Here is a 69,380-nt window from a genome sequence, read left to right on the forward strand (position 1 = left end):
TGGCTGCTATCAAAAAGAAAAAATGTGCTTTCCGCTTTTTTTTATCTCAGCTGTGCGAGCGACCCAGTGATGATGTCACTGCGTTGTAACGTGAGCGGAAGACGGAAGCCGCTGAAACGCCGGATCACAGAAAGGCAATTCCAGACGAGGAGCGAGGCGGTAATGACGGCCAATAATCCGAGGCGGCTCCCGCGGGGCCCTGAGCTGACTGAAAGTGTCATTGAATTACTGGATTGTCATGCCTGGAACCCGCTGGAGAGCCAAAACGTGGAGTGGATGTTGATCACAGGACAATTGAAAAGGGGCTTGGGAGCTGTTGCTCATTATAAAAACCATTTGTATGAAATGATCATCCTTCCATCTTCTTGTAGACGAGACGACCTCGATTTGTCTCCCCTGCAAACGCTTATCCAGCTTTCGGATCCCAGCTGACTGCAGGCGGCGGGCGGGCTGCGCCCCGGATGTTGCTATTATGTTGTTGTTGCTATTATTAGTACTGATTGATTGATTGATTGATTGATTGTCATTGACCAAAAGGGCTCAGCTTCATCTACGTATCAAGCTTCATCATCATCATCATGCACAGCCAATCAGAGGTAGAGCAGGCCAGGAGTTGAGCCCAAAGGAGGGTGGATCCTTGGGCCCTGCCTGGCTGACATTGGGGGGGGGTCAGAGGGGGGAGTCTGGGGGGGACTGGAGTCCCGATTCCTTGAAGTGTTTGAAGGGAGCTTGGAGCAGAGTCCTTGTTAGGCAGGATGCCTCCGGGCACTTCTCTTTGGAGGGTTACCGGACCAGAGGGAGGGGGACCCCCCGACAGACCCAGGGCTCACTGGGGGGGGATTACATTACGTGACCTGTGAACGCCTCCAGGAGGAAAGTGTTACTCGGGGAAAGGGATGCGTGGAACACCTGATTAGTCTCCCGTCATCACGACCCCGCCCGGATCAGAGGAATGGGATGGAAATAGCAGCTCAGGTTTGCAGCACTGAAATCCGTTCCAGCAGCAACATCAGAGCAGCAGGAGCGGCGGCGGCTCATTATTGCCCCCCCCCCCAACTCGGCGAGGTACCGGAATAACACTGCGCTCCTCTTAATTGGTTTCTGTATCGCCAATCAAACGGAGTTTGTTTCGGCATTTCTTTTTTGATGATTTTTTTTAACTGTGTAATAAATTATTTGATGCATAAAAAAACGCCTCATCATGAGCCTGAAATCCAACACCGCCGCCCATTGGTGACATTTTGACACCATCTCAACCAGGATGTGCTGTCAGTTGCTGCAGCTCTCAGATTTACAATCAATTATTCATGTTCACTGAGGCAGACGAAGAAGTGTGTTCTTCACATTATCTCCCTGACATCATACAAACACACACACACACACACACAGGAACTTCAGCCGCAGGCTTGTTAGACAGCACCGATGATTGCAGCATCCGAGTCAGGACCTGTCAGGGAAAGCTGTTGTCATGGAGACTGAGTACATTAACAGTAATTGCAGGTGGGTCTCCTCATCGCTGAGAACGGTGTGTGAGAGAGTGTGTGAGATAAAGTGGGATCTTTTTTCCCTTTTTCTTTTCCTAATCTGCACGACTTTCCTAACCCCTCAGGAGGAATGTGGAGCAGATTGAGTTCAAGGTGGAGGCGCAAACTTTCAGAGACGTTGAGGCGAGTCATGGGGAGCAGAGAAAGAAACAATTCCTCCATATCCGGGGGGGGGGGGGGGGCTGATCTGCCAAGTCAAACCGAATAAAACTGAGGGCTCACCATGATGCCGTCAAACTCTGCTTCTATCAGAGTGAGTGAGTGTGTGTGTGTGTGTGTGTGTGTGTGTGCTTTCCCAGTCGACAGGGTGAATAATGCTGGAGGGTCATCGTACAGTCCGTAAAATCTAGGCAAACCATCCACACAGACCCTCGTCTTCCTCACCCCCCCAGTAGGTCTATATTAAACTGGTAAGGAAACTGGCAGCTCTCGGCCTATCGCGTTTTCATGCAAGCCCACGGTCGAACAAATCGCACTTGTTTTTATTTGTGCTGTCAAAACAGTGATTTAATTGGGGGGGGGGGGGGGGGTTGGAGATCTCGCCAAACAGCCGGGACGTCAACTTCCATGTCTGCAGATGTCCCGGTTTGCCGGTAACCTGCCGGTTCGAGAGGGTTCTGCTGCCACGCTGATTATTTCTGTCTGACAGGAAACTGCCGCTGCCTGCAGGAGACGGAACGAGTGAAGGCCTCGGAGGGAAAGATCCGCGGCACCGGAGAAAGAATTGAAATCATTTCAGCCCCCCCCTCCCAAAAAAAAGAACCAATATCACAAAAGAAATACTGCTGCAGGAAAAGCAGCAGTATATTCAGAATAGCCTAGGCTGTAATTTATGATGTTTAACAGACATTTCGTGTATTTGTTACTGCGGTGAAATAATTAAACTCGTCCGATAAATCCAGGGAAGCAATTGTCGAATGTTTCCCTCCGGACAGACAATATTGAGTACACGAAGTACCACAAATACCGCTTAGAAAAAACAAAAAACGTTTTAACCATTATGAACTTTGTCATAAAAACTCTTCTCTGATTGGCTCAGATTGACAGGCTCAGTTGGCACATGTTTAATTTACTCAGTGACATCATTAGCCTGCCTGTGATGATGTCATAGACCAGGTTCCATCAGCATCATCCTCCCTCTGGATGAATTGACATCTCACATCTCTTCTTCTACTGTCCTTTACGCTTTGGAGAAGAAAAATATATATATTCACTACACTGTGGAAGTCGTTCCTGTTGGATCCAGCCAGAATATTTAAAAAAAATTCCCCTCATTTGGGCACAAAAAGAATACTGCCAGCTCAGTGGATGAGTAAAAACTGAACTCAACAGCTTGTCATTTAATGACGGCAGCTTTATTATCCGGCAAGCCTTTTCTACGGACGTGCTGTCGTATATCGGAACGTCAGCAGTTTGACTGCCAGAAAAGACTTTCCTGTGTGGGGGAAGCGTCAAGCAGCAGACCGGGGTTATTGTGTCCACCCCTGCAGCCATCGTCAGTCCCCTTCCTCTCATGTCCGTCTGTCACCTCTCCTGCACAGCCGAAGGTGATTTGCATGTAAATGGAAGGGAACGTCCTCCTTCCTGTCACGGACACGCCCTGTCCTCAGCAGGAGGAGGAAGTTCAGTCAGCGTGCACTCAGCCTTCAGGAGAACGTTATTAGTGTCCGTTTGGAATGCAGGCACAAATTGCTGCTTATTTAAATGTCTGAGACGGTTGCTGTGGTTTCTGCTCAATACCCCCCCCCTAATTAACCAAAATGATAATTTTCTGATTGATCTGCAGACCGCGATGCATCACTAGACCCATTACAAGCACAGGGATGTGCAGCAGAACCACGTGAACCAAGAGAACCTATGATGTGTGAAGTTATGAATGGCCTGTAATGCAGGTGAACAGAAGCCCCTCTGCATTTCAACAGCTGGTCCACCTGCCTTTTTACATCTATTCCAGGTTCTTTGTGTTCATTTGTGTTTCCTCTCCCTCATTAGCGACTCCCTGCCGCCTGCACTCATCGCCGCTCCCCACGGTCTCACCTGCTGCTTGCTATTCTACGCAGGCGGTGAAACCGATTGCATTTCACTTTTGATTAAACTTCCTGAGTCGTGTGTCAGAAATTAAACTTTCAAGCATGACCGTGGAGGCAGCAGCGCCACGGTGACATTTAGAGCGCTGCAGCTCCAGTCAACAGGGGTCGTCAGTGGACATGGAACCCGATTAGTCGCATCTGTTCAACGTGATCTTTCTCCTGAGGGTGTCTGATTGGTTAGAGCTCTGAAGTCGTGCTGCACGTGACCCAATGAAATGCAGGCGAGTACTTGTTTACGCCGTCTACTCAAAGATGGATTCCATCCAGGATCGGGAAACCAAAGAAGCAAAAACATCTCAACATCTGTGTGGCTTTTCCATGTTGGTCCAGTATTTTCTCTGTGACCCGTTTCAGAGACGCAGCAGAGATTCAAGGACAAATTGATCTCTGTGGCGACGGAAAGAAGGGAGGAACCATCCCAGAATCTGAATCTAGCCTTCCTGCTTGCACTTTTCAAATGTGGTGACAGAAACATTGTAAAATAAAAAAAATGCTTCAGGAGGACATTGGAAAAGGTCAAAACTTCACCTTTTGCCAACAGGATTAAAAGAGCAGAGGTCTCTTCCGTTCCTCGCCATTGTGCACGAACACCGTGTCCATCATCATCAGCTGTCCTGGTCCCACGTCCTCGACCACGCCGGGCTGTCGGAGGCGAGAATGTATGGAAGCTCTTTCCTGCCCACGAGTTGAATTAATTACATCAAAAAACTGGAAACTTTCCTACTGCAATTATTATGTTTTTCCCTTTGAAAACACGTTTTTTTTAATTGCTAATTATTTGGAAAAAACCAATTACTCTGAGTCATGAGTTTTCCATTAATGTGATTGTCATTTATGAAGCAACTTATTATTTTGAGGATTGTGTTTTAAAGCGAGGATTTTAAACCTTGGGAGAAACTCATCACTTCCTTTCTCTAATCCCGTCTGAATGACAACAGAAACAGGACTGGGGGCTCTCGTCCTCTATCGTGTCCCGGAGGTCACGTCTCTTAATCAAAAAGGACTTGTAAAATATTCACATGGACCCCGAGTGCTGCCTTAAGGCAGAGAACTCCTCTCTCTTGTCTGATGGCCTGGCTGGTGAAACGGATTTCAACTTCTCCCAGCTCTTCTTCATGGAATGATTTCTGCCATCAGCAAGTTATCTCCAAAGCGAAGTAATAATTGCATCTTTTCACTTTATGATGGCGGGTTGAAGCCAATTACACCTTGTCAGGAGCCATCAGTTGGATTCCAGGGACCAGACAAGGTGTAATTAGTCCGATTACAACGACAATAAGAGCCTCAGTGTCTGCTGAAGAATTCAATAGAAGACGAGAAGACAGCAGAAATATCTGTAAATGCCAAAGACATCTTTTAACATGATAATTTTCTACTTATCGTAACGCTGAGGAGGAACAAGACACAGAACAATAGCTCAAATGGACTATCTACCGAGAATCTACGAAAGCTGCCAAACAGCATGTTTGAAGTGAAGAAGGCAGAATTATTCATGACCTCAACTGTTGCAGAAGGAACCTTTACCTCCAGGAAGACTTTAAAGGCTACTGATGATGAACAGAACGTTTACACTTTAACAGTGAGATGTGTAACAGGCGCGTCTCGCCTCCGCAGCTGTGCAGGGGCAGAAATCAAGCTGCAGCAAACGTCTCCATAGCAACCCTCACAAATCTAATATTTTTTTCCTGACCTCATTATGGACCTGATCCAGAAGACATTTTGCATGGAAGTTCATATCGGTAAATATGAGCTTGCAGCCCGTTCACTACTACATGCAGGACTTATGATGTGGTGTATTTTATGACCGGCTGGACTTGACTGAATGAAGGGTTCTAAAAATAATTTCCACAAATATGAGACAAAAAAAGGGCTTGATTTCCTCAAAAGGCTAAACTACATTTATCTGATTGCCATCTGGTTTTAGGAACCTTTTTAAAGCAGGATTTGTACGTGAACAAGAATGTTTCTCCAGACGTGGAATATTCGTGACTAGCGCCCTCTGGAGGAAGAGACACTTCCTTCTCTTAATTTAACCCCCAGATGAAACGGACTGGAGTTCATTAAAATTAGATTACTGATGAACCGATCAAGAAAAAACACAAACTTGAACAAATCACTTTTGCCATTTGTGATTTACCTGAACCTGGATGACAGGAGCAACACAGACGAGCCCCGTGTTTTGGTAACTAGCAGCAACTTAACACGGCCCTCTCGTGTTAGCAGTAAAGCGACAATAATCTAACTTTTCACAAGATAGTAAGACACATCAGATGAATCGGAAGTCAGACTCTTTATTGGTTCAGCAAAAGGATTCAGAACATCATCATACATTACGTGTGTGACTGTAAACTGAATGTTGAAGCAGTTGTGTCCCAAAACACAGGTGATCCCTCCGTGACAAGAAAACACTGAAAGTCTGACATAACCCAAGTTACAGGGACATTTTGAGAAGCTAACGTCGATAATGACAGAGGTATTGGGGGGGGGGGGGGTTAGTGGGGGATCTCATGGTGCACCAGTTTGAAGTGGGAACCACAGGACGGGCAGCGATGGGCCTCGCCTTCGTGGATCCAGAACCAAACCACGGCCGTGTTGTCTTCTTCACCTGTGGAGACGGACAAGCTAGATGGAGTTTAAATTCTCCACGAATCAGCACACACGCTAACGTTAGCTGCAGGTGCTACTAAGACGAGCGCTCCGATCGGCCAGGGAACTTACAGACACATCCCACAATCCTCCTGTTTGTGATGGAGGGGACGAGGTGGGGGTCAGCCTTGGTGCCAGCGTACGCCTTCGGCTTCATTACATTGTAGGGGTCCTGGAGGAGAGGGAAGCGTTACCGACACGCTGTGGAGCCCAACAACATCTCATTTATTTTGTTCCTCTCTTTTTAATACTAGTCGTTTAAATTCAGTTGCTCCCATCTGAAATGCGTTTGCGTGAACGAACGCTCTCACCAATCCCTCTTTCATGCCGGTCATGATGAGCTTCTCCAGGCCTGTGGCTTGTTCCTCATCGGTAGGAATCCCTGTTGAGGACCAAAAAAGATGCAGACAAACCATCACATCATTGCAGAAAAAAATATAATAAATACAAAACGAGGCACGGCAGTGTAATTCACCTATTCAGAAACTTATTGGAATTTATTAAAAACCAATAAACATTATAAACGTATACCGTAATGTTTTCAACCCTGTTTGTGAGATTCCCTGGATTATGGAATATAATCCCATTCCCAGCAGCGTCCCGTGCGTTAGCAGCGCTGCTGGCGGTCGTTGCTAGCCCGGGCCTCGACCGACCCGGTATCGGTTCCTTATTTTCGCTGATTTGCAGAATTTCTTGTGACACATTTTTAAGCCGGATGCAGTTACAGACGCGACTCTCTGCGTTTATCCGGGCTTGAGACCGCCGCAGGGGAGAAGCGAAGCGATGTTAGCTCCACTACGTTAGCTCCAGCTAAACTCTGACGACTGACGTAAACCCTGACCTTCCTGTCACCGAGACTTTAATCAGTTCCCCGGTACCGTCAGGATTTATGTGTCGGTGCTGGCTCCATTCTCACCTCCAGCCGCCATTCCACGGCTTAGAACCGGAACCCGAGCTGCCCGGTAGGCGGCCGGGGCTCGAAGCGCAGAACGAAGCAGTAACCTTGCAGCCATTTTCCCGTCTTTACTGTTTATGCGGAAGTCGCTGTTATATGACGTCACGGGGAAAAATTGTCGCATCGTGTCAGCATTTTTTTTATTATTATTACTTTATTAGTGTCAGCTGCTGCTGCTTCTTCTTTAAAAAAAACACTTCAAGAGCTCAATATAATTAATTTTCTAAAGCTGTGTTTTCATGAAGCCCCCCCCCCCCCCCCCCCCCCCGTGTATATTGGTAATCTCAAGATCAGCACATTGTCTTGACAGAATAAGATTTCTGATCACTGGTGGATCCAATAATGTGTGATATGAAGACAAGTAGTGTTCAGAGAAGACAGTTTTTATTGGCATTTTTACACTTTTCATCGTCTAAATTATTAGTACGACAGAAGAAACATCAATTTAAAAAAAATCTGGCTAATTGTCAAACGTTCCCTGTTGTCATTGTCTGGAAAATGACGGAAAAGGGGAAGCTAGATGAGCTCAACGAAGTTGGCGGGAAACATCCCGTTGCGTCCGTCAGGACCGTAACCTCTCCACCAGCCCTCATCCAGCATCTCCACGCCTGTTATGATGTCATCGGGGTCAAAGGTGATCTCAGTGTCATCGGCTGTGGAGGAGAGCTGACGGTGAGGAAGGCAGCGTGTGCTCTGTGTGTGTGTGTGTGTGTGTGTGAATACATACCAGCCTGGTAGTCGTACAGAGCTCTGACGCAGATGTTGGTCTCTGTGTTGTCTTCAGCCTAAAGTAAATGCAAAAAAAAAACTTCTGATATGAACCCGTTTTGTTCTCCACTGGAGTAACCCTCTTGTAGGCTGAGAGACAGAAAAGGACATGCTTTCTGGACTCACTGAGGAGGCGTGGACGCTTTCGTAGATGTCCTCCTGCTTCGTCCCAGCTGGTTGGACGTCCTCGTAGATGTCCTCCCGAGCTGGGATTTCTGCTGCGGCTTGATAGGCCAGAATCAAAGTGTTATTCTGACCCTCCCGTGCACCGTTTGAATCTTATATTTAGGGATTAAGAGGAGGGATCAAAACCTGGATTGTCTTCGTTCGAGTAATCTTCAAACTCGTCCGACCATTCCTCCCCCTCGCTGTAAATGGCATCTGTGGGTCAAAACCGGAGACATGCACCGCTCGCACTATTAGACAATTCAATACCTGAGTGACTCGGGCGCCTGACACTATCCATCATTAATGAGGAGAATATTGATGACATCACCTGCATCAATCTCCCACGACATAATTATGATGAAAACACATTTGTTACTGTCGCGGCGGAGCGAGACTCGGACGTGTCTGACCTGCAGCTGGAACAGGCGAGTACGACAGCACGGGGGCGGCGGGGGAGGCCGGAGACAGGGGGGTCATGGAGAAACCTGGGGGGTACAGAGGCCCCTCCCTCCCAGAAGGCGTCTGAGACACAAATGGACTCTGCAGCCTCCCTAAGGGTGAGAAGAGGAACAGCACGGGAGACTAACTTGACTTCCCATCGTTTTTTGTCGCGTTCGAGTTGTTTACCAGGTTGAGACGCAGAAGGGGACGAGGCGCCGCCGCCGCCGCCGTTGGCCTCAGTGCGCCGCTCCCAGTTCTGGAATAAATCTCTGGGATTAGAGGATCTCTGAGCGATCAGCGATTTGGCCTCCTGTCAGGGAGTTCAGACAGTTACTGTTTTATCTCCACGAAACTGGAGAGTGTGAAAGAAATAGATTTAAAGAAAAGGAAAGACGCGACATATTTGGATTATAAACACAAAATACTGCACGCACACACACACACACACTCAAAGTCCGTCAAACTCACATTAGCCTTTTTCACCGATGCTACAACATTGATTCCCGTCCACATGTTTGTGTTTTCTTGCAGGTTCTAAAACATAAAAGATGATGTTAATGATTTGATTTCCACCATTGCATTTCGTAATTAGACCTCGGGCCTTAATCTGCGATGGATTAAATCAGATAGTGTTTCAATCTGTGACATTTACAGGGCGTCATCAAGAGGGAGTCGCTCATGGACAACTTCTAGAAATAAGGATATGAGCTTCACACGTCTACAGAACAAAATATGTCAGCTTTCCAAAACCTCCTCAGAACAACGACCCGTCTGATTGTCCGGGAGACTAATGTCGATGGAAACAACAGATAAATAAGATCTGAGTTACGAACCTTCGAGATGAACATCCACACTCACCTGTTGCTGCTGCTGCTGCCTCTGTCTCTCCTCTTCTTCTCTCTGACTCTCAGAAATCCTTTCCACAAACACACAAAAGCAGCGATGAGCGTCGATTCCTCGACGGCGTGCGCCGTCAGAAGTTTGTCTTACCGCTCCCGTTCAATCTGCTGAGCTCTCTCCTTCGCCCTCCTCTCCCTCTCGCTCGTCTGCTTCTCCTCCATGTCCCTCCTCTCCCTCTCCATCCTCTCTTTCTCCTGCTGCACTCGTCTGGCCTCCTCTTGCCGTCGAGCCTTTTCATCCCTCTGGAGAAAACCAGAGTCGTTGGTGGTTTTTGAATAGCAAGTAAAACTGCAAAATGTTCAGATACCATAAAATATGAGATGAAAACCTCAGCTTGGTTCCAGAAGCTTTCCTTGTCGGTCTGTTGGATTTCCGCCACGGCGTTGACTTTCTGATACACAGAACCCTGTGTGATGGAAATGTGAATCAAATACCGATATTTTAGGGGGGTTTTAGCTTCTGGTGTGACTTTGTGTCAGATAGAATGAATGTTTCGGGATGATTACACTAAAAGATGCTGTTTAAGTTCAATTGTAAATGTTCTGTCCTAAATCTTAACGCATTATTACATTATTTTATGGTTTAAATGTGATCGTTTTCAGTATTACAAGAAATTGGACTTGAAAATCACATTAAGAGAAGCCCCAAACTTCAATTTAGACTCCGTCATGTCTCCCTCTTGTTTTTGTAGGACAAATTATGTCCGTTTCGCACAAATAAATGAACTTCAAACTACTTGTTTTTCTTTTAAAAGGGGCTCCAAGACCTTTGCGTTTGAAAATGCATAAAATCGCACACATTTCGAGGAGAATATTTAAAAAAGTGGAAATATCCTGAATCGTTTCAGTAAAAAGTCTATTTTTCTAGGCTTCTTCGATTGACTTGTTTACTCTTCGGTGCAATTTCTGTCATTTCCTTTCAGAATTGCAACAATTTTGATCAGCAGATTGATCTTGATTGAAAACAGTGATTAGTCCTCGTCCTCTACGAAACACTTCACAACAATATAATGTACATAAAACTACAGTATTACTGTCATTACGACCATTTATACATGGTTGCGTGTTGCATCTCCTCACCACAGATCCCAAGGGCATGTCTCCGTGCTCCGTCCGAGCGTTTACGGTCACATGGGCGCCCTGTTCACACACACACACACACACACACACACAATCGTCAGACCAACAACCCGTCTGAGTTACGAACCTTCGATACGAACATCCACACTCACCTGTCGCTGCTGCTGCTGCCTCTCCTCTTCTTCTCTCCGACTCTCAGAAATCCTTTCCACAAACACACCAAAGCAGCGATCAGAATCGATTCCTCGACGGCGTGCGCCGTCAGAAGTTTGTCTTACCGCTCCCGTTCAATCTGCTGAGCTCTCTCCTTCGCCCTCCTCTCCCTCTCGCCCGTCTGCTTCTCCTCCATGTCCTTCCTCTCCCTCTCCATCCTCTCTTTCTCCTGCTGCACTCGCCTGGCCTCATCTTGCCGTCGAGCCTTTTCATCCCTCTGGAGAAAACCAGAGTCGTTGGTGGTTTTTGAATATCAAGTAAAACTGCAAAATGTTCAGATACTAGAAATAGGAGATCAAAAAGAAAACCTCAGCTTGGTTCCAGAAGTTTTCCTTGTCTATCTGTTTGATTTCTGCCACGGCGTTGACTTTCTGATAAACAGAACCCTGTGTGATGGGAATGTGAATCAAATACCGATATTTTAGTTTCTGCCGTGCGACATGTGACTTTGTGTCACGTTTATACACGGTTGCGTTTTGCGTCTCCTCACCACGGATCCCAAGGGCATGTCTCCGCGCTCCGTCCGAGCGTCTACGGTCACAAGAGCTCCCTGTTCACACACAATCAGAGCACAAAAAGTGACATCAGACCGTGACGTCATCATCAGGGCGACACTTTAATGGCCGTCACACTCACCTGCCGCTGCTGCTGCCTCTGTCTATCCTCCTCTTCTCTCTGATTCCGATCAATCCTGGGACAAATACGCAAAACACTGATCGGCGTCGATCCTTCGACGGCGTGCATCGTCATCGTATTCATACGTTTGGCTTACCGCTCCCGTTCAATCTGCTGAGATCTCTCCTTCTCCCTCCTCTCCCTCTCCCTCCTGTCGTCCAGCTCCCTCCTCTCCCTCTCCAGCATCCCTTTCTCCCGCTGCACTCGACTGGTCTCCTCTTGCCGTCTGACTTTTTCGTCCCTCTGGGAAGAAGCAGAGTTGTGATGTTTTTTTAAAGATGAAACAAAACTGTAGACACCAGCTCAGATGCTAGAAAATGTGAAAAAGAAAAAACCTCAGCTTGGTTCCAGAAGTTTTCCTTGTTGGTCTGCTGGATTTCTGCCACGGCGTTGACTTTCTGATACACAGAACCCTGTGTGATGGAAATGTGAATCGTCTACAGATGTTTGGGTTCCTGCCGTGTTACATGTGACTCTGTGTCTCCTAGAAGGACGCTAAAACATCTCATGTTTGTTGCTCCTGCCTATATTGTGCATTATCTGTCATGGCTGCCTGATTGCGTCTTCTCACCACCGTTCCTGCGGGCACGTCTCTGTAATGCTGTGGCTGCTTGTGAAAATTAAAGTTGGCCCCAGACGCTTTGGCCACTTTTCTCAAGATGGCTTCTGGTTCCACGTCGTCCTCCGTCCGACCGTTCACGGTCACGTGAGCTCCCTGGGAATACACATCAATCAATTACTTACGATAATCTGCTTCACTCATCAGTCACAACCAGTGTGATTTCAATGATAGCTGATGATGTCATCACTTTGCCACAAAGAGGAAGTTCAGCATTTTGCTCGCACTCACCCTCAGGAAGGTCGCCATAGAGGTCACATGGTTCGCACAGATGCCTTTCCGAATGTCCTTCACACCTTCACCTGTCTGTGACACACGGGCGTGTGAAACACGGCAAACATTCTCTGTTTGTTTGTGTATGTGTTGTTGTTTGTGAGTGTTTTGCCTCACCCAGTTGATCAGGACATATTTGGGCAGACCTGAGTTGGGGTCCTGGACACGACAGAACGCGTACATCACCTTCCCGCTGCTGAGCTCTTCCACCATCTCCTCCAGCCCCCCATCTACACAAGCAAAGTCCACTTGTCTATATGAAGGATAATCAGGTACTTTTACATTTGCTGCCACCCAGACATCTTCTTTGGGGATGTCCTGCTGACTCCAGACATTTCGCCGCTGTATGGCAGCCTTAGCGTCAAAGAGGCATGCAGGAAGTTTGTTTGAAGTGGACTTGATTTTGAAAGGACTTTTAAATCACGCCACTCTGTTTATTAATTTTACATACTTTCTCTGTTTTTTGTTTTTGTTTTTGGGAAATGGGGTTGTAAAAATGTAAAAAACAAAACAAAGGGAATTATAAAAAATTAAAAAAAGGCATGAAAGATTATATCTTACCTCCCTTCTCTGCCAGACGAATGTCATTACTGTTCCCTTCGTACGTAAACAGCGCCCTGAAAAGGTGTAGAAAAGCTGTTGGAGAGTGCCATGAAGTCGTGGCTCGTTTCTGTCCAATCAGTAAGAGACAGCTCACCAGTTCGTCTCCGACTTTCCGTCCACCACTTCTTTGTAAGCAGCCATGAGCGCCGCACCATTTTTACTCAAATTCACAGCCATGTTCTTCTGGGTGTCGTCACCCAAAGGGCCCCCCCACCACACTGAGCTGAAGCGGCTCTCAAATGGCACAAAGCTGGTCTTGTGTTCCCTGTCTCTGCAGACAAATGTGTCAGCGTGACAAGCAGAATGATTCTGGTTTACTGGGTTTCCAGAGATGAGTCAAACCAGTCAGGGAAGGAAGATGAAAACCTGACGAGCCACATTCTTCCCTTCGTTTCGTTACCTCTCGCTTACAACCCATTCATCCATTGATAAGGCATTAATGTGGATGAATGGGGGGAAATACACAACTATTGACATTAGTCCTGGGTGTGTTCTTATTTAATGGACCCTGTGAGGGTCCAGGATATCCTTTAATTCATTGTGCATGTGTGTGCATGCATGTAGGTGTATGTAACCTGAATGACAAAAAAACAGGGTGTGATTTATTATTGTGCAGATGGATGATGTCAGGCAGCAACAACGTCATACGTGTGTGTATTCATGCTAAGCTACGGATTGATTTGTTAAAATTCAGAAAATAATGACAAATGCTATCACAATAACAACGTTTGCTTCATCCAGGCCTCGTCGTTATTACAAATAATACATGATAGATTTTGAAATCATTTGAAATTGGAAAATTCCACGCACCTTGTTAATTTTTTTATTGCTTCCTGTGTTGAGGCAAGTGCTGCCGCATTTTACATCACTAGGGGGCATTTCAACACAGACAGTCAGTCGGGGACTGTTTTCAGCTACGGATAACTCAGAAGAAGAAATTTGACAAGAAATGACTTTGTATTTGGTAAAGAGCTCATTAAATCTCGTCTCACACTCGAAACGTAAAGTTTTAAGACTCAGAAAGCTTTAGAACTGGAGACGACAATCTTGGGGTTGCTGTCAAGAGACTCTCTATATGCTGTCGGAGGTCGACGAAGGTCAAAGTGATCCAATATAAAACAGAGAGACCAACAAATACATTAAAGCTAAAAATAAAAAAAGACTGAACTATTTTCTGACAGGACGAGAAGCTGCACTTGAGACAAGTAGGTGATGAATGAGGTTTCGGTTTGGATCAATAAATCAAGCCCTAAAATGTGAAACTGTTATTTTGGTCCAATGAACCCTGCAACGCCTCGGCGTTTACCTGACTGCGCGATGGAGGAGCTGATAACAGCAGGGACAGGGATCACCAGTGATTGCATGCCAACGTGCTCTCTGATAAAAGGGTCTATCTTTTGACTCAAAGAGGTCCCCACCCAGCCTGGTGCCACACCCTGCAGATATTTGACTGATTTAGCTGTAAAGTAATCAATAATGGCGCCTGATAATCACTGGCATATGAAGGCCACGTGTTTGGACTGCAATACATCAGCACGTCAGTATTTCCCTTTACTGGTCCGACCTGCTGTGCACCTCAGTACATCACTGGACTAACTCGTTTCAACAAGACAGCTGTTGCCGAGAAACATGAGGTGCTTTTAGACCAGAGGAAACTTTTCAATGGTTTAAATCCAAGTCAAATTCCTTTTTTCTTTTTTTTTTATGCTAGTGCCAAAATATAAGAGGTTTTATGTAGTCAGTATTCAAGCCTGGGTCTAGCGATCCATGTCGATCACAAGTAACAGCGGACAACCTTTGGAGTGTAAATAAACTAAATATATATCTAAGCCTGTATTAGAAGCATATAAATACATACTGATGTGTGTTTTTACAGGAAATTAAGTCAATTTGCCACAAATCTTGAAATGACAAAAAAAATTAATCAAAAGCAGCAGAAAATATGAATACGTATTATGAAATATCATATAAGAATACTTGATGTAAATAATATAACACCCCTCATTCCACACAACATTCAACTGAAGGAACAACAGGAGTACTTTATGTACAGTATTTTAGTAAATGTACCAAGTTTAAGACCACAAGTTACCAAAGTGTTTTGGTGGTGACATTAATTAAATCACACGGTGTTTTCCCTCTCTCTCGCACACACACTCCCCTCAGTGTGTGAGGCCTAGCAAGATGATCCTGTTAGTAAATGAATGGGTGATTGATGGACTGAAGCTCAAGAGCAAATTACCCCCTGAGGCGAAATCCCCCCCTCTGTCCATATTCCCTTAAACAACCCCCCCATCCTCTCCTCTCCCTCTCCTGCGTCTCCTGGCTTATCTGCTCTGGCTGTCACAGCAACCATTAACAATCTCCTTCTCACCTCTGCTCCTCTTCAGCTGCAGGAGGAGCTGATAGCAGAGCATCTGCACAAACACTTCTCGCCGTTCAAAGTCATGCTCGGACGGCGACGTACTATTCAAACACGGTTTTCAGTTGTGATTGGTCAGGAGTCCACTTCAGCCATCATTCACTTTTATTTACCGTCTATCGCCTAAAATCACAGGTCAAAACTTGCCAAAAAGCCTTTGTCCCTCTTAAAGGAACAGTTCACCCTTTTCACGGCCTGTTAAAAAGGAATGGTTACATCTTATTCTACACTAAGAACAGAAAACACAAGCTAAAACTAAAACCTAACCTTTCCTTGATACAAAATCTGTTCCCCTATTGAGTGATTTATACTGATGACCGCACTGATGACCCAGTGAGTCGTTCCTGAGGCATGATTGGCTCATTCAGCTGATCCAATACAGCTGCTGAGGATCAAACAACAAACCTCAAATGATTGTAAAAAATCTGTATGCTGCACACTTGACTCCCAGCCAGAACCCAGGACCTTCTGGGTGGGGCCTAGGGCCTTACCTGGGCGGAGTGAACTGGACCACTGGTCCACTCCACTCCGCCCAGGTGTGCCCTGGGTCTACCCTGCTACCCCCGCTCCATCCCATTCCCGTAGTGGGATTTGAAACCAGGGCCTGTTTTGGACAATTATACAATGCTCCCGAACTATGCCACTGTGTTGGCATAGATGTCGAGAGCACACCATTTCTAGAAACATCTGGCCTGGCCCGTTGGATGCGCCGATCTCCATTACTTTCTCCTCCTGTCTGGTTGATTGAGCGAGTCACATGTTCATCCTTCCGCTTGCATCGTCTCTTGAGTTTCCTCCGTTGAACGCACAAAGCGCACACACCAGTGGGCTTCCTTGGAAACAAAAGAGGGATTTCCTCCCCACAGACGGGACCTCAAACCTCACACACACCCATGCAAACAGTGTGGTGGAGGGTCAGCTACACGTCCTGCAGCAGATTTGGAGGTTACGTCTGAACAGAGGTATGCAGTGACACCCCTCTCCCCCTCCCCAGCTCCTGCATAGCTTTGGGGGAAAGGGATCTTCAAGCTGGCCGTGAGCCAAACACTGAACCCTCTCCATAATCCCCTCCTGCTGATATACACAGCTGCTGGTGTGTGTGGTGCAAGTTTACAATGGCTGTCTCCATGTCTCATCATTCCCCCACCAGCAGACCGGTCGTATCTCTGTCTGGAAGGGTTGAAGAGGCATGTCTGCAACATATGGATTGTGAGGTTCCATCACAAACTGGGGAACGATACAGAAGTCAACACTTCCCTGTTTTAGTCTGCTTGTCTTGGTGGAAATGAAACTGGAGATTTGGGCGTCTTCTTGACTCCAGATGGAGTGCATTTCTGTCTCACTCTGTTTTTTTTTTTTTTGGAGAATGAAATCTGAAATGGCCAAATATTTATTGTTGAAAAAAAAAACAAGATCAGCCATCAGAAATATTCAGAATATTCGATCAATATTAGTCACTGCAGGGCAACAAAAACCCTCTTTCAGTTCCGAATAATCAGAAGAATTTAAATGACCCCAAAATGCAACCTCCACTGACTACAAACAGGCACCACATTAGTTTATTATTGTCTTTTATTTGTGAGTTTCCAGTAATGTTTTTTTTTTTTAACAGCCTTGCGGGCTCTTAAACTGTCTTTATAACATTTTGAATGCAACTTATGGCTCTTGTAAAGCACTTTGAATTACCTCTGCGTCTAAGTGGTGCTATACATAAATCAACACACACAATTGTGACACAGAACAGCTACACTTTAAATCTCAGCTACCAGGACGTAACTGCTGGATTTATGACATCACAGCCAGTTTGGAGCCGATCAGGTTCCAGTATGAAACTTGATGCCTCTGGGTCACAGACACTGACTCCGCCAGCGTACACAACATATAAAGTCGTCTTTGTCTGCGCGGTTTAGAACCACATTTTCCTTTCTCGGGTCAAGAGGTCATAAAAGTGTGGAACTGCTCCTTTAAGGTCTAAAAGCGACCTTTTTGTCCACTTAAACTCCTCCCCCCTCCTTCTTCTGCAAACAAACGGGATCAACCTGTTGGGTCCGATCTGGGATCGGCTCAGCTCGCTGCTGTTGTGCGGTAAATGGAGAAGCACGCGCCTCCTAAGCTGATCCGAGGTCTGTGGGATCGCCAATCCTCCCGCGGACAGCCTTTTCCTTCCAGAATCGCCAACTCGTCCGACTGTTTGCCACCGCAAAACGCTTGGAATCAGCTGGAAAAGGATTTATACGTAGTATTGGGATTTATTTACCATCCAAATCCGATGATTCAGAAATTAAATTAAAAAGGACATTTACTTTTTTTTTTTTTTTTTTTTTAAGTAACATCACAGAAGGGGACGTAAACTTTTCAGTTGCTTATGTTTTCACAGTTGCAGTTCGTACAGACTCGGTTTTAACGGCTTTTCCTAAACGGATTTTCTGTCAATATTTTATCTTTTAGTTGTCGTTGGAGTTTATTTCTTGATGGAAATAAACCAAAAGAAGATTAGTTTCAGGAGTTTCGAAACTGACTCGTCCGTGAACGCTACAGCCAAGCTAGCTAGTTTTAAGCTAGTTTTTAGCAGACGAAAACAGTCAGTAAACACAACGCTAACGGTGCTTCGTGACGTCATTTAGCAGCCAGCTAACGTTTGCCTGATACGTTCTTTTTTTTAATGTTTTTCCAGTCTTCTAGTCTGTTTTTACAAACCGTAAGTTCCGTCGGTTAACGAATGCTAGCTTGTTGGAGGCTAACGTCCGAACATGCCGCAGCTAAACGGGGGAGACGACTTGGGAGCGAACGACGAACTGATCGCGTTTAAAGACGAGGGCGAACATGAGGAGAAGAGGAACGTGTCCTCCGATCGGGACCTGGACGACGTCAAGTCGTCTCTGGTCAACGAGTCCGAGGCGAACAGCAGCTCGGACTCGGAGGCGAGTGTTTTCCCGGGACCAGTTATCGTTCTGGATGCTTTTATTTACGCGTGATTGTGGTTTCTACTGCAGGCGGACAGACGCCCGAAGCCCGATCCAGACCTGGAAGGCAGGACCAGATACTGCAGGCTGGTTGAGGAAGGTATGAACACGTTTGGAAAGTAAGGAAAGTTCTTACCCCCCCCTCCCCTTCATATATCGGGGTTATTGGCCATTGATAAACCAATGCCTGTGCACTGAAACAAATATAACCCATACGTGTCCTTTAGCTGCTATGATGCTGCAAACAGGAATATCCAGACTCGTTCTCAGCGTTCCTGAGGAATCTTAGCCCATTCCTCCTTTAGAAAGGCTTTCCCGTGTACCTTCTGCAATTGTTTTCTTCAAATCCCAAAGAGTATTTTTTTTTTTTTTTCAATCATCAGTCACTCCGGTGACTGATGATCATTTCTGGAAACGATGCAGGAATTTGAGCTTCATTTTCCTCGCAGATGGGTCGATTTATTCTTCTTCTAGGATTCCCTGATGCTTGATGGAATCCATCGCATCCTCTGCAGGGTTCCAGTGGAAGCAGCCCCAGAGTGTATCGTCTGTTATTCAGGAGGTTGAATCATTTAGAGACTGCAGTTGTCGGTAAAATGATACTGTGGAACAATATAAGCTGTTCTGGGTTTTATTCCATATATATCTTAGATAATTCCCCAATAATAATTTACAGAGAGGTGGTTGAATCATTTTTACCCTGTAATTTATTATGAGTCTAGAATGTTTGTCTCAAAGGTTTACAGACTTCCCACTGCAGACATTTTATTTTTAATGAAACATATTTCATGCCACATCCTTTTGTTTCTTCATTTATTTTTGAGCTACAGGAATATTACAGAATAATATTCATCCTCAAGAGCACTGGAGCAACATCCAGGTACAAAGATCTCGCAGTAGCTGCACAACATAGACCAGGGGTTGGCAAGCCTTTTGACTCCCGGCCCACAATGGGTTCTAAAATTTGACAGCGCCGCAGTACAGTGTGGGGTGCCGAGCGTGACTTTCTAAACATGTGATGCCGGTCTTTTAATTTCTTTCACAGCCCTGAGGAGGCGACAGGAAGGAGGTCTCTACCAGCCCTCTCCGTACGTTGGGTATCCCTTCTTCATGATCCCTGACCTTGGGAACCTCTGCAGTCCATACCTCCCAAATGGAGCTCTGGGAACAAGTGGTGGGGCGGTAAGACACACACACACACGCACACACACACACACACACACACACACACACACACGGTGCCCGGGGGGGGGAATCATGCGGTCTGGATTCTCCCAGGTGGGTGGTTCCTGAGGTTTCACCTGTCAGGTTATTTATCGCTCTGAAATTAGCGTGAAGTGTTATTTAAAAAATAGCATAAACACAGATAGTTACAGAAGTTTATAAGGGAGTAAAAGTATTTCTACTGTTTTAATATTTCATTCTTTCAAGTTTCCTGGTTGTAAATGAGGGATTTGTGTTTTTCGGCTGTAGGAGACGCTGTAATTACACAGATTTATGCTCTACCAAACTGTCGGCAGATTGTGAACTCCTCGGACACAATTAATAAATGTGGAAATAATAACGCGCTGATCCAAAATGAAAAGAGCCCTTAATTGAAGACGCGATAATAAATCCGCTGTTGGCGTCGTTTCCTGTCACCCAAACCATGTGGAGAGCCGTAACTAAGGAGACGACCCCGTCACAGCCATCAGCTGCAATCCCAAGACCAGCGATGCTTGTTTTCTTTTCCACAAGATCATAACTTTGCAGACACACACATGCACAGTCTAATGTGGAGATCTGTCTCGGTGCTGATGGCATTCCCCTTTATTTTCTAATCCGCTAATCAGCTCCCGAAACCACGAGCAACGCCTCACATTCCGACCGTCTTGGATTGCCTTTGTGGAGTTTGGCTGTTAGTCGTGTGAAGTTGCGCTGCTTGCATCTGGAGCTGAGGTTTATTGCACCCCGACGTCGTGCAGATTAACTCGCTCACAGGCGTAACTTAAACCTGACTCGCCCGCTGCACATTATGGGGATATTGTTCGTGCAAATTGAGAACTGGATACCTTTGACCCATCATTGTTCTGAAAGCTTCTTTTGTGTGTTCTGTGTGTGTGTGTGTGTGTGTGTGTGTGAGAGAGAGAGAGCTGTTAAGACGTGTAGCTTTGAGGTGGTGCAGGGTTGAACAGGTTTGGACACAATCTGCCTGCAGCAGGAATGAGCTGCCGCTTTAGCTGGCACTGCTCAGCGGGATCAGCGGAGCGCTGCCCAAGTTGCCGGTCCCTAAAGTTTAATGGTGGTTCGGGTGGGATTATGGGAATGCTGGGTTTAGTAGAGCCGAGGGATTCTACGCAAAAACGTGTTGCAGAAGAGGAGGTGTGGGAAGCGCTGCCAACGGGATGATGTGTATATATAAAAAATAGATCACCTGGATTTTATGTAGAAGTTCTCTAAATGACAAAAAATATCAAAAAGTGATGAGAAACTTTCTTTTAGAGCCGGATGTGGCTTTTCTACTGACTGATTCCAAAAAGGTCGTTTCAAACATTCAGTTGTAATTCGTGATTTTTAAACTTCACCAAAAATTGTGGTGGCGAAGTTGGTGCTAACTAAATATCTGTTTTCCTATCGATTCAGTTGAACCTGTTCTCTAATTTTCTACATTATTAATAATCCTTTGTTATATTCTTCCTGTAATTTGGGGTAATCTCTGACCAGGAATGAGTTTGTTGGAATCTCATCGCTTATCAGAAGCGTGCCAGCCTCCCCATGAGTTGAACGGCTTATTTTTTATTAATATTTTGAAAGACCTATCCAAACCTTTTTCATCCATCCGTGAAGGTCACTTGTGCTCCGTCCGGTTGATGCGATATCCTTTTCATTTATCGTTGTTATTATTACAATAAAAGAAAAAAAGATTTTCCCGCTTGTGGCCACCCTGACATTAGAGAATAGAAGTTGCTGGACAAAGATTAATTCTTTAAATCATAACAGCATGACATGTTGTTTTATTCTTCATTCATTCAGTGCCAGTCAACACTGAACCGACCAAATGAGAGAGTAACCCCCCCCATGCGCATGCATCTTGTTTTTGAGCTTCCTGTCTTTCTGACTGCCTGAGGACACACGCTGGGGATGTCTTTCCTTGCTGGTTTGCTTGGGAGAGTTCTTTCTGTGTGGATTTAGTGCAGACTCTTGTGCAGGCTCAGCACACAGCCCAAAAGCCACCAACACAAATGCCTGCACTCTTCTGCTTTGTAACCCCCCCCCTCTGTTAGTGGGTCTTTTTTGTAATTAAGAGTTATTGAGTTTGTCACAACACCAGGTGTGAACTGTCGGACTCAGAGACCGGCTGTCTGATCAGAACCGCCTGGAAGGATGATGTCACCAGGTGGAAGTCAGACCGTGTGACTTGGGTTGTGTAGTCGGTAGACCGACTGCAGGTTTCACATTATTTGTGTGCGTGTGTACACGCATGTGTGTATCAATCCTTGAAAAATTTGAACGTAAGTTTTCCACACACAGTTTCACACCTGAGCTGCACTGAAGGGTGCCTGGAATGAGGACGGATAAGTGACTTTCTGTTAATAATGCTTATGTTGACAGGGTGTGTGTGTGTGTGTGTGTGTGTGTGAGCGAGAGAGAGAGAGAGAGAGAGAGAGAGAGAATGTGGTTTGTTTAGTCAAAGCTGGCCTCCCTTCAGCAAACTGAACAATCCCAGAATACCTCTGTTTACTCGACATTGTCTCCTGAGTCTTAAAATACCAAGAGGATGACCTGTCCACACACACACACACACACACACACACACGCACACACACACGAGGCTATTCTCACCTGTGTTCCTCTGTTAGCACGATATTGTTCCCCAGAGCAGCAGATGAATGTATTTTCTTGGCCCCCAGACAGACATTATGGAGAATCATGAGCGATGAGCGCGCCAACAAACGGGTCACCCCCCGGAATGTGGGAAGAGTTTTACTCCGACATTAATTTCTGGACCATCTTCTTCCTCATCTGGAGAAGACAGACAGGAAAACAGAAAATGAGTCCACGCAGCTCATGTAGAGTAACGAAAGTCTCCCAGATCCATGTTTTATTTTTTACGGCTTTATTAACGTACTTTTTAGCTGAAACCATGACTGACTAACTCTGAGTTAAAGAAGTTAGCCCTGGATCTGCTGGAGGTTGAGTCCTCCAGGTAGGTGTGAGGTGTGAGAAGAGCTGATCCCCAGGTCATGACTTGAGGTTGACGGTCACATTTTCTCCTTCTGCATTGGTTAAAGCAAATTAGTGCCCCATTTTCAGAAAGCCTGACTTTAATTTGTACAGTGTGATGTAAAACACTTGGATATTATGATGAAAATCCATGTTAAAAAGGTGAGTCTTAGAAGGAAGCATCCTCGGACTACAGAGAATTTATATTTCTATTTTCAGGATTGGGGGGTTTCATCTGTGGTGAACATTTTAGTGTGCTCCTCGGTTCTTTGTCTTGAACATGGGCTCTGTGAGTTTGGTGAACGGCAGTTAGCTTTAAAACGGCCCCTCTGGGCTCCCTGATTTTATGCTTCCTTCACTAATAGACTGACGGTGCAGAGGGGCGTGCTTGTGTGTGACTGCCTTCATTCATTCTCTTGGTATTTCCAACAGCTGGATTCAGTTAGCACTCTCAGCCAGAGCTTCCTCTGGCCTCTGAATGGGGGACAGGATGAGTCATGGGGTTTTACACAGCAGCACGAGGACGAGGTCGTCTCAAAGCAAATAAGAAAGTCTGCTGAGTAATTATGGAGGACAACACAGTACGGTACAGTCAGTGGACGGGCTGCTAGCTCCCGCGTTCGTCTCCTTCGCGTACCAGTTTGAGTAAAGCCAGAATCCTACATCCATCCTACTGGGTTAGCCAGAATCCCACATTCATCCTACTGGGTTAGCTAGAGTCCCACATCCATCCTACTGGGTTAGCTAGAGTCCCACATCCATCCTACTGGGTTAGCTAGAGTCCTACATCCATCCTACTGGGTTAGCTAGAGTCCTACATCCATCCTACTGGGTTAACTAGAGTCCTACATCCATCCTACTGGGTTAACAGTATTTAGCCTCCATGCTGGCTCTCGCAGGTTTGTCGAACTACAACATCTGTTTTAGTGAAAATAATTCTCAAACTATGAATCTGATCTAAATCTGTCTTCTGGGATTATCACACCTGTACTCAAAGGTGACTCTTGTCTGTCTGCAGTACCTGCCCTTTCAGTGGCCTCTGCTCGACGTCCCAGGAAGAGCTGCTGTCAGAGACCCTGTAACCCCGACTCACCTGGTCAGGACACACACACACACACACACACACACACACACACACACACACACACACACACACACCAAATCATGTTAACACAACAGGCGGAGTGGAAGATGTGTGCTTCATGTTTCTTTTTAATGAAAGCGTGTCCGTTCTTTTTGGACCGATGGATGTCAGTTATACTTTGTCAGCCTGTGTGTGATGCTGACCCCTGGTGGACGGATGACATCGTTGCACCTTATGTACCATTGTTGTGTGTTTTGTGCAGTCCAACAACGTGCAGGTGGTGCAGCATCCTCACATGAGCCACCTCCACCCGCTGCTGTCCTACAGCCCAGAGGCCTTCTCCCCTCAGAGGGCGTCTCCTGGGTTCTCTCCTGATGCAGGTAATCCTGACACGAAACCTCCGGCACTGCTTTAGTTTTCTGTTGGGAGGTTCACTCACTTCTGTTCTGTCCTCGGGTGCAGGTATGTCGAGGAGCCCTCACGCCCCCTGCTACCCCGCCTCTCCTGGAGGCGTGGCTCAGATCACACACCCCCTTGGATGGCTGTGAGTAAAACACAAAAAACCAGAGTCCAACCCTCTGAGGGCATTTCTCCTTCATGTTGTGTCCTGACCTTTGGGGGCTCTCGGAGGCCAATGAGCTCCAAGCTGTCAGTCATGTGACCACAGGCCGTCTTGACTGTTTGTCTCTGTGTGTAGGCAGGGACAGCCGATGTATCCCATCGCTGGAGGGTTCTCCCCGGCCGCCCTCGCCATGAACGCCTCCATGTCGAGGTGAGTGTCGTATTTCAAAGGCAGGTCAGGACTGATGATCTTAAGATATATTTGTTTTATTTTAATCTCACAAATTTCTAATCTCAGAATATTCTGGATATTGTTGTTGGTCATTTTTGCATTTATGAAAATTGATCATCGCGATATTTCCCCTCTTCGGTCCCACTGGCGAGCGGCGCGGCCACCGGTGCCTGATTTCTGTGTTTGCTTTTCAGCCTCATGTCGGGAAGCTTCTCTCCACGTTTGGTGCAGACGTCCCAGTCGTCCGTCTCTCAGCCGGCCGTCCCGCCTGCGACTGTGAAGCAGGAGCCCGGAACAAGCGGCAGCAGTCAGCCGGGGTAGCGAGAGCTGCTGCGGGATCATCCTGAAGCGTCCGACCCTTTTGAGACTAAAGCAGCGCCTTCCTTTGCTCTGCAGGAACTCGGCTCACGTCCAGCTGGAGAGAGCGGACGAGAGGAAGCCGCATATCAAGAAGCCGTTGAACGCGTTCATGTTGTACATGAGGGAGGAGAGGCCCAAAGTGGTGGCTCAGTGTAAAGTCAAAGAGAGCGCCACCATCAACCAAATACTGGGACAGAGGGTGAGTCCTCGATTAAAAAATAAAATATTATCTGATTACATCAAGAATTGTGAAGGATTTACAATTAAATACCATGTAGGTAAAAAGTTTAATCAATCAGACAAATGTCAAAATATTTATGTTTGAGGACAGGAGGCGGAGCTAGAAGTGGCGGCGATGAAGATGCTGAGGTTCTCCTTGGGAGAGACCAGGTTGGACAGGATTAGAAATGAGACAATAAGAGGGACAGTGAAGGTTGGACATTTTGGAGACAAGGTCAGACTCTGATGGTTTGGACATGTCCAGAGGAGAGACGGGGACTATATCGGTAGAAGGATGCTGAGGACGGAACTACCAGGGAACAGGGCTAGAGGACGACCCAGGAGAAGATGCATGGACGTAGTGAGGGAGGACGTGATGGTTGGTGCTGGGGAGGACGATGCAAAGGACAGGGTGAACTGATCGCCATGGTTACCATCCACAGTGGCATTCTCTGACCAAGGACGAACAAGCCAAGTACTACGAACTGGCTCGTAAGGAGAGACTCGTCCACTCCAAACTCTACCCCGGCTGGTCTGCCAGAGACAACTACGTGAGTTCAGCCGCTCGCAAACGACCACGAAGCCGTCGCCGCGGCAACCGCTGAAGAGGTTAAAGCCGTTTGCTTGTTTTCCAGGGGAAGAAGAAGAAGAGAAAGAGGATGAAGAGTGACACTCAGATTGAAGGTAAGAAGAATCCAGAGCCTTAACGTCCATCCTGAGGGATTCACTTCTCATCAATAGGCATGAAAATCTGATCTCAGACCACCAGGAGTTCTTGTAAATTCAGCACTATATGTACCCCCCCCCCGTATACGTGTGTTTGCTTCCAGTCCCACACGAGGGCCTCCCCCTGCAGCTGAAGAAGCCTTGCCTCCCACCGGAGGAGTCGCCCCACGCTCACTTTTCCCGTTCCTACCTGATGCAGCCGCACGCCACCTCTCACCTGACGCACACACACCTGTCCCAAGCTAGCCCGGCATCCTCGCTGGACTCCCCGGCGACGCCCACCACCGCACTGGCCTCGCCGGCCGGGCCGGCGCCGACGCACACCGAGCACACGCACTCCTCGTCGGGCGGGCACACGTCTCCCTACGGCGAGCAGCTGCAGCCGCTGTCCCTCACCACCAAACCCCACCGGACGGCCCACCCCCTGAGCCGAAGCACGCCGGGGCCCTCGACGCCGTCGTCGTCCTGCGACACTCCCATCTCTTCGCCGCTCATGGCTTCTTCCAGGTGTTCTCCTCCTCCTCGTCCTCCTCCTTTCCTGGTCCCACCTCCTGGCTCTGCTCACCAATCGGCAGTAAGCTCCCACAGTGCCTTATCGCTTGTAGTCCGCAGAACCAATCAGCTGTGAGGAAAATAAAAGTCATTGTGTTGCTTTGATGTTGTAAATAGTTGCTTTAAACTGTTTCGTTGTTGTTGTTCTCACATTTTGTATTATTAGTTTGATAAATAATTGGTCAATATTTGACCTCATTTATAACTTCAGCAATTCTCACATTTAAAAAAACAAACAAAAACTTTTGTGTTCGATCAAAGGTTTCAAAGCGTGACGTGGCACCGGGGGGCGGGGCTTGTTTGTTTTTCTCCCCTGATGAGTGTAAATCTGTTTTCTGGTTCGTCCTCCCTGTTAATAAACTGTCACTGAGTTCTGACACAAACGCTGTGCGAGTCTTTTGTCATGAAGAAGAGGCGGATCCATTCATAGATTCAGCTCGACTGCATGTCATTTGTCATCGATGAGGTTTTCTGCTTCTGTATCTGTATTAAAAGCTCCCTTTACCGGTCTCTTGGTGACTGATGGTCATTTTCAAACCTGTCGTCCGTTCAAAGTGAAATCGGCATCATTACACAGCCTCCAAAGAGGACCTTGGCGTGGATGAATATAATTTATAATTGCATGCATAATATAAATGCATGCAATTTATTTTTAAACACAAGTTATGCTGTAGTGATGAATTCATTAGAGTGAACTTTAATTCCTTTCCAAATTAATCTATATTTTACCATCCTATAAATTATTTGGGTGCAGGTTTGTTTCCAGTTTCCCTCTCACTGCAGGATCCGCTGTTCCACACTCGGCCCATTCCTTTGTGGTTCTTATCTTTTATTTGTCCTTCCGGTACAAGCCACCTTAGTGGAATTTGTTTTAGAGGTGCGTCCCGGTTGTCAAAGGATTCTCTGGGCAACAGTTTGATCACATGAGAGTTTTGAAAGTGTCACTCAGAATCTTTTGCATTGAGCAAAGTTTTCCAGTTATCTAGAATCATTTCCAGCTGGCAGTTGGAAAAGGCAGCAATCATTCGAGGTTTTGCATTTGAAATATTTTAAATAGCAGAGGTCCGGTTGGTCAGAGGAAGGTTTAGTCCAGATCAGACGTCAAAAGTCAAGACAGTCCAACACAAGATTAATAAAGCCTGTGTGAGAAAGAAACAAAAAGAACAGAGTTCTAAAACCAAAAGGCCGATTGTTCATTTGCAAGAATCTTCCTTTGAGATGTTTTTTTTCTCTCCTTTATTGAATATAATTTCTCTTAAACATTTGGTTTTCATGTTTAGCTACTTTGTCATGTATTTTCACAAGCTTTCATTTCACAAAACTCCACAGATAAATTACATGTGACGATGATGATGACGACTGCAGAGAAGACGCCGCGCGATGCAGGCGTCGCTCCGTAAAAATAGTACCCCACATTTGAATATCATTGGAAGACGAGGTCATTTTTGGTATGTTTGAAATGTGAAACGAGTGTTTGGACATTTTTACAGAAGGAAGTGTGTCAAAGGCGTTGACGATAAAGATCATTCTTTGATGTCGGTCTGCTGTGATGGATTATTTCTTCCATCAGGAAAAAGAAAAAAGCTACTCTGTCATTTACTATAGAAGTACTTGAATAAATAAATCACCATTTTATAATTTCAATAAATGCTAAACGTCCCATCAGACGCTTTCTTGATGACATCTTTGGATTACGTCAGACTGTGTGAGTTAAACATCATCCGGACTCTTAACTGATGGAGGGAGTCCGTGCTTTAATGTTGCCGCTGTGGACCATTGATGTAGCTGAGAGGCCCGCCCCCGCCCCTCTGGCTTTCCCTGCCTCGGCAAATGGGAACACTTCTCTAGTCAGTCGTGTCAGGAAGCAAGGCATCTCTTTCTTCCCGGCCAGCTCGCGACCTTTCGCCTGGAAGCTGTAGGCCACTCTGTGGGAGAGGCGGGTCATGAGACGGGTCAGCTCCAGCTTTCGATTGCCTTCCTCTTGTAGTAAAGTGCAGAAAGTCTGGAGGAAGACTGATCCAAAGGGGTTTGTGAAAGCGGCGTAACCTGGAGAGTGGATTTACATCGAAACAGAAATTGAACTCGCGGTCAGATTAGAGCATCAAACACAAACTGTGATTCGACCGTTAGTGTTGATGCTTTTAATTAATTTGATACACGGGTTAATCCAGGAAAAGGTGGAATATTTGGGATTTCTACACAAAATTCAAACACTCTGTCATATTGAGGTATCCTGAATATAGTATTACAATTGTGTAGCGCTAAACTACAGTAGCAAACATTGTGAATGCTCTTACCTGGTGCTGTGGCGTACATCACAGCAGTATCTACAGGAACAGACAGATGCACTGATGAAAAGACGCTCTCTCCTATACTATCAGAAGCTGAATCCACCTCGACACCATCATCCAGACCTTCTCCCCGACAAGCCTGCAGAGCCAATGAGAGAAAGCCATTTAGTCACATCACATGTCAGCCACGGTTGCAAGGGCTATAACGATATGATGCTTTATGAGGGCATGCATAGTGCTGTTTATTGTAAACCTACAATACAATTGAAGTGGCTTATGGATGCTAATGTCTGCATATGATACGGTCCCAGTGCTGCACGCTCTGTCATTGTCTCCCAGACGTAAAGAATGGATGATTTCAAAAGAGCAAAAAAATAAAAAAATAAATATCAAAGGTTCAGTTTGCCAGATTAAAATTAATTAGTTCAATTAATTACTAATTACTAATTAGTTCAATTAATTAGTTCAATTAGTGTCTAAAACTGGCGTTTTAGACACTAATTGAACATTTGATTTGAAACAATGTCATTAAAACATCCTTTTCAATCTTACATTTTTGTTGTTGCCAAAATCAGTTTGAATTCAAAAAGATGTTAAAATGCTAATTTGTTTTTGTTGACTTTTATTATTTTATCGAAACTGTTGTTCAAGAAAATTGTTGCTAGCGCAAATTGCTTCAGTCAGACTCTGAACTCTAGATCTGGATGTGTGCAGGACAATAAAAAAAATGTGTTCTCCACTCCTTGATATAAAATAATGAACTGAGTATGAATGGCACGTTCATTGTGTGTGTGCGTGTGTGTGTTGATAACATGGACGACTGGTCTTCACCTGCTGCTTACCTGTATGAGGAACACTTTGGCTTTTTTCTCCATGCATTCATTGTCAAAATAGGCAAAGATGCGGGATAGTAGAATGGGTTCCCCGTCGGCACCGAACACGTGGCCTTCCTCGCCGTGAGACGACAGGACAGCCAGAAAACAGTCGCTGACAGGCCGCCGGCTCTCTGCAGCACAAACACACGGTATGCACAGTTACAGGTGAGAGAACTTTCAGCACCGGTATGTGTATATTCACTCTTGAAACCTGGTGCTTTTTTTAGGGGCTCCTGCCTGTTATGAGTCACATTAACACAACACAGGTATCACGTTCAGATGGGTCGCGTGTTCTTTTCAAAGATCAGCATCACCCTTTGAACTGCTGACCCAATAACTAATCAGTGCGTGACTGTTCTACTTTAATCTGTTATAGATAGGCAGCCATAAAAATACACATGACGTCTCGGCATCATTTTCAGTTTGACGTCCGGATAATAAACACACAAGGCTGATCTCTGTCAGACAGAAAGTCAGATGTGGTCATTCATAAGTTTCTTTACCCCCCCCCCCCCCCCCCCCCCTTTCAGGGAATGTTCTGAAGGTTTCAGTGGGTTATTTAAAAGATTTTAGTGGTTGATACGATTGTGTTGTACATGAGGAATACATTTGTACCTCCACAGGAAGGCTTCAGGGTTTTTCGGTCATGGAGGATGTTCTATATTACTTTCAAAGTGTTATATTATGACCATTGATGCCGTTCAACGGGCTCTAAGGGAGGCTTAGGTTGAAATAATGATGGTTTAACGGTTCTCTAAGAGTTCTGGTAGCCACTAGGATGGACAGTAAGTAGGTTCTGTAGTTCATTTATCAGCATCAGAATTATCTTTATTATAGTCGAGTACATTGAAATTGTGTGAGGTTTTATTGACTTCTTCTGAACATTGTCATGGTAACAGAGAATGACCTGAAAGGCTCCCCACCGTCATCCTACGGCAGAGTTCAGCATCTTTGGATGCTGAAGCGGTTCTGGAGATTGATGGCAGAACTGTTCTGATTCTGTCACCTGGTTGCATCTTTGATTATTGATAGCAGAGTGTGCGGTACCTTTCTGAAACAGCGTGTAGATTTCGTTGCTGCTCAGGTTGATATGGATTTCCACCTTGAAGCCCAGTTTGCTGAGGGTGCGGTGGAGTTCCTTGGTATCCCTCTTGGCTCCAGGCCTTCCTGTCAGTCTCACGCCATGGTCAAACTGGACCACGGACACCAACACGGCCCTGTTACAGTCCTCCCCGTGATCCGTCAGTTCCTTCCGCCGTGACATTATTCCTCTGTCTTGTGTGTGAAGCTGCTGTTTGCACTATGACAGATACAGCCCAGCACGTAACATGAATGATGATGTAATAAGTTTAGTCACGCCTGTCTTATGACCATAAAAAGTCTTTCCTTTTCAGACTCTTCCAAGAAGTCAGAGGCCTATCCCTTTTATTCCATACAGTTAAGAAACTTCCTTCCTCCCTCCCTGCCAGGTGTGTGTGTGTCCCTCAGGTGTTTCCACATGAGTCAGGTCACATTGTAAAAATGAGTGTTCTAAAACAAAAAAGGACAAACACCAAATTCACAAAGTGACTGTTATGTTATGTTTTCATCAGTCTCATTAATCATATCAGCTCTTATTGATGTTTTATAACTCATAAAATGAAACAGAAACTCTGCGATGTTATATGTGATGCTTCTCTTGCTTGCAGAGCACCAGTTCAATATTTAAAGGCCAACACTTGAGCAACGCTCTCATTGTGAAATGGCAAAAGTCTCAACTAGAGTAGCAATTGGTGGTGGGGCGCCTATACCTGCACAATGATTTGTAGAAATGTATTTTTGGGAGATAATTAAGTAAAATGTCATGGAATATATCTAATATTATCATGAATAGATCAAAATACTTGACATAAATGATTCACCAAATCCTCCTTTAACTCAATGTTTAAAAAAAACATACAAATAAGATTATAATCTTTATAAATACATGAAAAAACAATCACGTGACGTCAAGAAATTCATTACAGTATATCCATGTTGTTATTGTTGTTGCGGGTAAATTGTGTATTTTGTGTTGTTTATGTTAGAACGCATAACATTTTTTACTGCACTGAATTATTGTAATTATTACATTTGTAAAATAAAAAAAAATAAGATTTTCAAGGCGGAACACCCGGAAGCACTATCGCACGACGTCATCGACATGCGCCTGCAGACTACCGGAAACGGCTGCGGGAGAGTTGGTCAGCGGTTTGTACTCTATTGTCTTAGCTAAGTTTATAGCAGTAAAAAATGAATATAGATGGTTTTTACTTCTCTTTGGGAAAGTTAAAAACTAGTAGCAGCAAGTTGTTGAGGAAGTAGGTAAACGGGTGCGTGTGGTTACACGTGTTGATGAGCACGTTTCTAAGTTTATTTTAAGAGGAAGAAGTAAAGATCGGCTCACAAAATGTCCAGATCGAGTAATAGAAACGGAATACCGGATCGGTAAGTAAAGCTAACGGACGTCTGGTTCATTAGAAATGACATTCCACGCAGGATTATTGATCGCTGAGTCAAGACTTCTGATCAAAAGCAGAGTAGTTTCTTGTAAAGACAACAAAGCCCAACGATGTTACTATAGGTAACCGTATTGGTTTCCGCGGCGACCATGTGGAATGTAGGTTCAGTATTTTACTCCCGTGGTAGTCCGGCCCTAAAGCGGTACCTTTTATGTGAATCTGAATATAAACAGTCATCCTGTAATGTGATTAAAAAAAATAAATAAATGCTAGCTCGCATTTGTTATGATAATTGATGACAGGAGTTTTTTTTTTTTTATTCCTGCTAGGTGGCTTGATTACAGAGCTGTTGGGAAGAGGCTCCGTCGGACCCGATTCATCGCCTTCAAAGTGCCTCTGAAGCAGGTTCAGTTCGGACTAACCGCCTCTGATGATCGAGAGCTGTCCCGTTTGCCATCACGTTCAGTGGGATGGAATTGTTTTTTGTCTTTCAGTCTTTGAACCGGCGGCTTGACCAGTCTGACGTCTTCGGCCCCTGGGACCTGTTGGACGTCGTAAACCAAAGAAACCAGCAGCTGGGTTTGATCGTTGACCTGACGTTTACCAGCCGCTTCTACAGTGTGAAGGTGAGCGAACGGCGTCTGCAAACGGCCAATCAGAAGGGGTCATCAGGTGACAGCTGCGTCGCTTTTGCGCAGGATGTTCCAGAGTCGTTGCTGACGGTGAAGATCTTTACCCGCGGCCATGTTGTTCCCAGCGACGACACCATCCTGAGCTTCAAACGCGCCGTGAGGAGGTTCCTACGGAACAACTCGGACAACGGTGAGAGACAGGAGCGGGTTCTGCGTTTCGCCGTGAAGTCCGGCCGTGTCGGGGCGGGACTTCCTGCTTTTCTATCGTTATGTTTAAAATTAAATAAATGCTTTTATAGCACATTAACACTCGTCTTTTGGCGAGTGAATGGAAACCCCAGCGTTCACTGTGGACACGGCGGCTCGGAGGTGGAGGCTAACTCTCCTTTCTTTTTCCCCCAGACAAGCTGGTCGGGGTCCACTGCACCCACGGCGTGAATCGGACCGGCTACCTGATCTGCAGGTATCTGATCGATGTCGATGGCATGAATCCGGCAGCAGCTATAAACCGTGAGTACGACGCGATTGACTCTCGCCGTAACGCGTCCGTCTGATTTGGGAATGAAAGTAAAAACTTTTTTTTTTTTCATTGCCAGTGTTCAACTCAAGTCGGGGCCACGCTATCGAGCGACAGAACTACCTACAAGACCTTCGCTCTGGACCGAAGAGGAGGTGATAAACGTCTGATAGAGTCTTTATGTTCATATGAAGATGTACACAATGCTTTTTTTTTTTTTAATCAAAGGAATGATTGATTGTACATAAAAAATCTGCAGATCATCAGGAGGCGGATATTCTCTTCATCATATTGGTCGCTGTTAGAATCAGGATGAGGAAGAAGAGGGTCTAAAGAAATTAATAAACTGCTTTTCTAACACATTTATTGGGGTGACGGTTCTGTGGAGACAGAATGGAGAATTTCATAAAGTATTTTATATCTATAATTTTTTTTAACTTTTCCAGCATCACGCACATTTATTGATCTGTCTGCCTGTCGTGATGTTTGTGAGACAGCAATGAGGGGATGGACGAATTTGAGCAGGAGCCAATCAGAGGCTGCGCTGTGATGCGACAGTCAGAATCTGACAGCAGGGAGGGTCAAGGATCTCACGTCTCCTCCTGGGCCCCCAGGGAGGGCGGAGGATCTCACGTCTCCACCTGGGCCCCCAGGTAAGGAGGAGCAGCGTCCCAACTGCTCGTCACTTTCACTTTGTTACCAGTCCTGATGCTAAGCTAACCCTCTTCATGAACTTTGTCTCAGATCTGCCCCTCCCAGGGGAATAAGCCACCTCCCGCGTAACGGCCTCCGTCATCGTCCGTCCGTACCAAACCCCAATGCCCAGATTCTTGCTCCACAGTGGAGGATACCGCCCCGCTCAGAGGATGTCAGGTCCAGATATCTTCCAGCAGAACCAGCGTGGAGGTCGAGATCGGGAGAGATCCCACCCTACTCGCCGCGCTGGGAGTCGTGGTCATGATGCGTCGGGAGGAGGAGTGGGAGGGTCCTGGACTGAGATGGGGAAACAGACACAGACTCCAGACTCTAGATAATCTGTATCGCTCCTTTTTTCTGGACCTATTTGACATTTACCGTCGAGTTCCGTCCCTCTGCTTTGTCGCGCTGATGGTAGATGGACAGAGGAGATGAAGTTCTGACGTCGACTCCCTCAGTTGTCACCGCTTCAAACGAGACTTCAAATCAAGTCTCGTTTGTGGATTTACACATTTACACATTGGAATTTAGCTAGTAGTTTTGAAATATAAATTGTGAATAATTTTATTAAACTAACCTCAACAATTGGATTGAAAATCATTTTTGACATGTAATAACTAGAAAAATACTCGGAGAGTGCAGACCTCCACTAGCCCCCCCCAACTGGGTCTGTTTCCTCTGGTATTAAAGATAGAACTTCACACACGGGGATTTAATGTTAAAATTGAATATATTTTTTTCTGACCTCTTTCTGAATCTGATCCAGAAGATATTTAACATGATCGTGCATATCGGACCCCAAAAAGTAATAAACAGTCACTGAAGTGGCTTCACTTTAGTTAATTGGTGTCTTAACTTCTTTCACTTCAAATCTGTTCAGTGATCAGTTCAGTTCTTAACAGCTGATCAATCGGTAATTTCTCTAAACATTTTACTACAATGACTCACAAAATGAGACACGAGTCACCCTGTACTCTGATTCAGACATGGTTTAAAATATTTGAAGTCGTTTATCCGCATCATATGTGTAGTTCTTCACATGGCCACCAGGAGTTGCTGTTGCTCCGTGTGAGTCTTATGGTCACTTTTATAAATCTCAGATATATTCCATCCTAAACTATTGCGTACTCACAATCTCACAATCTTCTATAATTGGTCAACGCTAAAAAAAAACAGTCATGAACGTGCTGACGCCGTGAATTCCTCTGTTGGACTAACCACGAAGAAGAGATGGAGCCGATGTCTGCAGAGTGTGCAGTACAATAAACTATATATATATATAATATAATTCATGCAAAACGAATAAATGAATAAAGGTTAATAGAGTGAAAACAAGCACCCTGTTGCTTTCAGGAGCATCCAGTGTGTGTGTGTGTTCCTGTCGATAAAGGTTTCTCGCCGTGGTTCAGGAACACACTCCTTTATTATGAATTCCTATTTGTGTCTGTGTGTGTTCGTGTCTGTGTGTACAAACAGATGGCACACAGGAATGTGTGCGAGGACTCGCGTCCATTTATCTCTAAAGAATGTGAAGAAACCTTTAAATTGGATGCAAACCAGGATGATATCACAATTTCTGTAGTTCAGTATCGCTCCTAATTATCATTCCAATAGTTGTGTGTGCGTCTGTGAGTGTGTGTGTGTGTGTGTGGAGTCTAAAGGGTAGATCAACACACGCTTCCTGAGCAAAACTGGAATTATTCATGAGCTGTCACAATGTATTTCTGGACACACACACACACACGTAATTGAATTAATGATGTTACAATATGCACACACACACACACATACACACAAGTAACTTTATAACTATTAACCATAAATGGTGATAACACCAACTAACAAGAAAATGATTGATAATGAACTTGTGGTCAGAATTTTTGTAATTAAATGTTGAAAGGAAAAACATGAGCGAGAGAGAGAGAGAGATAGCACTAATGTCGACATCCTTTATGGCTGGATATAGTCCATCCATCCGTCCATCCATTCATATGGCTCCGTTACTATGCCCAGTGAATTCACCGTGTCCTCTCAGAGGTCACATGACTCAGGTCAGCTATTGATCGGCGACGGCCGGATTCAGCAGATACGAGCTCCAGGGTTTAGAGTAAATACGTAAAGTATGTGCGTTAAGAGAGTGGAGAGGTTGCAGGAAGTCACATCGCCATCCTCCCTCCCTCCATCCATCTCAATCCCCTCCGGCTGTCTCTCTCTCTCTCTCTCCCTCTCTTTGAACCTTAAGCAGAAAATCATTGTTTGTTTTGACAGGCCGCTGAAATCCATTTCCTGGATCTGTCACATGCTGCCGAATCCGTCTGAACTCCATCCGCTCGGCTTCTGCCTCGTGGATTCGCTGGAGGATCTGGATGCGACGTGTTCGGGCTATCTGAACGGCGTCCGGAGTCAGAGCGCCATCACAAAAGCGCTTCATCGTCCGTCGTTAACCAAACACCGGTGAGAGACAGGAATGGACAGACTGGGGTCCAGTGGAGAGAAACAAAAGTATAGATCGATACTTCTCCTCCTTCCTCACCTCGTCTCTTCATCCTGTTTTCCCTCCTCCTTCCATCTCCCATCCTTTGCTGCTGTCCCTGCCCCCTTTCCTTTTCTCTTGCTTGTTCTCCTTCTTTCCCTCCCTTGTGTCCTCACTCTATGCCCATTCCTGCCGTCTCCTTCTAATCCTGTTTTTGTGTTTTCTCTTGTCTATCCTCATTGTTCCAGTTTCATCACCTTACCTTATTCCTTCTCCCCGTCTCCTCTCGTTTCGACTTGTTCCACGCACCTCTTTTCTCTCTCCTCGATCTTTACTTTTCTCCACATTCATATCCTCTCTTTTTTCTTCTCCTTTTTTTAAATTGTTTCCTCGCCCTCACACCACTCAGCTTGTGTCAAGATGTCTTATACCGTGATGTTGCCTTTATTCCCACCTCCCACATCAACCCACGATCTGGGATGAACACTTCTGTTTTCCTTCCCTCTATTTCGGTTCCGTTTTGGATCTCCCAGGGGCTTTAACAAAGGCCCGGTTGGGTTATGTGTTCTGTTTGCTTCTTCTCCTTCACCGGTTGAGGGTATGTTTAGGGCCCGATGTCGTTGGGTCCTGATGACTCTACACCTGAAGAAGCATCTCGGAATGAAAGGCGGACCATCTTCAAACTGTCCAGGCCTCATTCTAGTGTTCTCATGTAATCTGATCTGCTGTAATCCCACATCCAGTGAAATCTGATGTAATTAAAACAGCTACCTCTGCCCTTTTAGACATGGAAGCATATGTTTATCTTCATCATTCATCAGCAGAGAGGCAGCGGTGAGATTTACAAAAGGTCAGGAGGACGGCGCTGCGACGGATCATTTCTGGAGACGAGGTCTCAACATTACTGCACAGAAAACCTTTATTCGATGAAACGATCATCATCATCATCATCATCATTTTATGGAGATGTTAGCACATCTATTAGCCACCTCACAGACTATTTTAAAGTAAGAGCTTTTTTTCTGCATCTGTGACATCAATGGTTTAAAAAATACATTTGGATTTGAGACAATGTTATGATATGAGAAGTTTTTTTTTTTTTACATTGAAAGCATTGTAAGTACTTTTACTTCAGTACTGGAACTGAATACTACACATGCCGCAGCACGTAGCTGAATAAGGAAAGCAATGATTGTGTGTATTCTCTCTTCTCCCATGTAATATGACAGGTGTGATTTTTATCTTGTCAACTTGGCAATTTTACAACTATTATAGTCGTCTTGTTCAAAAAGCTACTGAAGGGTGTCGATCTTTACTCGTAAACTGATGATGATTGCTGTGCCCTTCGTCCACCAACTCCTGCATCATCCTCGTTCCTTTCTGCCACTTGTGCAACAATCAGAAGAGTTTCTCTTACATGTGCTTTGGAAATCAATAACCATCGATCTCTCGCCGGCTCACCAGTTGGTTGTTATTGCACATGAGTACAGAATTGTTGTTGTTGTTGTTGTTGAATAGCTCCTTTTTACAAACTTGGTGTATTCCAGTCAGAGTCATGTCAAACCAAGAAAAATAGTGTTTGTGTTTTTCTTTCTTTGACTGTTTGACAAAAAAAAACAAAAAAAAACACACATCCGGAAACTGATCGCGGCCCGGTGGTGCAGTGGTAAGCACTGTTGCCTCACAGCAAGGAGGTTGCAGGTTCGAATCCAAGTTTCTAATTGCATGGGAATGCATTTTTTTTAGCAGCTGCATTGAAGATTTCAGCTTTAAAAGTGTAGGTAATGTGTTTTCTGATGACTGACGTATCTTATAGAGACCGAGAATGAGATCGGTCTCATGTTCCTTAGGTGTTTAGAGGAAGAGGCAATTTTAAAAACCTTTCCGTTGGTATTTCGAAGACTCTACATTTAATATAAGCACCCAGAAAAATAATAATATATCCAAGTAGGGCAGCAAATGTTGGAGTTTGCCTCTTCCAGCTTTATACATTTAGAGGATGCAGTTCCTCTTTGTGAAGTCAGATCGCATGGGAACAGTCTGTGAACAAATATATCCAAAGTCGCCACACATTTTCAATAGAACTTGCAATAAAACGTTATTTAATTAATAAATGTATTATTCTATCATATTATATAAGACTAATTACTATTTTTGTTGTTATTGTTATTATCACCTCTACCTTTCCATTCTGGCCGGCGCTCCCTGCTCACAGTCCAATCTCTCAGCTCCTTCTGTGGTTTCTGAAAACCGTTCCCGTTTCCCCCCGTTCCGGACCTCCTGAAGTGTCTGTCTGTCTCCTTCAAAGTGAACACTCTGAATAAAACATAAATGGAGAAGGCCTGCCAACGGGCGGCCTCTCGGAGCGTTACAAAGCATGCTATTTATGAGTGCCAGTGTCTTAGTGTGTGTGTGTGTGTGTGGCGTAAAGAAATAAATGAATATAAGTTGGACGAGTTTCCATTGAGCGACAAACATCGATGTAATTCACACAGGTGTGTCAGATGCTGTTTGTGTGCGTCCGCTGGTCGGAGTCGTGTGATGGATGCTGGCAGGTGTTGTTGCCTTCACACACACACACACACACCCCCCCCCACACACACACACACGCTGACATCTCATTCCATCATTCCCATCTGAGTCATTCGAAGCCGGGCTCAGCGGGCTTCGGGCACCCGGGGATCGCAGGCTGAATGCTAACGCCGTTCCCGCCCCGCGCCGAGATAAGATCACAAGGCTGATGTGACAGCGAGGGATCAGAGCCGACACCTCGGCTGGTCTCCGATCTGTCGCCGTGGCCCCGGCCGAGAGCAGAGATAAAGAAAACGGAGAGGAGGGGGGGGGACGACACATGATGAAGTCAGCTGGCAAATAAGATTAAAGTAGAAATGTAGAAAAGAAGCAGAAGAGTCCCGACCCAGGAGAAGCCAATCGGTCGCCGCGCGAGTCTGGTTTCAGGAAATGCTTCTCTCTTTATTTATTTTTTTGCATTCTTAGCATTCCTTCCTCCTCTGCACATATTTACACTTGGATAATCGGTTTGATGGATGCGGCTGATGCTCCAGCTAAAGGAGCACTAAGGAGGCCGAACGCCACATAAACGCATTCCAATTAAGAGCGACACAATGATTCATGCCAGCCCCCTCCCAGTTCCTCCCGCCTCGCCGCCTCCTCCTCATCCTCCTCCTCCTCCTCTCACCCTTCCGTGCACCTTCCAAATGCTTCTCAGCGAACCCGGGGCCACTTTTCACGAACACCTCGTGACCTCATGCTCTCCCACTTCTCTCTGATGAGAGGGCAAAGCTTCTCGCCGATGTAACTGTCAGTGATGATGAAGAGGACGATTGAACATATGCCTGCGTTTACGTCTTCGTGTCAGAAGCACACGGGTCTCATTTTACAGGGCATCAACGAAGAGACGATGGACGGACCCAACAAACAGATTTGTACCTTTCAGGCCAGTTTCATCCTATTTGAGACACGTGGGTGTTTTTTTTGTGTCTCTTGTTTGAAACTGCCCCACAGTACAATGAGATGAGATGAAAGCTGCGTTTGAGGGGGGTGTAACACCTCACCTGATGTGGCTGCATATGCACTGACATCTAGTTTATCTATGCGGGTTGTGCTGTTTCAGCCTGCAGGGAACATCAGGGGTTGAAGTACAGGGGATGGATTCTGAATACTGATGCACTATAAATGCACAAATCTCTGGCAAAACTGCGCATGTGAAGTTTGAATGGAACTGCGATCGGAAGCGTAGGTGTGTGAACACTGCCTCTGCGTTTAAAGTGCACGAGCGATCGGAAAAGCATTGAATTTATAAGACATCAGATCTTTTTATCAGCCGATGAGTCGGACCTCCTTGTTTGACTTTTCAGTGCCGTTTAATTAAAGTGAACCGCAAGTAATTTTAAAGCAAAAAATGAAGATGACCTTAAAAGATGTGATAAATGACAGGTATCGGTTAAAAATGAAAATGAATCAAGCAGTTCCCTTTTTGGAACGCAATTATTTGATCATTTCAGTTCATTTGAAATTAATCATTTGAGTTATTAAAAAGATATTTGTCTTGATTCAAGATTATGTTTTTATGATTTGGTTTAATTAGATGTGTTTTATTGTCTTCACTGTAAGAAAATGGATTAATTAAACCAAAAGCGCCCACTCCTCATATGAAGACGCTTTAAAAGAGAACAAGAAAAGCTTTGTTACCAAGACTGTGACTCGTTATTCAGCTTTGGACTAAATAAATACAGAATGAACGGTCAGAAGCTATTGTGTGTGTGTGAGTGTGTGTGTGTGTGTGTGTGTGTGTCAGCAGTAATAGAAGGTGCTGTGTTTTCCCGTTCTGGATCAGAGCCCGGTCGGAGATGTAAACCGCCACGGCAGCCAAACACACAACGCCACACCAGATCACCGCAGCATCACGACTGCAGCGCCGGCGCCATCCACACCGATAAAACACTGAATAGCTGCACGTGGACTTGACTTCCACAACAACAACAACAACAACAACAAAGGATAAGTCAGCTCCAGTTTAGTATGGTATTTATTCTCTTAATTATGCACTGCTTAATTTCCGCAGAGTGTCTGACTCTGTGGACTCGCTGACTCCCGGCCCTCTGACTCATCAATAACACAATACATCTACTCATATGGAGGCAAATGATTACAATCTCACATTGGTTCTACTTTACCACATAACACTGCCAGGATCCTAGTGTTTTTTTGTTTTTGTTGGTCTGGAGGTGGGCGAAGCCAGAGTCACGGCACACCGGCACACCTGCCAGCCATCAGCAATCAAACCACCTTCACTCCACTCGGACTATAAAACCGGCCCAGTTCACAGCTCGTCGCCAGATTGTCAGTTTACCCACGTGTTCCGTGACTCCTCCTCCTTTTTATTATACTTTTATTCTTCAAATCAATCAATAAGGATGAACACAAGCCTGTGTTTCTTCCCTAATCTTCTCCTCTTGGCTGATTGTCCTCGCTGCTTTGTCTTTTGTCTGTTTTGGTTTGTCTGTCTTCCAGCAGGATCGCTTAAAAGGTTTTGATTAGAGTTTGATGGAAATGTTTTGTAGCAGTAAGGCAAAAATCTGACGTACGGCCCATCAGATTTCGTGAGTGATATAAAAAAATATTAAGTTTTAACATCGAAAACCCCATTTACGGATTCAGAGATCAGATAAAAATGCAACAACAATCAACTCTAGTTATTCCATGTGATGTGCTGACTTGGTTACAGTCACTGAACCTGGGAGTTCCACTTTTCTCGGCACGTCTGTATGTGAAGCCGCATCCAAACATAAGAACACACACACACCTCCAAAGAAATGGTGGAGAACCTGTGAACCGCAGTCCAGGTGGAGGATGGCTCCACACGTGCACATATTGCTAATGCAATTCTGGTTTTGTGTGACTTTTATAAGTGCAATTTTCAGTTACAATATTAATTTGAAATAAAAAGGAGGAACTTTATTTTCAAAAGTTGTGGCGTACACATTCTCCTTAACCCCCCTGGAGACCATGCCAGACGTAGGACTTGTTTATAATGAAGTGCTCACGAAGTCCTGAATATTTATTATCTGTTGCATTAAATGTCACCGTCTCCAGATAGACGTGGCCTCAGCTGAGGCCTCTCAGTCTGAGGAACGGCAGAGCGATTATGTGCTCAGTGAGAGTTTACGCCCCGAGCCTGCTCACCATTTACCAGCAAATGAATTTGTCAAGACTGACTCGTTTTATTGATTGTAGCGCTGATGAAGAGTAGGATCATTGAATGTGAATGCAACTCGGGGACAAAGAGGGAATGAGAAGAGGGCCCGCCACTGTCAGAGGAGGAGGCGTTAGCGGCTCTGACAGCTCAGCGAGAGAGAGAGAGAGAGACACGAGCCAAGATGACAGCCTACAATCAGTGTCAGTGTGATGGCAGCGAGCATGCTGGGAGCCACAGCGACGTGTGGATGTCAACACAAACAAAACACAAATTTGTCTGTCAAAGCAAAGCTATTAGCTCATTACAGAGTTTGAGTCAACAGGTGCAATATTTCTGCAGCCGCATCTGTTACATTGCACCATGAAGTGTGAATTTGTATATCGCATTAAGATACAAAGATTTTTTCCAGTGTTGTTACTATACAGCTGGGAAGATGCTTCAAGGTGAAGTTGATTGACACAAAGTTAGTTGAGCTTTGATCTAATTTTCAGATACAACAGTCGGCTTCCTGCAATCGTGTAAGAATTAAATCTGCTCTGTCCCGTCTTTATGTCCAGCTGAGTTCATCTGGATGGCGGAGGAAGTTTAAATCTGGTCGACGTTCCTGTCTGGTTCCTCCAGGCAGCCTGGTGTCTGATTTAACCGGTCTATTTCTGGCTTTCAGCTTTCAAGGACATATTCTGCGTGAGGGAGGGAGGGGGGGGGGGGGGGGGGGGCAGGTAGACTAAACAGAGCGGAAAACACCAGGAAAGCTCTGGTCAGTTTCATTGTGGAGTTCTGTATGTGCCTATGTGCCTGAGCCACAGCAGTAGCGTTCAAGAGCACTAGTATTATGTCCTAATAATGCATTTTTTATATGTATTTTAATCATTAAAGTAGCAAAGGGCAATACTCATCAGTTTCTTAACTACACTGTGAATGAACACTTTTGTCTAGCGGCATATTCTTTTTCGTTTGAAATCTTACACTGCCAACTACTGGCCTGGCATGCACACAGCTGCATTTTGTGTAACTTTCAGCTCAAGAATCGTATTCACAATGTGGCTCTATGAACAATCATTCACTTCCTGTATTTTAAAAGGATTGTTCATCAAAGCAGTCGTCATGTGTTAAATGTACAGTCTGCTTCTTTTTTACACGTGCTTGATTTTAATTTCGCAAAATGAATGTTTACGGTTACAGTTCCCATGTTTTCATCTTTCCTTTGTCCACACTTGACTCCGGTTGTGAAAATTGAACGGGGTATTTCTCAACCGATGCGCTGTACGTCAGCGTTGGCAAAGGTTTCTGCAGCTGGAGATAAAGTATTTGCTATATGTTAAAGCTTAGTGATGTTTGTAGCTGGAGCCTGCAGCCTTGCTGACGTCCACACAGGAGGCCCGCAGACACAGCTGGTTAATCCGTCACCTCTGATAATACACCCTGTAGGTTGGATGTTTGGTTACACGTAGCTGTTGACATTTTCCATTTCAAACGTCGGACTCTTCCTCCCCTCCACCTTATTTACCACAAAAGGATAAGCGCCTGCATCATTAACTGGCTGTCAGATAGATGTTAATTGCTGCTGCTATGAACAAAGCTCTACAGCTAAATGATCAGGTGTGTGTTTGCAGCAGCACAACAGAGGGGATGTTTGCTCCGAAGGTGGAGGCAGCTGTCACAACACAAGAGAGCTGCTGAATTTCACACAGTTAAATGTGGAAGAGGTAAGAGCAGCGTTAAAGGTCAGCTCCGGGCTCCAGCAGACATCACATCATATCGTATCGATGCTCACTTTTATAAACTTTATGTAAGCGAACCTGATCAGCTTGGGGGTCAAACTTAAACCTGAAGTTGGAAGATTTGTGTAAGGATGAAATTTAAGCTTCATAAAAAAGGGAAACACAAATCCACCGCAAAACAGGTGGTATATCTCAACAGTTGTGTCCGCCATGCACCAAGGTCCAAAGCTGTAGCGTGTTTGTCTTTAAACCTCTTTTTCTGGAAGCCAGCCTCATTAACCGTAAATATTGTAATTGTAATGTAGAGAATCCTCAGATGTAGGCCAACTGGCCAAATCCCCAGGGTTTCAGTCAACACACACTTTTCTCCCCGATTGGAAAAATAAATTGTTTGGCTACACGAACCATAAATGATTTATCTTTCTTTAATTCATGAATTACAGAGCGTGTTGAGTTTGAAACACTTGACAAAAGTCAAGTAAACCGATTAATCCTGAGCCAAGCAACACATTTGCTGTGGCCGATTGTTATTTTTGAGAATACAGCATTTGCTAATTGTCTTTCCAAGATGACAAGGACTTAAGCGTTCCAGTGAACAGGAGAGCTTAGTTTAGATTAGATTGTTTCATCTTGTGTTTGAAAAAAAAAGCAGAAATAAATTATAAAATCACATATAATTATTATTATTTTTGATACAAGAGGAGCCTTTTCTTTACCTCTAGAAACTGCACCAGGTCGGAATGATTCAGCTCCTGGCTGAAAGAGGAACCCTCTCGTGTAAAGGTGCTGGTGACGGTCACACGCGCGCGACATTCTGTCGAGTCACGGCGTCTCGTGTTTGCCGAGCCGCTTGGATGTCTGTCTGCCTTAAATCCTTCTCCGCCATCGCTATGTGCGCCCCAGCTCATTTATTTTCTCGTGGCCTGGAGGGAGTATGAGTTTGACCTGAGCTCAACTCTTATCTCAGATTGATCAGTAAGACAATAAGCCAGCCCGGGCGGCTATTGACCATAATAACCGATTTAAACTCTTTCTTTGCCTCAACTTTTCCCTCCCTTTGTCACCCTGGCTGTTTTCTCCTCTTGTTGTGTCTCCTCCGCTCGCCTCCCCTCCTCGCTACTTATTTCTGACAGTTGGACAGGTCTGTAAGATACCAGAGCATTTCACACAATGATACCCATTTGCACCGAGGAGTGCTCATAATGACTTCAAATTGTCTATAATGGTTTATAATGGGCACTTCTATCTGTCTACTGCAGACATTTCAAATCAGCACTGTAGTTGTTGTTGTTGTTTTTTAAAACTCTGTGTGTGTGCGTGTGTGTATGTGTGTGTGTGTGTTTGTTGCTATAGGTTGTTTACACATTTGAACTCAGCAGATGCATATCCTGCATCTGAAAATGGGTGATTTACATAAAGCACGTGAGCTAAGAAAGGCAATGCCTCTGCTAATTCATTGCATTAAGAGTGTTGTCGTTGATATTATTTAGATCAATATCAAGTGTATATCTGAGAAGATAAATTATTTTTATTATAAAACAGTAACTAAGAGGCTGGAAATGTAAAAATATCATGTGAGTGCGCCATTGCATCAGAGATTCATACATGAAATGTCATTAGACAATTTTTTTGTATTCAGTCGTCTCTACTCAGATCCTTACAGAAAACTATTATTTAAACATCTCCATGTTTCATTGACGTAAAACCAAAGAACACTACTTTTAACATCGCCAGCTCAGACCTCGCAGAGTGTTTCATTATTTTGGGTCCCCGTGCAACAAAGGATTGTACTGGAATTATAAAACATAGAGTGGGACATGTTTATTTAAAATCAGATAAAAAAAAAATATTAACATTAAAATAAAATATTAATAACATAATTAACCTGGATCAACATATACTATTGTAGCTGTTGAATGCAGAACTTAAAATAGCAAAGTCCTTCTTCTGTGGTAGGTAGCTGCTCCCGGAAGGTAGCATAGGAAGTCAGCATCATGGTCAGAATCTGCTGTCCCAGTTTCTGCGTGGAGGATGGTGGTCAATGTAAAGAAATTACAGAACATAAAACACATTTAAGTAATTATGCAAAATACCAGGACACAAGGATCTAATATTGTGACTGTTCATTTGGTGCGATAGAGACAACTCTACTTCCTTTAAAGTATAAAAAGACAAAAATACGACTATAAAATTATGTTTCAGATGTTTTAAGTTGCATGATGGAGCCGTCACAGAGGCAGGAGGTAAACATTAGAGGCAGCCACTTCTAAAAGGAAGAAGCTGCTGCTGTCTTTGGGTTGTGGACTCCAACAGAGAGCGCTAATAATAACGGAACAATCGGTTCGAGGTCTCGAATGGTTTGAGAAAACAAAGGACTCGATGAGGAGAACAACAGGAGGGGCCTCACCAGAGGAAGGAAGAGGAGGTAGGACCAACGAGGTTGAAACATGCATCTGATGCTGTGTCAGATCTGACAGCAGCAGAAACCGGGAGAGAACAAGTTTGGAGGAAACCAGAGGCACGGCTAGAGGTGACATCATCATGTGAAGGCGGATGTGTCCGAACCAGAGACCATTATTGGTCCAGGTGGACGAAAATGTGATGATGTCAGAGCCGGAAGATTCCAGAACTTGAGAAAGGGTTCGATTAAAAGTAAAGTTTGATTCTAGACTGCTTATATTCAGGAACATGCTGTCGGAGATTAAATTGATTGAGAATTACAACCTTTTCACATGTAAATCAATATAAATAATGAAGCACCAGAAAGGCTGATTCCACGTTTAAATATTCTCCACTGGTCTGCAGATGCCCGGCTTGGGAGCAATGCCTCAATGTCACTATTGCTAATGAAATTTCAAATGGAATTTTTCCACCGCAGACATGGAATGCATTGAAATTCAATTCAGGCACCGGAGTTCCAGGTGGCACCAGATGGTCCTGGCTTAACACCAGACCCTGTCATCTCCTGGATCCATTACAATCATGCTAAAGGAGCATCACACCTACTAACCTTCAGCACGTTAGTGCCGGCTTTAAGCTCTTTCCCATCCATTTACTACAGGATATCGTTTTTTGCTGTGCAACTGCTGGATGTGGGAAATGTCAAGAATACATGTGGACATATGTAAATGTGTGAACATGAATTATTTGTTTTTTTTGGTTTAATCTTCATCATTTGATTTCCAGAAAATGTTTTTTGAAAATCCTATTTTTGAAGGATCTTCCTACAAACCATGTCACTAACCATGTTTTATATCTAAATCTCTAAGGGCTTCTGTTTGTCCTGGACCTGGATCCTCTGTGAAGGAACAGTTCTGGTTCTTGAAGGGTTTTAAAGTCTGAATTGTTCCAGTAGGATGAGGATGAGGATGAGGAAGAGAAGACTCTTTCAGGATCCCGCTCCTTTAAGCCACGTTTCAACAACATTTATTGTGCAAATATTCATGGAAATATTGTGGAAACGTGTCCACAGACCAGAGCGGGTCAAAGGGAAAGTCGCTGCTCATTTGTTGTTGTTTTGCAGAGTTTTTGTTCGTGTCTCTGTTTCCTAATTGGCCGAAACATGCAAACAAAACCTTAACACCCCAGACGCTGATGCAAATCAGCTGCTGTGGGTGCGACGCGTTCCTCTTGAGTGTTTAATTCAGGACATGAATTTGTTGTGCTCCGTCGACAAAGTTAGGAGCAGTTGATTTTGTCTGCACCCCCCCCCCCCCACGGCAGACGGCCCGGCCAATTGTATCACATTAAAACACCTGAACGAGCCCTGCCTCCCAAAACCCATTTAATTCAGCAGTGCTCTGAATTCCTCATCTCCAATCTGTTCTCATGTAAACTTATTCTCACAGACTCCCTCTTTATCTGCCCACCCTCCCCTCCCCTCCCCTCCCCCGCCCTCCCTCCATCCCTCCTCATCCTTCCTCTTCCTCCCACAGGTGGATAGTGTAATTGCTGTGGTTTAACCGGTTCTGTGTTTGATCTCACACTTATCCTCTGAAGCCTCGTGAAAGAGATGAAGGGAGAGACGCATCTCCCATGGAACGCCTGTTGTGTGTGTGTGTGAGAGAGAGAGAGAGAGAGAGAGAGAGAGAAAGAGAGAAAGAATTCAGTTCAGATTTTTGAACTAATTCAATTATTGCGGCTGCAGCGCTGGAACTGCAGGCTAAAACACGCAAATCACTCCAATCTAAAGCCAATTCCTTCCCATTTAACCTCGATGTATTACACAGACGCGAAGCTGTTTCCTCCGCCGCCTTTATTAGATCCTCATCTGCGGCCCTCGGCGAACTGTGCCGAGAGGATGGAGGAGCAGCTCTGCACTCGTTTCCTCTGTAACAGGGATGATGAAGATGGCTTAAAGATGTTTTCCATGCCGCCTTCCTCTTTGCACCTTTTGTGTTTCGGCGGGCGAAGGAAGATTTAAAGTTTTTCACGAGTGTAATTGGGAATCTATTGTTTTTGTTTTTTTTAAACAACTTTCATTAATAAGGCAACGGGGGGATTTGTTACTCACAACTACATCCACCAAGCTAAAATGAGATCAATATTGCAGTATTTATCTCACTGCAGTTGGGATTTCATGGGAAGAATTGGTTGTTAGAGTACAACAAAGAGGCATTTATAACATTTTACTGCATCTAATTATTCCCACGGCTGGTTGAAGCTGGGACTGCTGCACCTTCTCTGCTCCCCACCAGCCTTCATTTGCACTGCAAAGGTTAACCATCACACAGATGCAGACGATGCTGCATTAAGATGCTTATTCTGCTTGTCGGTCGGTACCAGTGGTTTCATGCTTCCATTGGTTTAGTGAAAGAAATAGAAAGAAAAAGATTTAATTTGAAAATCCTCAACAGACAGGAATGTATTTCTCAACACCATTTAAAATAAAGGGCGCTGTAGTCCAAGTGAAAGCTGTCAGGGTTTGGTTTCTGTAGTTTAATTATGATCATTTGTGCACCTTGTGCTTCCTTGGATTCATTCCGTTTTCCTCTCTCGGCAGTGGGCGGGGACTTAGTGGGCGGGGCAGACACACCTGTGGCCCCATCTTCCCGTCACCAGACTGTTTAAATTACTTCTCACCTGCTCATCAGTTGTCTTTTGTGCCTCATCAGTCCTTCGTCCTCTGTCATTATTGTGGCTGTGAATTTTTTATTTTGGTTTTTGTGTTTCCAGCCCGTCTTTCGTTGGTTTTCTTTTTGGCTGTGATTTCTTTTGTTTAGTTATTGGATGTCCAGCCCGCCCCTCACTACTTTTGCTGAGTATTTTGAGTTGTATATTATAAAAGACTTTGAACTCCACATTCTGGGGTCCTCATTCCTGCTAGTTCCAGTACGGAGCGTAACAGGAAGCGACGAGAATTATGTGAAAATAATACTTTGTATAATTAATGACTGCTGAATAAATTAACGCCCCCTGCTGGTGTGGAGCACAACACGCCAGCTCGCTGACTTCTTTTCCTGGTGCATTTAAATAAAACTTTTTTTCTCATGTAAAATGGGGCAACTCGAGTCAGTTGCTGACAGTGCTCATTCTTATGGTGGCTTGATGCATCGGGGGCTTCAACAAACTGGGCCAGAAGGTGCCGTAACATTACGCTTGTGGAACCTGGAGGAAGAAGAAAGACAATCAAAAAATCTTGGGAATACTGTTGGAATATCTGGAGTGATGCTGATGAAGATGACTTCTGCACTAATGAGTGCAGCAAAATGTGCCACTTTAACAACATGAGCGCCGGGAGTCTAAATGACATTTGCATCCGTCAGACTTGAATGATGCCGCTTGCTCTGTGCCATACAGATGATGGAGCTCGCATTGCTCTACAGCTGTGCAACCTCATTAAAAAACGTAAAAGTGTCTATGAAGCCTTTGCACTCGAGGCAGTTTGGTTGGAATGAGGCACGAGATAATCTCCGTCCTTTTGTTTCTCTCAGGATTCTAATAATTGCCTTATTTCTGCACATCAGCAGAGGGAGTTCAACTTTTGGCTAACTGCTCATTAGCATCCAATCGCTGCTCCAGTGATACAGTATACGTACCCCCCCATCCCTGCATCGCTAGCCTCTACAAGTAGCAGACAAAGCTGAGACATGATTGCATCCTCTGAGAGGAGGCGTTCTACATGAACGGCTGCAGGACGGTCCAGAATGCGTTCATGTGACATGGAGAGCATTCTCTTGTAAAAGACGGGGATAGAACCTCAGAGGTAAGTTTGACCTCAGACCCCAACACAACAGCAGAATCCTGAACTTTAGGCATCATCCTAACCTGTCATTGGAGAACTTTTAGTTCTGTCCTGTTACCAAACTTCCAGCAGGAGACCGTGACACGAGGAAATGCATCACATCACCCTTTCTCTTTAATCATCTCCACGACAACAGCCACAGGGAGAACGCAGAGACATATCATTCTCTGCCTTTGAAGGGAAGGGTGGAGGTGAATTTGGAAGCAAGGGTAGGTTTAAGACAACGAAAGAGAGGAAGAGAGGGGTTATCGAGCAGAGATAGGTCGGGAGGGTAAAAGCGATTACACGCAGAATCCTGTCTGATGGAGATGGGAGGGAGAACAAAGGCAGAAGGAGGCGGGACTTAGAGCGGAGCCGATACGGCGGAAGCTGTCATACGCTGATTAGAACCGGCACAGGTGGGACGAGAGGGTGCGAGGAGGATTTCTGATATTGGTGTGAAACAAATACACTCGCATGAACTGATACACACGTTCATGCACAAATCAGCAAAAAGAAATCACAAAAAAATCAAGAATTCAAACCACCTGCAGTCTGTCAAGAAAGATTTGTGCTTCATTTCTTGTTTACTCCGTGCAGGGATCCAGACTGTTGGTTCTCCCTTTGGGATTGACAGATGCAAGCGTAGAAGACGATGCATTAACTTTGCAGACGCACTGGCGTTATGATGGCTGGCATCTGCTAGCATGCTAACAGAGAACTGCATGATTAGCAAGTTAAACTCCAGCATTTCCACTGGATAGAACCGTCTCGACGGCAGATTTGCTGCTGATCACTCCCCATAAGAGATGCTCACCTCCTCAGGGGAGACGGACGCCGTGCAAAACTGCTGTGGCATAATCTTCAACACAACACACACACACACACACACACACACACCTCACGATCCTCTCATCAGCTGTTTAAGACGGGAACATCTGCACTTCCTCAGTTCAACAACCTGCAATGTGTGGTTGCTGAGGAGCGTCGCTGTTTCAGTGTGATTTCTGCTGCAGGCAGGCATGGATGGATGGATGGATGGAGGGGTGGATGGATGGATGGATAGAGGGGTGGGTGGATGGATGGATGGGTGGATGGGTGGATGGATGTTTAGCAGATGAAGTGTCTTGCACATGGCTGTGATTCAGGAGCTGTTAATAATAACAGTGGAAATGAGGTTGAAGTGCTTTTAGTCTGATGATATCTTTCCACACTGCTCGAGGGGAAATAAAATCCTTATTTCCAGGAAGCAGGGATCATAAATGCTGATACTAATTTTTGTAAGCCAGAACCTTTTAAAAAGTACATTTAAGAAGAGAAGTTGAACGCCCCCCCAGACCCCAGAGGGTTGAAGAGAAACATGTCGGTGTGTAGACAGAGCAACATTTGAAGTTTGCCTTTGTAAACTGAACTTCCTTGAGTAAGTCATCCATCATCTTCCTTTTCATGCGAGAACTGTTAGGCCTGTCAATCAAGGACGATTAAAAGTTAAAGCAGCTGTGTGATTCCCGTTGGTGATGACGGCAGCTTGATTCATCTTTTTCCATTTCAAATCAAAGCAGGCTTTGTCTTTGTGTTGCTGTAAACAAAGCAGTTAGCGTGATGCCTTCACAGTCTGGGTCCACACAGCTTGGAGGTCTGCTTTTAAAACCAGGGCCTTCAAATACACCACGAAAACCACAGCCCGGCCACGCTTGATGAAATATCTTACATGGAAATATCTCCTCCGAGGAGGTTATGTCTTCACCGCCGTTTCTTTGTTTCTTTGTCTGTCTGTTAGCGAGATAACAAAAAAAAAAGTTACAGATGGTTGATGACATTTTTGTGATGATCCAGAAGAGATTTCCTGGATTCTGATCTTCAGAATCTCACAACAAAGCTGAAGTGAATTCACAAAGTTACTTCGTCGCCTTCGCTGCTGCACTCCATGCCTCGGTGGCTTGATGTGTTTGTACATGTGAGAGAAACGAAGAGAGGAAATGAAGCAGAATTTTATTTTCTTGTTGAATTAGAAGAAAATGTCCCACAAGCATTGACTAAAACAATGTGAGGGTTTGAGGGATACTTATTCTCCAGTGACCTAAGTTAAATCAAACACAGTCTGGATCTGCTTGAAACTCGACATGTGGGGGTTGCTCTGGGCTGAGGAAACAAACGTGATGCAATCTGACAACACGAAACGTTCAATATTAATGCATTCAGAATAAACAGAATAAGATCAAGTGAGAGTTTGGCTTCAGGAATCCAACAAACTGTCCTCACCTACGCCAGCAGCTGGTTTCTCAACAAAACCATGCGTCCTAACCCACAATGCATCTCAATCTGCTCAGTCATTGGATGGACGTCTTGTATATATGGTGGTCCAGAAGTCCCCTTTAAATATCAGGCAGGTAGACGTGTCAGAGAAGTCGTCAAGCACCTCTGGGTGATGCAGCAGCTCACAGTCGGTGGGACCTTTTGGATCTAAATCAGGATGACAGCTGAGGGTTAAAACTGTCTGTGCTCTGAGCAGGAAAACGAGCTCGTATAATACTAATCTTTTTACAGCTTTGAGCTCAATGTGGCCTCTGGAACCTCGGTGTGGCTCAGCTCCATCATAGATCCTCTCCTGGGGGAACATGTGGGGGTGTCACAGGTTGAACCGCTGCTCGGTGAAATGAACCGTGTTGAATGGACAAGAAAAAAAAAAAAAACACACACACACACAAAGAGACTTATATCACACAGAAACACAGACAAGGACGTTCAAAATAAACGCGCGCTATCTTTGCAAAAAAAAAAAAAGGGCGTCAGCTGTGACGACGGGTGAGTTGGCAAAACTCAGGAGTTTCAGAGGAGAAATTTTTGGTTCCATCTCCTCGCGACGCAATCGTCTCCTCGCACACGCTTCTTAAAACGGGACATACTGTACTTCAGGCTTCTCTCGGCTTCATGTTGTGCCTCAGGTGAAGCACAGATCATGACATTATCACAGATGAGTGGAGGAGAGAAAATGAACACGCTGGAAGAGGCGGGGGGGGGGGGGGGGGTGCAATGAGAGAAGATTTCATATCTCCTCTCCTGGGCTGGAGAGCGGCGCGCAAGCAAGGAAGTACATTTATTCCAAGATGAACACAATGATCTATTCAGGAACCCAATTTTGACTCAATTAAAGCCTCTCTCCCTGTTGGTCACGCTTTTGTTGCAGTAATTGTCCGTCTCCGCTTCTCAGCCGGGAGTTCTTTGAGCGTTTATTGCGCTGGAGCTCAAACCTTCAGCAGAGCGAAGAGGAACATTTTAATTCAGCCACACAAGAGGAAGAGGAAGCATGACGGAGGAGCAGGTGGGAGTGGGTTTGGAGTGCCTGTAGCCAGGAGTGCCAAACACACACACACACACACACAGTTGGTAGAGGAGAGTGAGACTATGCAAATCGTTGAGCTAATGAATTTCAGAATTTCAGCCTTGGCTCCTGTGATGGTAATGAGCTTATTTTGGCAAAAGCTCATAGAGAAAATGAACAAATCATATGTGCGTGCACGCACACACACACACACATGGAAGCCAAACACTCCTGACGGTAACTCCTCTGCCTCCTTCTCCACCTGATGTCATTAATGTAAACATTTCAGCATGTGCGTTCATGAAATACAAGAAAGAAAGGAGTGTTTTCTTTAAAGAGACTTTGGAGACACTCGTCTCACTGGAACCCGCAACCCTGCTGAGTTATTTTCTAATCATTCAATAATTTATCACGCTGGTTAGAATGGCTTCCAGTCGTCTGGGGAGAGAAACACGCTTACACGAAACAGAAATGTCACATTTCATCGCGGCTTTCCTCGGTTTTGTTTCACCAATGATGTCATCCGGTCGTTTTCGTTCTGCTGTGAGTGGAGATTTAATGAAGCTTTTAGCACCGGCGGAGGCGCTGCTGACACGAACACAGCAAGAATGATTAAACCCGTGATAAGACCGATAATAAGGCAATTAATTCACCACTCAGGATTATTTCTGATTTGTTTGAAAATTCATTGTTCGCTAAAATTATACGCTAAAATTAAAAATTTGAGCTCACCCACGAGAACAACCTGGAAGCTGTTTCCAGGGTGATCTGAATCCAGACCCAGTTGTTCTTGGTGAAACATCTGGAGCTAACCTGAGGATATGTTTTTTTTATTTTATTGGAATATTATATAATTTTTTCATTTTCTTCTTACATCACCAGAATGTTAAGAAGAGGCCTGATTTCACCAGCATCTTCATCCGTACCTCCACCTCAGAATGAAATGGAATGACTCAACTTGACATGAGGCAGATCCCAGAAGAACCACGTGTGTGTGTGTGTGTGCGGCTTAGATCAAAAAAGAAATGACTTTCTAATTTGCTTCGTGTAAATATGTCCGCCGGCAGGTGGATTGTCGGTGACGATCGTATCGTTGAGATGCAGCTGTTGGACGTGCAACATCCTTAGTCTAGACTCTAGTGCCACCGAGCTGCTGCAAACGAGCGCTCTCCATCACATGGCGTCCGCTGTCCTGCTTTAATGAGAGGAGACGTTGATCCGACAGCGAACGGTTAATGACAGCGGTGTGGAACGATCAGCAGACAGCAGCAACCGATTACACTAAAACGCCCGTCAGAGTGAAACGGACGCCACTGATAAATGATCATTTAGGTGATTTATTGCAGGGGGTGGGGGGGGCAATGGATTCCAGGAGTGAAGGGGAAAGACCTGCTGCTGATGCTGCAGGATTCTGTTCTCAAGCCGGTCTATCTTTTAAACTGGTTCTACATCCAGTCTGAAAACACAACATCTTTATTACTCAAACCCAAATGACTGTTATCATTACCGCAACTTAACATTACATGAAATATATGGTTAAAAATGATTATTTTTGGCCATTGTTATAGTAGACTTATTACTCATGCTAAAACCTATATATAACTCTGGAGAGATACATTTTAAAATGTTTTAATTTAATGTAATTTCCTATTATTCTCATTACCGAAACATTTGTGATTTTTTAGATGAAGTCCATAACAAATTATCATTACCGCAACTTAACATTACATGAAATATATGGTTAAAAATGATTATTTTTGGACATTGTTACAGTTTCCAAATTTGGAAATGCTGCTCAATGCAAACTTTCTCTGCATCATGATGAACAAAGATGAACAAACGCCCTAAGAATCATCATCATCATCATCATCTTCTTCCCACTCCTTTTCAAGCACTGTATAATTTATTATTGCTATTTTTGTGTACATGAACTTTGGTGGTTGTTTGGACATATGTTGTTTTTTTTTTTTTTTTTCTTGTACGCAGAAAGGTATAAGTTTGTTTTGTTTATTTTTATTCTGCTTGAAACAAATTAATAAATAATAATAATAATAATAATAAAAATCATCATCCTCGCTATGGCAACCGGAGTCAGAGGTGATCTGTTGTTCTCTTTCAGACGTGACAAATCATTGTTGCCTTCGCGCGTCAACTCCTCTCCCTTAAAAATAGAACAAATACGCTTCGGGCGGAGGGGCGCCCCTCCGAGAGCGAGGAGGGGCGGGAGCCGACGGGGATTGTGTCGCAGAGTGGAGCTATCAAAGTGATGGCTGCCATTTCTCCTGGCTGACACCTGTGTCTCAGCGCCGTCTCACACTGCGCGCTCGTCTGCTGCGTCTACCTGCACGTTGTGCAGCAAACACTGGGGAGAGAATGACAAGTCTGTTCCCGAAAGCGATGATTTCAGGACGGAAGGACTGTTTGTTAGAGTCCAGAAATGAAGAGTGGGAATAAGTGAGGAGGAGATTCAGCGAAGTTGTGATTGAGTGTTAATCAGAAAAGTAATCAGGAAGGCGTAAATATCAGCAGTCAAAAACACCAAATAACCGCTTCCTTCCTGCAAGGCGGTAAAGTCACAGCAGCAATTCATCTGCTTCTGATCATAGTCATCTTCCTTTCCTGTTTTTTAGTTTTTTTGTGGCAGAAAGCAAGAAGAGAGGGGAATATTCTGTGGTGAAATAAACATCAGAGCGTAGACAAAAAAAACAGAACTTTTTATTTTTCCACCACTCCAACATCCCAGGAGTCATTTGCTTCAGGCGGGCAGGAAATGAAGGAGCGTCAGGCAATGTCAGGGTGTCTTGATGAGGTGATGTGAAAAAAAGCAAGTCGACAAATGAGAAACCTCAGAGGAGAAACATCCAAAACCGCGACGATGACTCAAAGGATGAAGGTGGCTCGTTGTGCTTTTAGATAACACAGCAACTTTGAAATATTCACAAAGTACATTTAATCTGCTGAAAAAATAAAGACCTCTGGTCTTGACTGGTTACCACCCACTTCAGGATTTGGATCGGGCAACACCAGGATTAAAAAAAAATATATATTTTATTTTAAATCAGTGGTATCCAAACATTCCTACAAATATCTAAAGAGGTATTTAAGACTATTGTCTATGAATGAATATAGAAATCTCATATTTGTACACGTGTGAGCTGGCTCAGATCAGATAAGTCACCTTCGTGATCCGTGTGGTCACAAACAGGTTCACACTCGGAATCACAAAAGTGCACAAGAGAGCAATTCAATGTAGGTTGTCTTAAATTGAATTGAAATGGTCAAACGGGATGATGCTCGCTTAGGGGTCATGGGTTCAACGTGCAACGAGACGACGGGGCGATGGTCTGACGCCTGCCTGTGAGATGGAAGATCTGGTGCTAACGTCACCTGTCCAGCCTTACAGTGCCTCCTGCTACTGGTATAAATATATCAATGCCTACTTAACACATCTCAGTAATGTGATGTCTGGAAGCTGTTTGATCTCAGTGATATTAGATGTTGCATGGAAACAGTCTTCATCGCTGCATTCTGATGGATCAAGGCCGGATGTGTTTTTTTTTTAATGAGCTGTCGCACACCAGCCGTCCTCTGATAGTCTGGGACACAGCAAAAAGACAAAAGCCATTCATTATTGACAGCAACCGTCACATCCGTAACTTCACAAAAGACATAATATCCACAAAGCTTCTGCAGAGTTTGAGATTAGAAACCGAACGCAAAGCTTTATTTAAAGAGAATCTCTGGACAGAGCATCAATGAAACAATACCGATTGTACGCCTGCTATCATTAAGAAGACTATTTGCACCCGTGTTTGACCTCTGAATGTGCCCGTATCAAAGTCTGAGATAATTCCCTTCTGATTGGACGAGACTTGAACAGCGACTCTGCTGTAGACGAATTTGAAGGTAATTTGAATTTGATACCCCTGGTCTAAGGGAATGTTTCTCGCTTTGGGTGTGATTGGTCCTGGGTTTAAGTCCTCTACATCTCAGTGACGTTCAATGTTCACAGATCACCCCCCCCCCCCCCATGTGCTGCAAAAGAATTTTAACAATACAAAAAAACAAAAAATAACTTTCAACAAAGGCCAAATATATTAAAGTAAACTTTTAAATAAATAAATAAAAAAACAGCTCCTCCCTCCCTTTTGACGTTTCTGCTGTCGTCGTAGCGACGGAACGAAGCTGAACTCCATCACGCTTCATTGTGTTTGTAAAGAATGTCGGTGCAGAATAAAGCTGCACCGGTTTACTGCTCTGTTTAGCACTTTTTAATCATGCTCGGCGACTTGGTGCACGAATGCAGGTCTAACGATAATAAGTTCCTCTACAGAGAGAGAAAGCGAGGGACTTCTCAGCGCGTCTGCAGCTGCTGATGTGCTGCTGCATACATGCATGAGGGCCTTCAGATTGGGTCCTCCTGAGAATCTCGCCAGTCTGTCTGTGTAGCTGTTAATGGAGTTTATAGTTACGCTGGAGAAATGATGACCGGAGGAGACGGAGATGCCACAAGGGAAAATGAAAAGAAAAGAAACAGAGGGCAGCGAAGAGAGATAGAGAAGAGCTCCTGCATAATAATGATCTGAATATGTGTGTTTGTTTATTTGTGTATGCGTGTGCACGAATGAAGCAGTTCCATTACGCTTTTCTTCTCCCTTCTGAGATGTGTGTCGCTGATATCATTGACAGCCAGGAAATTAATATTTGACAAGCTGTTCAGGTCCACTGTTTTACACACACACACACACACACACACACACACACACACCTACACTTACACCTACACACACACACACACACACACAGTCTCCCTTTGTGTATGGGGGCAGCTGCGGTTTGATTCCATGTCTTCTCCTTGCAGGAACATCTTCAGAGCTGAAGCCAACAAGCAACCAGACAGAGACAGAGACTCAAGGTTTTTAGAGGTTCTGAGTTCAAGTCCCAGAGGAGTTCTGCAGGCGTCTACATATCAGCGAAGTTTTATATTCACAGATAATAAAAACACACCAAACATTCAGATTGTCCCATCGCGGGGGGGAGCTGGAACACCTGAACGGGTTCCTCCCAGATTCTCTGTTTCCTGTGATCACTTTACCGAGCTTCATCGATCAGCCTCGCCGTTTCGGGCGTGATTCTGAAACGTATACAGCGTAGCCGTTTTAGTTGATCAATGTGGGCGGGACCCTCATGTTCCCCTCATCCTGCACTTTTGTTTTGACCCCCCCCCCCCACCCCCGTCACCTCCATCTGACTGAAGATCATCTCCAGCTCCTACACCGCCGCTCCTTCCTTCCCCGCTCGCCGACGAGTCTCTCCAACGCCACGATAAACAACCTCGGCAGGGAGGTAATTGCTACCTTTCCCTTCCAAAGCCTCCGGCGCTCTGTTGACTGTGTGCTGCTTGCGTTTGATTGCATTTTTTTCCCCCCCCATGATTGCGATACTTGGAAATAGTAATTGAATTGTTATAATTGGGCGAGGAGCAGAAACAGACCGATCTCGTGTGTGTTTTTGTGTGTAGATGTTGGTCAGGGACATTTTCGTGGTATACGCTAGTTGATAGTTAAATTATTATGAGATGAAGCATGAATAAAACAGCATGTTTCACCTACCTTGTAATGAGCGATCCAGCCACGAGCCCTACTTTCCACTAATGGCTGATCTGGGATCATTAAATATTCACACGCAGACACGTATTGGAGAGTCGGATTCTGCTGCTAACCGTTTGGTTTTGATTCACGAGAACATTCTTTCATGTTGGCAAATATGTTTATTCATGCTTCAAACATCTGTAAGTAGACTTGCAAATGTTTTTTTCATCCCGATTCCAGGCAATCGGCTCTGAGGCATAGCCAAGAGCAAAAAGAAAAAGAACAAGAATGAAAAACTATATTTGGACAAATAAGAGCTGAAGTTCAAATGAAGTAAATAGAAGAAGAAATGTTTCATATCATCTTCCTACTGCTGAAATAGTCTCTGAATGTTTTGCTCATTTAACTTTAAAATAAAAGTATACATTCACAGCAGTATGGAAAATGTTCTTTAGAATAAGACAATATGTTGTATCAGTAGAGTTTCATTAAACTACAGTATAAACATTTATAAGAAGCGACAGATCTGCATCCGGTAGCCACCATCTTTCTCCTCCGTCACTGTGGCTACCATTCACCTTTGCCCTTTACATGCCTTCCTCTCTAATACATATCCTCTCTCTCTCTCTCTCTCTCCCTGTTAACTTTATAAATATATATATATTTAGAATACTAGAGTCCCAGGAGTAATCAGTGAGCTATTAGGTAAAATGTAATCCCTCCTCATTCTCTGCTTCATTGCGTCTATTTACACAGAGGGCTGAATCCACCGGGCCGGGGTGGCTGATGGGTAATTTATCACTTGCATAAGAAGCATGCGGAGGATGTGTGGACGGCTGTCAGAACTACACATGCATTCTTACTAGCTGTGATACAGGCCTGCAACATAGTCGTCATATTTTAGGAGGTTATTTACGAGGCTGATGGCAATAGAAAGTAAAACGTTGTTTGTTGACACACGACGTCCACATGCATCAGCGTCACGGTTCATAGCTTTGCATATGTCTAATTATATTTAGGTTTCTCGTTAAAGATAAATGAGAGGAGTACGTGTCAACATAAAAGTCCATGAAGCCCGCGGAGACAAAGAGGATTTTAATCTTAGAGAGAGTTAAAAGTTAGACACATTTAAATTTCCCAGAAGAACACTCAATTCTTGCTCATTTCCAGTAATTGTCGAGATTCTTTTATTTGTTGAGTAACGTCTACAAAGTAAAAGCCTGAACTGAGACTTAAACGGCATCGCTTTAAAGTACGGTCTTGAATATTTAACGTTGTATTACTGAACATATTCTGCACTCATATTAAATTTTAAAATATGACAATCCAAAATATTCTGTCTCCGGGGCCTCTATTAAACTGCATATTACAGACCAGCAGAGGAGTTTTCTTTAAGTTTTGCAATGTTAGTTTTAAACACATTGACAAAAAATGTTCTCTGGGAAGAAACACGTCAAGTCGATACTTGGCGTGGAAAAACAGACGAGACTGCTCATTGCTTCTTTCCCTTTTCGCTGCTCTGACAGTCGAGCTGCCTGATAAATTCGTTAAATGTTAATCTGGAGTGCCTCTTTATCCTCCTTCCTCTTCCTCCATTTATCTCTCCTCCTCCTGTCAGCGGAGATTCATCGCCGCTCGCTCCTGTTGCTCGGGGTGATGGACTGTTAAGCAGTGCGATGGAAAGAAAAAGATTTCAGATTTTTTTATAGTAATTACACATCGTTGTCACCGGGTTTCTCATCCTGTCACCGACAAAATAGGTTCATGTGTTCCTTTCGATCATTTTTATCTTAAAAAAGTATGCAGAAAGGAGAACTATTGTGTGATACTTTGATTAAAGTCTCAACAGTGGACTTATTTGAAAAACAGTCCTGTGAGGTGCAGTTTTTACTCTTCCAAGGCACCATTATTTTTAGAATAATCTCTAGAGATTTTTTTTTTATCCTGTGGTGACTGTTATTAGTTTTTTTTTTAATGGATCAGTCCCTGCTTTTTGCTTTTAATACCTCTGCCAAGGAATACTTTCAACTCTGTCCAATAGTTGTTTGGTTTGATAGTGTTTGTTTGTTTGTTTGTTTGTTTGTTTGTTTGTTAGCTTGTTGGTCAGTTTGATGATGAGTTTGTTGGTTATTTGGCCAACTGGCTAGTAAAATTAGAAAATTTGTTAAAAATACACATAAACTCCGATTCAATTTTACTTTTCATGGTTGGATGGTTGGTGTATAAAGATACCAAGAAAAATGTAGAACCTTTTGATGATGATCCAGATCACCATGTGGACGGTGTGAATCCAGTTAGGAGGGCAATGAGCAGCTGCTTGGCAGAGGTCTGCACTCTCAGAGTGCTTTTAGTTCTTGATGTGTTGGTTGGTTTGTTGGTTGGTTTGATGGTTGGATGGTTGGTTGTTGTGTTGACAGGATTACTCAGAACAGTTACTAACTAATCTTGGATTTCTAGCCATCGTAGTTCAGGGAAGGCTTTTGCATTCTTCAACTCCCCTCCAGAATCCTCCAAAAAAAATCTAACTGCAGAGGTGTAACATAAAAGGACAGAAAGGACAGACTGATGACTTGGACACTTTTATTTTTAAGGCTTAAACATATTTATTTCATGTTTTGTTTTTACATTATTTACAGAATTTAAAGGTTGTTCTTGGGGACTTGAACAGGTCAGCAATCTACTGCCTATTATTGGTGGTTATTGGACGTGTCCTTCGTGGGACTGCTCAGGGTCAGGCTGTTGACCACCTATGAAATATACATTGACTATATAAAATATGGCTTGGCGCAGTGAAGCTGAGAAAGTCGGGTCGCACCTGAGTTTAAGAGGGAAATGGATTGCCTGATTTATTGCCTCGGTAAATCGTTTCCTGATGAGTCTCGGGTTTCTCGTCTTTGACAAGGCGTTGCGTTCATTATGTTAATTATGGAAGAAAACATGCCATAAATCAGGAGATTAAAATAAAAGCCACGGTTGTTTTGACATCGTTTTCAGGTGTGAGAGTTTTAGTTTGTTGTTTAACTCTTCATAGATGCGTTTTTTACATGAACTCAGCTACTCAGAGTCCATCTCCCATTCCCTTTAAGAGCCAGGTGAGTCTCATCTGGAGCTTTGCTCACTGGTCCCACTGGGGGGGGACAGATATGTGGACCATGTCCCCATCAACAAGTCCACTCCTCCTGAGGTTGGCCACAACATCGATGGATGAAGAAAAAACTACATCTGATCCGGAGGCATTGCCAGCATGAGAATATCAGCTGCGTTTGGACGCAGGCGTTCAAACGTCTCTGTTTTAGCGCTTCAAAGCAAATGTCAGCACACTAATCGAAGATCCCAAACACGGAGGACATGACTAAGTCTTTATTCTAAGAAGATTTGCACGCCAAACATTAGAACTCAGAGAAGGTCCTTTTCATGGAACTGCTGGCCGGCCTGCAGACTCAGTAAATGCTCTTTTGATGCCCTGACTTTGAATGTGTCTCCGCCTGAAAGGCAAAACGCTTCTCCCTGCCTTGGCTGGAAGGTGATGGAGGAGAAATGATGGATGTAAAAAAAAAAAAAAGAAGAAGAAGACTTCCAGCAAACAGATGAATGACGCTCCATTTCTTATCACGTTGTTGCACATGTGTGTCTCTATTTCTGTGTGTGTGTGTGTGTGTGTGTGTGTGTGCGTCTCTAATTCTCCCTGTAAATCAGTTTTTTCCCTTCAGTCTGAGCGCTCTCTCTCTCTCTCTCGCCCTCTCTCCCTCTCCATCCTTTCCTCACAGGCTGATCTCTTTGCTTTCACACTTGCTTTGGTGCTTTGTGTTAATGTTGCTGACAAATTACAACATGTAAATAGCGCGTGTGCTAACGGTGGTCCCTCTGCAGCAGGATAATAGAGGCGACAGTTGGCTTGTCACAGAGGCCGTGTCTCGAGTCCAGTCGGCCTCTGTGTCCTGTCACGGCTGTTGTGTAAGAGACACTGGAGGAATCTGTGTGTTTGGATCAGCGGTAAAAGGATGCGTCCTTTTGGAATGACCGTGTTTCATTTTGCAGCACGTCTGGATGTGTGTGGGCAGAAATAATCTGGAGGTCGTATTCAAACACTGGAGGTACAACGGCGGTTACAGGAAATGGAAGAGTTTTAGGAAAGGAAGAGGAAATAGCACAGGATTGTGCATTGAAAAGAAAACCATACACAGTTTTATTTGAGCTGAAGTCTGTGGCGCCCAGTTATTTGGGAATTGTCCAATTCTTTTTGTTGTTGTTATTTAGACATTTATAATCGCAGCATGACATATTAAGTCTCTTAATCATGCATTGGTGTGTTTCGAGCATAACGTTTCTCCCATTCCCCTTAAAAGCAACTGCTGCTGGAATTCAGAAAACATCATTAGGAAGCTTTGCCTGATGATTAATTATCTCATAAAAATAATAGTGATAAACAATTTAATTGTGCTCATCTATTAATTTTATTCACCATTTATTCAGATTCGTCTACTCTCGGCTGTAAGGACCAATCGCCTGGTCGTCTTCTGGCAGCCGGGGTTAGATTCGTAGCTTTGATTGCTAGCTTTGACCCTTAATAGTTTATCTTCCTCTTGTTCCTCCGACATCATAATCCTAATCCGGTGACTATATGTTCACTGTGAGAGGCCTGCGGTGAAAGCGATATCTGATCATATTAAAAATATCTCATCTTATCTTATCAGGTGGGTTTATTTTAAAATGTAACTGATAATGCAGATGATGAGAGCCGACCTGTGTGTGTGACCAGCGGCGTGCATATCCTTCTGCCTTTGCAGCCGCGTCCTTTAAATAGCACTAAAGCACTGCAGCGCTGAATTCAGAGCAGGTTGTTGTTGGGTCCGACCCCTTTAGATGAACAGAAGTGTCGCTGTTTCTGACACACTGGGCTTGAAAGTGAGTCAGAAACGCACTCGTTCTGGGCTTTTGGTTACTGCGTCTGTAGAAGAGCCCAAAAACCTCTACATGTGGGCGTGTGTCCAGGTTTAAAGTCTTACGTTCTGAGTTCTGGGCTGTGGTCCAGTCCTCAGAAGTGTTGTGTTCCGGCCGTAGGTCAGTGTCCAATCAGAGGCTGTGGATCCAGCGGCTCAGCTTCTCGCCCTGTTTTTCTTTCTATAGGCTCCGCTCTCTTATTCTCTGCTCTTCTTCACCTCTCTGTTTATCTGTCGCCTGCAGACTTGTCAGCTCCTCCTCTCCTCTCTCTCAGGATTCACTTCAACCTCTCATTTCATCAGAGGAGAACTCTCTCTCCATGGAAACGGTGGCTGTCTTCATCAAGTTGAATTTCCTTATTCTGTGTTGGTGCATTTTAATAAATAAAAACTCTGTGTGTGTGTGTGTGGAAAGGCTATTAGTATAAGAGCGAAGCAGTCTGGTCGCCCGTTTGTGTATCGACAGTCATTTTGAAGACTGGATTCTCCAGCTGAGATCTTAGAGTGAGGGACGCAAATAACTGATGAGAAGGAGAAGAGATACAGAAAGCAGGAGAGAGGAGACAAGGATATCTCACAATGAGAATAAGAGGAGCGGGGGGAAGAAGAAGAAGAAGGAGGTGAGGCAAACTAGGAAACCAGAGGAGAGGAGAGGAAGCTGTGAAAGAGGGGGAAAGGAGATGAGATGGAGCAAGGAGTAAAGACAGGGAAGGAAACAAGGAGGGGAATGGAAATAAAAGGAAAAGTTTACAAGTGGAGACCCATTAAATGTGAACTCTGCCTCTCACGGATGGATGGATGGATCCATCCATATTCTTGGAGACATTCAGTAACCCTTTCCAGGTCTTCCTGGAGGATCCTGAGGCGTTCCCAGTCCAGATGAGACGCAATCCCTCCAGTGAGTTCTGGGTCCTTTCGTAAGAAAAATCAAAATCCTTCGACAGGAAAAGACGCATCTCTTCTTTGAGGAGGTGGAAGACGAGGGAATAAATTAAACTACAGGAAACTATCCGAGAAATAATCACATAATAATAAGAAACAATGAAGGGAAACGTACAATAAATGAAATGTACAACCTGATCAGGGAGTATGCTGCGCACACACGCACACGAAAAATCTGCACAGTCTTTCTCCTCTGGCAAGGTCGACTCAAACCGAACCTACTCGGTCAGACTACTCCTTCGTTTGCGTGTCTTCAGTTCGCCTCGGCTCCGCTCGTGTCTTTGAACTCGGAAGTCCAATTTAAACGTCGTTTTTTTGTTTGTTCGACTCCCGACAACAGTATTAGTGGTACATCTGCCCAAATTAATTTCTTCTTTGGATTCAGCCGGCTCTGAAGCGGCACGGCGTATTCAAACACCCTGTTTTCTTGTATTCGGTGGAGTATAAACTCTTTGGTCCAGTATTCATTCTCTGCTTTGTGTTGCTTTGTGATGGAGGAAAAGAGCCTGAGTGCACAGAATGTGTTCAGGTATTAGTCTGCAGAGACTCCCGGGTCAAGAGCAACATCCATCCCTCAGCCATTTCTTTCTGCTGAGCCGTAACATCTTTCCTCTGCAAAACACACACACACACACACACACACACACACACACACTCACTGACAGACAAATCAGCGCTGTCTACACTTTAGCTTTGAAACGCTCACAGTTCATCCTGAAATCCAGCGATAACTGCACCGTAAAAGCTGTTTTAATGCCTGATGGCATCCAGGAACAAGACTGTCCCTTCAGAGAGACGGCAAATTTACCACAATAAATGATTTACGTCTTATAATGAGCAGATCGCCCCCCCCCCCCCCTATATTGTGATTTAAACCAAAAATGATTGTCCTACATTTATTTTATCTATAGTTTTTATATTCCTTAACCATGAAAACAAACCTTTAGCAACTGGATTCACATTTATATCTTATTAGTTTAGAAGTTATTCAGAATAAGAACACTTTCAGTAATGACGGTTTCTTCTGGATCTATAGATCCGTAGCTTTCGAAGATACAACAAATCCAAATCCATGGAAACAGATCTTTTGTTTAAAATATATATATATATCCGTCTCAGACATTTAGTTTTATATAAGGAAACGATAGAATTACAAAAACTGTTAGACCTCAACCTGAACTCTGTGGAAGGTTGTTGTCAGTAAGCAAACATGCAGTAACGTCTTACACTATTTAACACCGTTTGCCTACTTAATTTCCCAGGGTGCCGTTCTGCAGGTGGTCAGCGTTTACCGTTGAGTAGTCTCAGCTGTTTGCCTCTCCAGGTCACCGTACAGGCGCCGACAAAGAATGTGTTTCCTCCCCCTGCAGTGGAGGAAGATGGGCAGTAGAAATAAAAGTAGTCATTTTCAGATTCCCCTTTCATTACATAAAAACCAGTCGCCATCTTCTTCAGGTACTCGGCTGAACTCTTCAATGCCGTCTGACTGACCAGGTCCAGACATGTTTTGTGGGCTCCGAAACGACACTTAATTTTTCAACAAGATGAGGAAGCGATCGATTTTGCTCAAGCTTTAGTCCCTTTTATGCCTAACTGTAGGTGACAGTCGTCTGACTTGGAGTCTCCAAGGCACAAATTTAACTCATACTCCAACGTTTACGGGGTCCGCTCCAAAACACAGCAGGAGAAAGGACTTTAAATCCTGCCCCCGCCTTCGTTCTAACTACACTCCCTCCCATCTCTGTCCTCGGGGCAACAAGCTGCATCGCTGCTCTGATTCTGGGCTATTTCAGGAACGGCAGCGTCATGTTACCCGCATTTTAATTTCCCAAAAGCCGCCTTCAATCGGACACATGCGTTATTTGAGGCACGCCGCGTGTTTAATGGGACACCGTGGCACAGCGGCGGGGTAATCTGGCCCCGGAGCCGCGTCACCCGGATGCGATCACACCGATAGCTGCATCGGACCGCTCTGCACAGCCGACACGTCAACAGTCTTTAACACGGTTTCACATCAACGTGATCGGCACAGAAGTGCATTTAAACAACAGGCTCCTCAACAGTTTCACTCAGCACACACACACACACACATGCAGATAGTGATGATATGTGGCTGCTTCCAGGTCAGCTGGTTTACACAGCTGCAGGTTGTGTGTATTATTTAAACACTGCTAATTAATTAGTCCCAGACAACCGACTCTTCTGTGATGCCGCTGTCACCTTCGGGTTCTTTCACTTGTGTTCATCGGTGCATTCATGTTAGCGCTGGTGTTACATTGAGGCGTGGTCAGCAGCATCGTTGGAGCGTCGCTATCTTGATGCAGCAGAAAGCGACTGAACCTCTGACCAACGAAAACCTGCTCTAAAGTAAACGCTGCAGTATTTTTTACTGCTTTTTTTTTAAAGGGGACAGATGTGCCTACGTAGGCAGCTTTGTAACCGCATGTGTACGAGTGATACACGGGTCTGACATCATCACTATTCCTGCCACCTCAACCAATGAATGGCTCTGATTTAGAGGCTCCGCCCTCATGGACATGGCGCCTCTGGATTTATCTGGAGAACGACTGCCTTCCAAACTGTTTCACTGCATGAACCTCAACCTGTGTGGAATTTTCTGGATGTTTCTGGAGAACATTCTTTAACATCAGATCTTGTCAGAGATTTAAATCTCTCTTTTATCTGCCGCTCCTCCAGATTCTTTTCATGAATCAACTTTGCAGTTTCTGACCAATCAGAAACAGATGAAATTGCATCTCTGTAGGAGTAAAACATGAATATGCTACGTGGAAAAACTATTTTAATTACTATGAAGTTTTTTTAATTTGATAAGAAACAGCAGTCATTTCCTTTTTTATATATAATTCTAAATTTAGAATAACTTAAAACTGGATAAACAAGCTCTGTCACTTCCTGGAACACGATGCTGAGACTTTTGAGCTTCCCATCCTGTGTGGAATGACTGTATGAAAACGGCTCGATAACTAAAGTGGTGAAACGATTTTATAAACCAGAGAACATTTGCATTAGGCAGGAATTATTCATGACTGAATAATTATTTTCTACCAAAAAACTGTAAAAATGAATCAAAACTTTTGAATCGCAATGTTCTGACTGTAACGAGCACAAAGGAAGGTCAAGGTCGGTTTCAGCGCATCCAGGATGCAGTTTCTGTGATACAAATAGAAGCAACTAAGACAACTGAGCGTCTGCAGAAGTGAAGGAAATAAACGAGCAGCCGCAGAAGAACAGACAGTGGGTGAGGAGGGAACCGGGGCCCGACTCTAATCTGCACAAAATAAATTGCTCCTGTCTTTACCTGAACACTGAGACGGGGACTCTGACACCGGTATGTAGGCTGATCTAAACCTAGCGGGCCCTGCAGGAAAACCGATCTGCTCTCTGCTGGCTTCTGATGGAGGTCCTGGGAGACAGACAGAACCTAATTGGTCGGCCGGTAGTTTTTGTTTTTAAGCCTGGCACAGAACACTCGAGGAGCAACACCTTGCTTCGATTACCATAAACAGAATCCTGCTGAGAGAGAGAGAGAGAGAGGCGAGCCGAGGTCGGAGGAAACTGTTCTGTATCCATATTTAATAATCAACATGACATGCATTCTGCTCAAGAACTCTAAAGGAGACTTTAGAACCATTATGGCAAAGAGTTGCTGAGAATGACTCACATTCTTTCCACAAGGTGAATTAAAATATATTTCCTGCATATTGTTGCTGCTTGAATGACGCAGCAGGAGAAATGCACCGTCCGACCCGCGGAACCGGATACCCCTGCAGTCCGAAGAGTCGGAGGAGGAGGAGGAGGAGGACGGAAAACACACACCAACAGATGTTTCTGCTGGATCGGCAGTCATTTAAACACCGACACATACCAGAGGAACATTTATATATAAACATAGAACAGTCTCCGATCATTTTGTCCCCATCATGAGGCTCAGTCCCCTGCCTTCTTTCCACGGCTCACATTCCGGTTCGTAACACCGGAACGTGGATCCGTCCAGAACCTTTGCCGTCGGTGGAAAACTGCTGTTCCACTGTGTGGATCCTTCCTCACATTGATCGCTTGTTCCCATCGCCATCTTTGAGCACAGGCTGATATACTGTCTGAGTCTTTCAGTTAAACGGTTTGCCTCTAGACTTTCAGCTCTTTAGTTCAAAGTCTTTCTGACGGCGTCCTCCCTCCCTCCCCTCGGATTAAACATAAGCAGCAATAATTGATGTTTTTAAAGAAACCAAAGAGAATGGAAACATCAGGAAAGGAGGGGCGTGGCCTCCTAGAAATGTGGTTATAATTTGTTATCAGTTGACTTGCACACAATTTTTCCAGAGTGGATTTTGGAGTTTCTTTCTTCCCTCCCTCTGTTCTTATCCGGTAGATGCGTATCAGGCAGCTGAAGGATGCTCTTGTTCTTTCCTCCGGTACGACAGATTTGGCTGATACCGGCGCATGAACACGACTTATCACCGTGATAACACAACTCATTCAGAGGGAGACTATTACTCCTGCTGAAACGGAATCAGTCCATGCGTCGCCGTTAAACACGCCTTTCCTGTCCTGAAGTCAAGCCAGAAAGAAGATGCTTACAAGCAGCCAGGGAGAAAGCGAGACAGGACAGAAGAATAGAAGAAGCAGAGAATGAACGGCTGC

The 69,380-nt window shown here is 44.6% G+C and overlaps 5 protein-coding genes across 7 annotated transcripts; 2 read left to right on the forward strand and 3 right to left on the reverse strand.

The window, feature by feature from the left end:
• Nucleotides 1-5,909: 5,909 nt before the first annotated feature.
• On the reverse strand, nt 5,910-7,313 carry cox5ba (cytochrome c oxidase subunit 5Ba). Its single transcript, XM_068752929.1, has 4 exons — nt 7,197-7,313; nt 6,592-6,662; nt 6,353-6,452; nt 5,910-6,239 (listed from the first exon to the last, which is right to left on the reverse strand). The coding sequence occupies exons 1-4, from the start codon at nt 7,291-7,293 to the stop codon at nt 6,127-6,129; spliced, it is 381 nt and encodes a 126-aa protein (XP_068609030.1). The 5' UTR covers nt 7,294-7,313; the 3' UTR covers nt 5,910-6,126.
• A 294-nt stretch (nt 7,314-7,607) lies between these two features.
• LOC137908368 (drebrin-like protein B) lies at nt 7,608-13,223 on the reverse strand. Of its 3 annotated transcripts, XM_068752765.1 has the most exons (23): nt 13,069-13,223; nt 12,933-12,988; nt 12,489-12,601; nt 12,330-12,404; nt 12,051-12,194; nt 11,815-11,892; nt 11,577-11,722; nt 11,441-11,495; nt 11,295-11,354; nt 11,113-11,190; nt 10,870-11,021; nt 10,744-10,795; nt 10,592-10,651; nt 9,841-9,918; nt 9,603-9,754; nt 9,471-9,528; nt 9,081-9,146; nt 8,799-8,922; nt 8,582-8,722; nt 8,316-8,384; nt 8,130-8,227; nt 7,963-8,020; nt 7,608-7,888 (listed from the first exon to the last, which is right to left on the reverse strand). In XM_068752765.1, exons 1-23 carry the CDS (start codon nt 13,149-13,151, stop codon nt 7,752-7,754), a joined length of 2,133 nt encoding a protein of 710 aa, XP_068608866.1. In that variant the 5' UTR covers nt 13,152-13,223; the 3' UTR covers nt 7,608-7,751. The 3 variants fall into 3 exon arrangements, with proteins under 3 accessions (XP_068608866.1, XP_068608867.1, XP_068608868.1); XM_068752766.1 differs by lacking the exons at nt 9,841-9,918; nt 10,592-10,651; nt 10,744-10,795; nt 10,870-11,021; XM_068752767.1 differs by lacking the exons at nt 9,471-9,528; nt 9,603-9,754; nt 9,841-9,918; nt 10,592-10,651.
• Nucleotides 13,224-17,843: 4,620 nt separating this feature from the next.
• Nucleotides 17,844-26,668, forward strand: LOC137908203 (transcription factor 7-like 1-A). The gene is made up of 12 exons (XM_068752572.1): nt 17,844-18,317; nt 18,390-18,459; nt 19,405-19,541; nt 23,581-23,658; nt 23,909-24,026; nt 24,109-24,190; nt 24,344-24,418; nt 24,634-24,756; nt 24,836-24,998; nt 25,462-25,569; nt 25,654-25,702; nt 25,849-26,668. The coding sequence occupies exons 1-12, from the start codon at nt 18,147-18,149 to the stop codon at nt 26,370-26,372; spliced, it is 1,698 nt and encodes a 565-aa protein (XP_068608673.1). The 5' UTR covers nt 17,844-18,146; the 3' UTR covers nt 26,373-26,668.
• A 1,357-nt stretch (nt 26,669-28,025) lies between these two features.
• On the reverse strand, nt 28,026-30,726 carry casp17 (caspase 17, apoptosis-related cysteine peptidase). Its single transcript, XM_068753311.1, has 4 exons — nt 30,510-30,726; nt 29,430-29,593; nt 28,594-28,726; nt 28,026-28,342 (listed from the first exon to the last, which is right to left on the reverse strand). Exons 1-4 carry the CDS (start codon nt 30,724-30,726, stop codon nt 28,026-28,028), a joined length of 831 nt encoding a protein of 276 aa, XP_068609412.1.
• A 954-nt stretch (nt 30,727-31,680) lies between these two features.
• dusp11 (dual specificity phosphatase 11 (RNA/RNP complex 1-interacting)) lies at nt 31,681-34,374 on the forward strand. Its single transcript, XM_068752573.1, has 8 exons — nt 31,681-31,928; nt 32,272-32,347; nt 32,437-32,568; nt 32,641-32,764; nt 32,977-33,084; nt 33,171-33,246; nt 33,589-33,744; nt 33,836-34,374. Exons 1-8 carry the CDS (start codon nt 31,891-31,893, stop codon nt 34,050-34,052), a joined length of 927 nt encoding a protein of 308 aa, XP_068608674.1. The 5' UTR covers nt 31,681-31,890; the 3' UTR covers nt 34,053-34,374.
• The last annotated feature ends 35,006 nt before the right edge of the window (nt 34,375-69,380 follow it).

The sequence above is a fragment of the Brachionichthys hirsutus genome, chromosome 19 (assembly GCF_040956055.1).
Source record: "Brachionichthys hirsutus isolate HB-005 chromosome 19, CSIRO-AGI_Bhir_v1, whole genome shotgun sequence".
Taxonomy (NCBI): domain Eukaryota; kingdom Metazoa; phylum Chordata; class Actinopteri; order Lophiiformes; family Brachionichthyidae; genus Brachionichthys; species Brachionichthys hirsutus.

What these genes read in the sequence shown, in the direction of transcription:
- LOC137908368 (XM_068752765.1), bottom strand. Translation starts at nt 13,151, where the DNA reads ATGGCTGTGAATTTGAGTAAAAATGGTGCGGCGCTCATGGCTGCTTAC. An exon ending in ACTTCTGGAACCAAGCTGAG is followed by an intron (nt 11,723 to 11,814) that starts GTTTTTTCTTTT and finishes GCTTCTTCCCAG; the next exon opens with AGGGACGAAAAAGTCAGACG. An exon ending in GCTTCTGGAACCAAGCTGAG is followed by an intron (nt 9,755 to 9,840) that starts GTTTTCATCTCA and finishes GGTTTTCTCCAG; the next exon opens with AGGGATGAAAAGGCTCGACG.
- LOC137908203 (XM_068752572.1), top strand. Translation starts at nt 18,147, where the DNA reads ATGCCGCAGCTAAACGGGGGAGACGACTTGGGAGCGAACGACGAACTG. An exon ending in CTGTAACCCCGACTCACCTG is followed by an intron (nt 23,659 to 23,908) that starts GTCAGGACACAC and finishes TGTTTTGTGCAG; the next exon opens with TCCAACAACGTGCAGGTGGT. An exon ending in GGTCTGCCAGAGACAACTAC is followed by an intron (nt 25,570 to 25,653) that starts GTGAGTTCAGCC and finishes CTTGTTTTCCAG; the next exon opens with GGGAAGAAGAAGAAGAGAAA.
- dusp11 (XM_068752573.1), top strand. Translation starts at nt 31,891, where the DNA reads ATGTCCAGATCGAGTAATAGAAACGGAATACCGGATCG. An exon ending in TCAAAGTGCCTCTGAAGCAG is followed by an intron (nt 32,348 to 32,436) that starts GTTCAGTTCGGA and finishes TTTGTCTTTCAG; the next exon opens with TCTTTGAACCGGCGGCTTGA. An exon ending in GCCGCTTCTACAGTGTGAAG is followed by an intron (nt 32,569 to 32,640) that starts GTGAGCGAACGG and finishes GCTTTTGCGCAG; the next exon opens with GATGTTCCAGAGTCGTTGCT.
- cox5ba (XM_068752929.1), bottom strand. Translation starts at nt 7,293, where the DNA reads ATGGCTGCAAGGTTACTGCTTCGTTCTGCGCTTCGAGCCCCGGCCGCC. An exon ending in CCGGCATGAAAGAGGGATTG is followed by an intron (nt 6,453 to 6,591) that starts GTGAGAGCGTTC and finishes CCTCTCCTCCAG; the next exon opens with GACCCCTACAATGTAATGAA. An exon ending in GAGGATTGTGGGATGTGTCT is followed by an intron (nt 6,240 to 6,352) that starts GTAAGTTCCCTG and finishes CCGTCTCCACAG; the next exon opens with GTGAAGAAGACAACACGGCC.
- casp17 (XM_068753311.1), bottom strand. Translation starts at nt 30,726, where the DNA reads ATGTCACGGCGGAAGGAACTGACGGATCACGGGGAGGACTGTAACAGG. An exon ending in CTACACGCTGTTTCAGAAAG is followed by an intron (nt 29,594 to 30,509) that starts GTACCGCACACT and finishes TTTGTGCTGCAG; the next exon opens with AGAGCCGGCGGCCTGTCAGC. An exon ending in GATGTACGCCACAGCACCAG is followed by an intron (nt 28,343 to 28,593) that starts GTAAGAGCATTC and finishes TCCACTCTCCAG; the next exon opens with GTTACGCCGCTTTCACAAAC.